The following is a 72,089-nucleotide window of genomic DNA, read 5'->3' as shown; positions in this document are numbered from 1 at the left end:
AGTGTCCACTGATAGACCCCTGCTGTAAGGGGGAGGATTGAGACATTTTACCCTACTCCCTGGTATACAGCCAAGAATATAGGGAGAGCAGAATACCATGACGGCGATTCTAGCTTGGAGGATCCTGGTGTACAAGACATCAGCGAAAAGGACTTTGGGTCAGGCATCGTGGTGCCGCTGGAGGATACGCTACCAGGACAGGATCTGTGTGAGCCAGTTTCCCAAGCTGGGCGACATAGTAACTCTCTAGCTAAAAGGTAGTGGTAATATTGTGGGCGGATAAAACTCTGAAAGAGATTGAGATTATTACTTTGGAGTGCTGACTGCAAGAGGCTGCTGGAGCATACATGCTTTACCATTAACTTGTATCTTGTGCATATCTTGTGGTGGTGTGCTGTTGTAATAAAGTCTTATTTTGGTTATACTCTGGTCTACACCATACTTGCCAACTCTCCTGGAAAGTCCGGGAGACTCCCGAAATTCGGGTCAGTCTCCCGGGTTCGCTGGCATTTCTCCCGGATCCTGGATATCACCGAGAATCGCGTCATTTGACGCGATTCTCGGTGAATAACTCCATTTTGGAGGGGGCGGGGCGAGGCCAATCGCGTCTATTTGGCCCTGCGATGTATATTACGTTTTTGCGGGGGCGGGGCCAAAATGATGCATGTCCCGCCCCCTCCCACACACATAAATACATGTGTGTGTGTGTCGTGCACATGATATACACACACATATATATATATATATATATATATATACACACACACACACACACACACACACACACACGTGTATGTGTATACAGTGTCGGACTGGGACATAAAGGGCCCACCGGGGGAATGCAGTGATAGGGGCCCATTACATTGGGGTGTGGTCAGTCATTAAAGGGGTGTGGTCTGCCCACTGAGGACAACGTATAGCACCAAGTGTAGTCTATAAAGAAAGAGCGGACCTTGCAAATAAGGTAAATTTCACATGTATTATGTAAATAAAATAGAGATGAAATGTGTTTCAATCAATAAATAACCTTTATTTATACTGATAAACAAATGTATGATTAAATACAAAACTATACATTAGAAATAGAAAATGAAACAGCAGCTTTTAAATGAAAGCATATAAATTAACCATCAATGGTTGTAACATACAGTTATGGACATTTTTTAATTTAGTTTAACAGCCTCCCCATTAACAGTATAATTTTATGTTTACAAGTAGTGCTTTTATATTGTCCGAAACTAACCCCCTACCCTCTCCTCTCCCTGTTACACTGAGAGTCTGAGCGCTGCCGCTGCTGTTCTAACCTGTGACCATTAACAATGGATCATCTTTCAATCAACTCTTCTGCCATCAGCCACATCGTGGGGCCCAGTATAAATGAAACACCCCCCCAGTGCAAATGAGACCCCCACAGTTTGTCCTTCCATAAAGTAGGACAAATAATTATGAAAAAGACAAATAGGGACAGGCACAAAAAGGGAGATGGAAAAAGGGTAACAAGTGCCTGTGCTAAATGGTATCACAAGATGTAAATAAATAGTAATAGCAGCATGAATATGAGGTATGCATGTAAACAGGATAAATAATTGGAAGATGAGAGAAATAGAAATACTTACACAGCCTCTAACAGTAGAGCCTCCTTCTTACAACAGCAGCAGCAGGAAGTTGATGAACTAGGAAGCAGAGTCACAATCACATGATCACATGAGTCATTCCCCTGCAGTTCACCTCCCATCTCATCTCACAGCTGCTGCCTGTCACTGAGAGGCTCACAGCAGCAGCTGGGAGGCTGGGGGAGCAGACAGCAGCGGTGGACAGCTATTATAGTAGTGAGTCTGACCTCTCTGTTTAAATGAAAATCGATCAGGACCATCTTTACTTTGCTCCGCCCCACCAAGGAAGTGGGTGGGGCTACCGGTGGATAGTCCTGCTGCCCTGCAGGCCAGTCTGAGGCTGTGTGTGTGTGTATATATATATATATATATATATATATATATATATATATATATACACACACATACATATACATATTGGACCTCATTTAGAGTCGGACGCAAAGTCCATTTTAGGCGCATCTAACCAAAAAACACTACCACGCATGTGCAGAAAGCACCAAATCCGCCTCCATCTTGGACGCAATTAACACTTGCGACAGCTTGCGACTCACAACGAGAGAATGGGAGGAATGCGGAATTGGGAAGGCGTGACCATGTAAATACATCCCAGTCGCAGTGAGGCGCAGATGCAACACACATCTAAACAGGGCTAAAGCTGTGCAGCAGGAATTAGGTGGCGCAAGCGGTTAGCTAGCTGCAGGAACTGCTCGCAGCTCCATAGGGTATTACGAGTGGGACGCAAATGGGGTTGCTTGCCACTCGTAATACCCTACCAAACTGCGGCACACTCCCACTCCTACACTTCTTAAACGGACTTTGCGTCCGACTCTAAATGAGGTCCATTATATGTAGATCACAGATCCAGCTGCAGCATGAAAGCCCACTGACCTCACCTAGACTCCACTTAATTCTGAACTCAGTTGCTGAGTCCCTGATCGCTCTCAAACCAGCATGCAAGTAAAGTCACAAATACAGTGAACTTCATATTTAATCTGTATGCTTATAGTTAACTGTAAAATTAGACATATAGGGGCGTATTCAATTGTTCCTCCGGCCGCCGGAAAAACGAGCGCGTTAATACTATTACCATTTATATGGTAATATTGTGCGTAAAAACCGTTAATACGGTAGTTTACTCGCTGAATTTCATCTCGCAGCTCAGGGAGCTGCGAGATGAAATTCAGCGAGTAATTACCGTATTAATGGTAATAGTTTTAGAGCGCTCGTTTTTCCAGCGGCCGGAGGAACAATTGAATATGCCCCCTAGTACCTAGTAACCTTTAAAAGGATAAGCCTGTATACCAGCATAACCCAATCAGGGTCTGCCATGAATAATAATAATAATAATAATAATAATAATAATATTATAATAATAACAATAATAATAATACTTAATCATTTGAATATCAAATTAGAGAAAGTATCTAAAAATATAGTCTTATGTAAGAGCACCATCATTTATTCAGAATAATGTATACACGTGTGCTATCTTAAAAAAAAATGATGTAGATGTATTTCTATATTTCCTTATATAATGGTTAGTTACAATATGCCATCAAATACATTTCTGTCTGTTTTACAGGGGGAAAAAATTTGAAGTTTGCATTTCATAAAATTTACAGATATAAAATTATTCTTAACAAAACGAACGCATCACAAAATGTGAACATTGGCTTAGCTGTGAAGGATCAAAACCATGCAGTCAGGGAGTGGTTAAGGATGCAATGCTTGTGATAAAAGCCTGCAATAAACAAAGTTCTTTGCCATAGAGACATTATGGTCCTCTGTTTTCTTCCTTGTCCCTTATCTTCTTTACCTTTTCAGTTCCTCTGAGCCTCTTTGCTGTAATATTTTACTCTCCTATCTCCCTACATCTAACACACGAAGATCCCCAAGGTACATATGTACTTTTCCCTAGTGATCACTAAAAGCGTTTACAAGAGTATTATTGACGTCAATGCTTCTGCAGAGTTTGGCATTTTGGAAGGTGTGTGACAATTAGAATGACAGGTGTGCAGAGATCAGTCCTCGAGGGCCACTTGCAGGGCTTATACTTTAATATTGCTGTAATTAATTAATGATCAGCCTTTGAACACCTACTATGTTTATTAATTAGAGAAACATATCAGTGTTGAAAATATTTGTTGTTGGATTACAAATATTTTAGGGTGAAACAGTCACTCACTGAAGCAGAAGTAATGAATGCACCTGTGGTCATTTCTGAGGCTGAATCATAGAATTTGACAATGGCCAAGATTTCATTTTGATAACCCCCCCAGGCCACAGGCCACATTTCTGTACACCTCCCTCGCACCCCACTACTACTGATGTAACTCATCATGGTTACAACATGTTACTTCACAACTGTATAAAACAAATATAATATAAATAACATGTAAAGGAAGCATTATACTGGCCATGTAACTCTTCCTAGGCTTATGTGTTCTCTCCACATATCCGGGCCTGAGTGCAGATACTCTCGAGTTATCTATTGTCTAAATATGATCACTAAGTGAATCAGAAGCATAAAGCATATATTACAGTAGCATGAGAGGGCAGGGAGCAAGAAAGTTTGTCTTTGTGACAGACCTGGGCCTTACATTGGGAATATTGTGCCAACCTGGTCTGACATCAATGGGCCAATTGAACACCCATAGCCCACTCTGTTATTAAATGTCATCCGGTGGCCAGCTTTGTTATTGCTGTGATGTCCAGAGAGGGAGGGGAATGCAGCTCACAGGAAGTGTCAAACAGCTGTGGACCCTATGACATCAAAAAAGAATGGAAGGGGTTAAAAACAGGAATGTCAGGACTCTATCTAAAATCAGGAGGTGGACTCTGCCTATTTGCTATTTTTTGTTTCAGCAACTCTCCAATTCAGACTGAATGGCACAGTCCCAGCAAGTGGCAGACCACTGATGTCATGTTCTACATCCATTCCTGTTACCACCCAAACTCTTCACACGACCAATCACAAGAGGACAATGAGCGGGCCGTTGACCTAGGGATGAAGCTAGGATCAGGTGTCTAGTGAAAATGGAAAAAAGAGGTATGCTGGGGGAGGGAGAGGTTGTTGCTGGAGTATCTTGGGACAGCGAGGACTTGGACTGATTGAGAGAACTGTATTCTCTCAAGGCCAGGAAGTATTGCTATAGCAGGAGCTTCTTCAGACAGAGCGGAGTGCACCTGTAGGACTGATTCTGTCACCACTGCATCGGGAGACTTTCATAGATTCTGGGGAATTTTAGAGCCTGCATCGGTAGGGAGACTAATACCCAGGGTCCCACCAAGCGGCCCGGATCCTCAAGGTACATGGATCTACCTACAGACCAGAATCCCTGACCCACTTGGACTAACTTCTGTGGACTGTTATTGATGGAACTGTGTGCCTGCTAGAACTCTGTGCTGCGGAGGAAATCTGCTGGAAACTTTGTTAGAAAAATTTGCATGACCGGGTATCTAGTGAGGTTCGGTTCCAACCACAGTATCCTCACAGTCTTAAATGGGGATTCTTTTTAAAAATATAATTTTTCTATTGTCCTCCCTTCCCTCAAATAGTACTTTGGTGGGTGTCCTTTGCCTTAGATCTTCATCATTTTTTGTATTGAGCAGCACTGCTCGGATGCTGAGGGCAATTTAAAAATATATGTTTAAAAGTGGAATACCTCTTTAACTTAAGTTGCAATTGAATCTATGAAATCATACAGTCTCTACAGTACAGAGCCTGTAATGTACACACACAAGTGTAAATATGTGTGTATATATAAATCCAATATTAAAAAGCTCTTAAACACACTTTTCCATGAAAGTACAATAAATAAAGATAAATCAAGAACAGTAATAGCACCTTTGATAAAGTCGCAGCTATATGGACGAAACACTTTAGATACTACTGGATACAACTATTGAAAACACTCAACTCAAGAATGCAAACGATAAGAAACCAGCCTGCAGCATTAGCTCCAGGACTAAACAAACTTAAACAATGAGCTTAAGTGACACACCCCTATGACATCATCTGATTCTCTTTCCACTAGAGACTGACTCACAGTATCAGCAACTTGTCAGACCCACCAACATTTTCTCTTAACAGCACCACTCTGACTTTTTGTACTACAAGGATAATTTAGAGAATTTTTTATATTTTCCGTAGCTATTTTCCTCCACAGCAAACAAATACAACACATTCTACTATCCAAATGATCACACAAAATCTCCAACCTACATCAATACACCAAGTCCACTAGTGCCTCGCTACTTCCGAATTATCTCAAACAGGAAAGGAAATCCTAAAACCACTGGAAGGCAGCAAGCCCATTCAACCACTCACTAGGCAAGCACAGACAGTATACAACCTCCGCTAATAGTAATAGATGAAGCAATGTTCAGCCTGCAGATATGGATAAAAGGAAGAATAGAGCAAATAAAAGGATACATAAATTGGTACAGTAAATTAGGCTACCAGGAGCTAAGTGCTAGGTAGAACTTGTTTAAGTAGATGCAAAGATGCTTATCTGATAAGAATAGAATCTCTATGCAAGACTTTTGGTGCTGCAACACCAGTATTATACAAAGTACCAGAACGGCAACTCATATAGTAGTAGGTTCATATATATAACAAATAGAAAAACAAACATTCCAAAGCCAAACGTATATGGAACAACATTTGTGGACACTAGTAAAAACAGCAGTAGGAAAGGTAACCCCATAAACAATGTTTTTCTAGTGTCAGATCTGTTAAATTATTATTATTAATGTTTTTGGGGCGCCCTAAAGTTCCACAGTGCCGTACGTGCCTCATGATTTTTATTTGTGTTGGTTAGATATACAAGGCCTGATTTATTAAGGCATGTAAATGCCGATACTTGCCGTATTTTGTGTAAAATTGCACAGAGCCTGTCCAAAAACAAACCATATGTCAAAGAACACATCAACGATTTCATCTTCCAGCGCAAAGGACCCTTATAACAGACTACGATTTCAGGGGTGGAACGGAGACGGAAATGGGCGTATGCATGTAGTCAATTTACAGTAAGGGTGTGGTAAGCTCGAGCGCACAAGATTCAAGCTTTAGGTATCTCTAAGGTACGTGTTTTTCAGCTGTTTCACTTGCACCAACTACAGGTCTGATGTAAGTGCTGATTACAAGTGGTGACGGCTGTGTATACATGCTAAAACATGTGTATGCAAATAAATGTATTTTATGGGGGGAAAGGGGAATGATGAAAAAAAACTTTTCTATTTTTTCATCAACATCATCATTTATTTATATAGCAAATTCCATGGCACTTTACAATTGGGGACAAACACAGTAATAAACAATACTGGGTATAACAGACAAAGAGGTAAGAGAACCCTGCTCGCAAGCTTACATTCTATAGATCAATGGGAGTGGGATACATGAGGTTAAATCTACATATTAGTCCAGCCAGATTGCAAAAGTAAAAAGTGATTTGTATGCTATGTGATACAGTCACACAGCAATATTGGTCTTGGGTCAGAGGGTTCTTGTGTGAATTTTGTAAAGGGTTGTAAAATGGTAACCTAGTGAGGCTATGAGGGTGGTTGAGGAATATTATAAGCTTGCCTGAAGAGGTGTATTTTCAGAGAACACTTGAAGGTTTGTAGACCAGAGGAAAGTCTTATTGTGCGAGGAAGGGAATTCCACAGAGTGGGTGCAGCGCGAAAAAAGTCCTATAAACGGAAATGGGAGGATGTGATAAGAGTAGATGAGAGACGCAGTTCTTGTGTAGGACAGTGTTGTCGAGTTGGGAGATATTTTGATACAAGTGAGGAGATGTATGTTGGTGCAGTTTTGTTGATGGTCTTGTACATTAGTGGAAGAATTTTATTATTATTCTTATATTATAATTTTAAATTGAATTCTATAAAAAACAGGCAACCAATGTAGAGACTGACAGAGTGGCTCAGTTGAGGAAGAATGATTTGCAAGGAAAATCAGTCTGGCCGGTAAGAAGGGAATTGCAATAGTCAATGTGGGAGACGATGAGTGCATGAATTAGAGTTTTAGCAGTGTCTTGTGTAAGATATGTGCGCATTCTGAACATGTTTTCTAGATGTATGTAACATGGTTTAGATATAGAGTTGATGTGAGTTAAAAAAGATAGTTGTGAGTCAAGGATCACACCTAGGCAGCGAACTTGCAGGGTGGGATTTATGGTCATGTTGTCAACAGAAATAGAAATGTCAGGTAGGTAACTTCTGTTGGTGGGTTGAAATATTATTAACTCTGTTTTTGAGAGATTGAGTTTGAATTGGCGAGCGGACATCCAGTATGAAATGGTATGGTATTAAACAGGCCTTTGGGTCCTGTTTAACACAGGCCTTTGGGGGTTGAAGCTTGAGCATAGATGAGAGATTGATAGTATGTTTGTTTTGCAGTGTCCAGAGAATTTCGATAGGAGTGATAGATAGCAGTATATGTAAAGATATCATTAGAGGTACGAAATTTACACCAGTGAAGTTTTGTTTTATGGAAAGTTTTTAAGGTTTCGTATTACTTTGGTGTTCCACGGTTGACATCGAATTCGGCATGAATTATGAATATTTGCGGGTCACTTGATCAAGGACTGTTGCTAGGGTATGGCAAAAATTAGGTACTGCCTTATCTGGGGAGGAGAATGTAGAGATTGGGGGAAGAAGGTATTGAGAGAGGTGGAAAACTGTTGAAGATTAACAGAGTTAAGATTTCTGTGGGTATGAGGAGGCTTGTAGAGTTTGACAGCAGAGAAAGTGAAGTACTGGGAGTGAGTGAGTTATAATGTTTTGTCATTAATTACTATATTTAAACAGGTGACTTTAATTGAATCGTTTTTTTTCTCTGTGCATTCTTTTGTGACTTGATACTCCAGATATATATTGGATGTATCCTGCAGTGTCTTGTCTATCACAGCGGAGCAGACCTGGAGCTATATTCATTAACAGACGTTTCTTCAAATCCACTCTTTGTTGAATATAGATGTGAGTATGCATAAGGTACGTAGGTTTTGCATTTGTTAATGAATCGGGCCCTCAATCTCTCCTCCTTAAGTTGCAAGTAGAGGCTTTGACTTTAATATGAGAGTACTACTTCATATCAACAGACATCCCTAATGCAGATAGTTGTATGTATTAAACTGTAAACTAAATTGAAAAAAATTAAATTCAGTCAAGTCACTGTTTCACATCCAAGTATATAAAAAGCTGTTTATTACTGAGCTTAATAACATACTTTAATTAAATGGAGTATCTTCACCATGCTATCTCCCATTTCTTTGCAGCAGGTTACCATGTAAGGAGGGCGGAGCTTCTGTGACAGCAGACACAACGTGACTGACTAAAATGTAGAAATGTACTGTGTGGTTAATTAATACTCTTGTCCTAAAGATGTGGGAAGAGTTGCAGCTGTGCAAGTTTGTGTGGGATAACACTTTACTTTTTAACAAAGCTACAGTGCAAAATCGTTAGCATCGTTATGGGTTATATGAAAAAATGTATTTGTGTTTTCATGCTCGTTTGAGGAGAATCTTCTGATAAAGATGGGAGGAGACAGTTAACATAAGTTCACAACATATTTCATGTTGCCACACACCTGCTGACAAGCCCTTCACATGATTAGATTTAATGCATGTTAACACAATTTAATAACTAAACCTATAATCATAAACATTTGTTAGTATATTTAGTAAAGACATAAACACAACAGGCCAACTCTTGTTGAATCTTGCTGGCTATGCTGTCTGGAACATTTCCTTAGTTAAATATATAAATGCCTTAATAGAAATGCAAAGTAAGTCCATGATAAGATTGCTTCCCTTCATAACTGTTCTTCCTTTCAGCTCATTTTTATTGGCAAAAGGCACTGGGGAAATCTGTGTTAACATCCTGATGTGACTGAGAGTATCAGTTCTGGGGATCACACAGCTAAGAGGATTTTCAGGTCATAACATCAGCACATGAAGTGGAGCATTATGTACTAAGTCCTTCAGGGTACAAGTTAACTTTCAACTGTTGTTTCAGCAGAGTACAAAATCAATGTAGAATCATCCTGGGAATGAGCTCCTATCAAAAAGTAAGCTGCGAGAGTCAGCGAGCGGGACATTTCTACAGACATTTCCACAATTACATTGCCATTTTCCTGAGGCTTCCTGCAGTGGAATACACTAATGGTACTTGGCTGATTTAATGTGAATTTTTATGCGAGGTGTTTGGCCTACACACCGCATGTAGACCCCTAAGCCTTCCCGACTTTTGCAGAACTGGGCCAAGTTCTCCCACCGAGCTGCCACCAAAATGTGATGATGCTAGGATTGGTATCTTCTAGAGGATCACTTAATCACTTGGCACAACACCGAAGTGGTGAAAGAATATGTTTTTATTTAAGATTTACACTGCACAATAACACAATTGACAACCAAGCATTAAAACGAAGTTTTCAGTGAAAGGCACCTGGAGATAGTCCATATCAGCGTTCACAAGGTATAGTAAGATTCAGCAACCAGGCAGTCCACTATGTCAATTGGAAGATATAAAGACGAGTCCTTGCATTCTGTTTAGTAGCAGAGAATAGCTCAATGTCTCATTGAATACTTACCTGCTCCAAATCCTTGCACGGCCAGCCGCCTGTCACTATCCGGTTGCAGCAGTGCAGTCACGTGATTTCCGGCGGGGAATTCAAAACTCCTCCTTCCTTCAGTATATAAATCGCGCTCTGACACAAGCCCTGTGTCAGAGCAACAGGTTACTCACCTGACTCCTGGCTTCCTGTATCTGCTCCCTGTGTTGCTCCTTGCAGCTTTTGAGTCAACTCCTGTATACCAGATCCAGCTTGAACCAGACTACCCAATAGGATCTCCCTTGGCACGGCTGTCATCTGCTCTTGTGTACCAGTACCGGCCCGCACCTCACTATTCTGCTGGACCTCCCTTTAGCTCGACTGTCATCTGCTTCTGTGTACCAGACCTGGCTTGGACCTCACAAAGATTTTTAGGATTCACCAATTATTATAGACAGTTCATCCAAGGCTTCTCTTCTCTAGTAGCTCCTATCACCGCTTTGACCAAACGGTCCGCTAACTTCAAGGTTTGGCCACACGAAGCAGTGGAGGCCTTACAGCTTAAAAAGGCCTTAACCACTGACCCAATCCTACAACAACCAGATACTTCTCGGCCTTTTATTCTGGAAGTAGATGCCTCTTCAGTTGGTGTCGGGCTGTTCTGTCTCAAAGATCTTTTACTGGAAGACACTTCCCCTGTGGATTCTTCTCCCAGAAACTGTCCTCTACAGCAAAAAATTACGGAACAGGTGACCGTGAGCCACTTGCCATAAAACTGGCCTTAGAATAGTGGAGACATCTATTGACCACAAAAATCTGCTATACCTTCAATCTGCAACCCATGACAAGCAAGATGGTCCCTGTTTTTCTCAAGCTTTGACATTCAGATAACCTTTAGACCAGGAGCTAAGAACATCAAAGCGGACACCCTCTTGCATTCCTTTGACGCCAACGATCGAGAAGGTCCAGAAAGTTTGAAACACGTTCTTGATCCTAAGTGTATTCTGGCGACTACACCCACCAGCCAAGCTAATCCCAGGAGGAAAACCTTTGTGCCTCTTCATCTTCGAGACAACCTTCTTAAATGGGCTCATGCCTCTCGCTTCGCTGGTCACGCAGGCATCAAAAAAACCCAAGAACTTATCCTCCGCAACTATTGGTGGCCAACCTTAGCCTCGGATGTTCAGCAATATGTCCCCTCCTGCACTATCTGTGCGCAGAATAAAACTCCCAGACAAGGTCCATATGGGTTTCTGCACCCCCTTCCGGTACCTAATTGTCCATGGAGCCTTTTGTTTATTACTGATCTTCCTCTATCCCAAGGATATTCTGTAGTCTGGGTAGTCACAAACCGTCTCTCCCGAAGAGCCAACTTTGTACTCCTAAAGAGTCTTCCATCAGCATCTTCTCTAGCTCAACTCTTCATTAAAGAGATCTTCCGATTGCATGGTTGGTCAGATGAAATTGTTTCAGACCGTAGTACTTTGTAGCTAAATTCTGGAGAGCCTTTTGTCATCTCAATCAAGCTAAATTTCTCCTCCACTTACCATCCTCAAATCAATGGTCTCACCAAAAGAACAAACCAAGAATTGGTGACATTTCTAAGATGTTATGTTTCACCTTCTCACGATAATTGGGTTGACTTGTTAACCTGGGCCGGATTCGCCTACAACAATTTATCCCATGAATCAACTTCCGTCTCACCCTTCTTCACCCTCCAGCGCTTCCATCCGAAACTTCCTCCATTCTCCAATCTTCTGCCATCCGGAGTTCCAGCAGTAGATTTCCTACTTCAAGACTGTTCCTCTTGCTGGGCACAAGTCAAACGAAATCTAACTAAAGATTTCGTAAAAATAGTAAAAAATTCTTTGACAGGAGGAGACGGCCTGCACCTTTACTTAAAACAGGAGATATGGTATGGTTGTCCATATGAAATCTCCGACTACAAGTGCCTTCTAGGAAATTCTCCCATAGATTCATCGGTCCATTCAAGATCTTGGAGGTCATCAACCCTGTAGCATTTAGACTTGAACTTCTACCTACTCTGAAGATTCCAAACGTATTCAATGTCTCTTTACTTAAGCCTGTGGTCATCAATAAATTTACCTTTTTCAGGAAAAAAACCTTCTTCTATCTCTGTACAAAATCAGGAATTCGAAGCCAAGGAGATTATTAATTCTCGCATCTCCAAAGGAACCCTGCAGTTGTTAACTGATTGGAAAGACTACGGTCCAGACGATCGTTCTTAGATTCCAGCTCGAGATATTCACGCACCTCTTCTTCTAAAATGTTTCCAAAAGAAATCCCCAATAAGACGTTTAAGGTGAACAGTTTCCACCACTAAAAAGGGGGGGGTACTGTAATACTTACCCGCTCCACGATCCTCGCACAGTCGGCAGCCTGTCACTTCCGGTTTGCGACAGTGAGGAATATAAAACTCCTCCTGCCTTCAGTACATAAATTGCGCTCTGACACAAGCCCTGTGTCAGAGCAACAGGTTACTCACCTGACTCCTGGCTTCCTGTATCTGCACATTGTGTTGCTCCTTGCAGCTTCTGAGTCTACTCCTGTGTACCAGACCCGGCTTGGACCAGACTACCAGATAGGATCTCCCTTGGCACTGCTGTCATCTGCTCCTGTGTAACAGACCAGGCTTGGACCTCACTATTCTGCTGGACCTCACCTTGGCTCGACTATCATCTGCCCCTCATACCAGACCTGCCTTGGACCTCACTGTTCTATTGGATCCTCCTTTGGCACGACTGACATCTGCTATTGTGTACCATATCCAGCTGTACCTCACTACTCCTTGGGGATCTTTGCTGTACATCTGACTTCGGCTACAGGAACTTTTCCAGTATTATATTGCCGCTTGTCTATGTGTCTCCTACGTCTGTAGGCTTAGTGGGGGCAGTGACCTGCAGTTTCTCAGCCGCTAAGTCCATCCTTGGTGACAACCTGGGAGGCTGTTAGACTCCGCGCCCTGCTAAGCTAGTGCTTATACTGACTGGGGGACCCCCCTAAACATAACACACAGTTTGGGATACCGTCTCACGCAGCTGGCTAAACCGATGTGGAATGTATCAGACTTGGATCCCTCCTCAACCCCCCTATGAAGTAGCACACCATTAATGTTTTTGCATCCCATCTTTATACCCATAATGTAGAAATGTTTCCTATGGGCCGGCTGCATGGTGCTACAATGTCTGGACTAACATAGGGCTATGATTATCAGCTCCTCTTTCAAACAATATGGTTAACTTAATACATAATAATATTAACTTTCCATCTCACACACTCTGAAAAGCACATTAAAGTCCATTGATTGAACAATGTATGAATTTCAAGGAACATCAGATAGGATCTCTATAAACAAAAACATTTAGCTAAACCTGGTCAATCATATACTTAACTTTAAAATATTATTTTACAAAGGCTACATATGAATTTACAGGTACATACTAGTTAACATACAATATACATATATTTGCAGTTTATATTCTGTAATATTGTTTAAAAGTGTCCGTTTTATTACTCAAGCTAGCCACCCTGCATTATCCACACACTGCTTGTCGATGTAAATGTTTCCCAGAGGAGCTATGGGGGCCATAGAGTTTCCCTAGCAGAGTTTGTGTAGTATTGTAAGTGCAGTGAATTGATAGCAACTTTGTAGAAGTGTTATAATCACTTGGTGAGTTTGTTAATAAAGGTTAATCTGTCTTTGAAAAAAACCTACCTAGATCTGCAATTCTAACCCACTCAGGTACTAGGTAGTAGGAGACTCATTGCTAGTTGGCAAAAGAGCTGACCAAAGAACTGTTCACAGTACTTGCTTTTGGTTCCTCTGCAGGCACTGCTACAACTTCACATAATTTACTTAGCATTCCACATACTGACTACGTAGGTTTTTAGTAATGGTCAGGGCTGATTTTGCTGCTAGTAAACTACTAATCTCTCAATCACAGCATCCTATGCCATGGTTGTGTGTTTCAGAGTGGAGAAGGTGTATGGGTACATGCCCTTAGGCTTCACTTTCAGGAGTTGGCTCTCAGTCAGTACCTTCACTGATATTGCAGTTACCATATTCCACTGCATCACTGTCAGTTCTACCCTGAGTTCAAACCACACCGCAATCAGTGACTGCGCTTTCAGACTGTGGCATAGTGGCGCCAGTGTCAGTATGTGATTAGACTCCAGGGTCTTGCTGCAAGTCTAGAGCACAAGTTTTGCATGACTAATATAGAGAAGCATATGTGTGTATTTTGCTACCGTTAGGTTTACAACTTGCATTGTCAATAAATGAGAATTCTAGAAGGGACAATATCCGAATATTGTTATTTTGCTGCCTGTATTTAAATACTATGACCTCATTTAGTTAGGAGTAAATTCAACCTAAAGGGTGCAATTTTGTACTTATGTAAATCTATGTTGCATTGCAGGGGGTGGCAAGTGTAAAATGTGTGGACAGATTCAGATATGTAAACGTAACTTGCAATTGAAAATGTTGCACGGAAGTGTATGCGTATTTACACATTAACACCTTAACAGCAACATTAATACAGTTGCTCTTCAAAAACACGTCATTGTAGGCAGCCGTCATGTTCATTAATCGGAATCCTTTCAAGTATGTATTACAAGCAGTCGCTGTCAAGAGCTTGTTGGGGAACACACCATCAGTGTGTTCCTGTCTGGGTATGCAGTGTCCCAATTCTCTCAGTCGGATTAAGGTACCCAACCCGCTCTAACATGTCCTTTCTCTACATTGCCTACATTATAATACCCCTTCCCTCAGCCTTTGAGACTAGTATACTAAAAATGTACTAGGGGGGAGTCTAATAAAAGCGTGTCCAACTACCCAGGGAGACAGAGATAATAGTCTAACTATTGGTGGAAGTGGGAGTGTGTACGGTGATATGCCATACCGCCATTTCTCCTACTGGCTCCATTATAAAACTATCAAATTCCATTCACTTACATTCTCATTACATTTTTTGTGCCACCACTTCTAAATGTTCACTTCAATCACTGAGTCTAACTGAATTCAGTCTAGCATATTTGGTCTAGGTCAGTCTTGAACTACTTTGCCATGTTAAGTATAAACATGATACACACAGATCTTTATGAGCCATCCCATGTCAACCACTTTTATACAGAGCTAAGGAATATTCTGTCTCTATGTAAATAACTTATAAAAGAATTACAATGTGGCGTGAATCTGAAGTGTGAATCATGGCATTACGCTCCACCTCTACCCAGGATCCAGGATAGTGCTCCAAGAGGTCTCCCCACAATTCGGGAGTCTCCCAGACATTCCCAGGAGCGTAGTAGGCAAGTATGCATTGTTCTGTGTCAACCTGAAATTCTGTTGCAGCTCTGTTAAAAAGTAACGGTTTACAGGAAATTACAGGCAAAAAGGGAGAGTGAACGGAAAGTAGAAGTGCGCAAAAGAAGACACTAAGTGGGGATAAGCAGGAGAATGAGAGAAGGGAGGGATTGAAGATAATCAGGAATATGAGAGAAAGGAGGCATTAAGGTAAGATAAAGGGTGAAATAAGAGAGAAAGGAGGCATTGAGGGAATATACAGGGTGAAATAAGAGAGAAAAGAGGCATTGAGGGGAGATAAAGGGTACATAAGATAGAGAGTGGAGCACTGGACAGATGGAACTAAGGGTAGTGATCAGGGATCATTACAGGAGGAAAGTGATAGATGGTCAGACAAACAGGCCAGAATAGGAAGGGGAGCAAAAGACAGACAACATGTGGAGAGTAAAGAAAAGACAGTCAGTTGAGGAAGTAAGTAAAGGAAAGAAATGGGAATAATTAAAATGTATTGTAAAAAGGAAAGTGTCATACAGTCTACAGAGGATGACAGAAGAGAGAAGGGGAGCAGCTGCAGAATGGTAGCAATTAAGGTGCATGGAGTATTTTGAGGTGATAGGAAGAGAAGTAGAGTCAATTTAAAGTGATTCTTCAGGACCACTGAGATCAACTCAAGCATCTGAACCAGTACCAGCATTGTGTAACATCTGTCCACCAAGAGGATCAGACTATGAAGGCCTTGACAGCCAATACCTAGCTGGTCTGAATGATAAGTACCAGCACCCTTATCACACACAGTGGAGTGTCAACACAACAAAGTGTTTCTTTAAAAGTTTTAAGTATCTTTATCTAAATGTAGCACACATAAGGCTGCAATTTTGAGGCTATGGATTTACGCATATGCTCGGGCTGTAAAATGTTACATCAGGCCCATAGCATCTGTACACCACTCAATCAATGCTGGATTAAAGGATAGGCAAGTGTACATGCAAATCAAAAGACCAATATGGACAGTCACAAAAGAATAGGGGGTATAATCTTACTTTAGTCCCCCTTTATTAGATACACGTTAAGCTCTACAGCACTGTATACGTTTTTATTATTTTTTAAATGGTCTATGTACAATACAGTAGGTATTAATGTCCCTAATGATGGGGATAGAGAATGCAAGGGAGTTGGGGGCAGACTAACATTTTGAAAAGGTGAAAGGTCATGTAGAAGATGCTCATGATACAGATTACAGGATAAACAGTCCACGAGAGTGGGAGCAGCAAAAAAAATAAGAGGGCAGAGAGTTGTTTAAGATTAAATACGATGACTGTGCATATTATATGTAGTGAGAAAACAGATCTACATGTCGGTAGAAGGGTAGAGGCGCGGAACAAAAAATAGAAATGAGAGAACAGTTTGGATACATAACAAAGTGCTCAGCAGGGTGTTTAGATTGGCAAACAATTCTCCCTTTAAGCAGATTCATGAAGTAGCCGAAATGAGTTGTAACCATGTGGCTGATGCTTAGATTTGTCATAAATTATAGATAGCCTGTTCTTTCTTTAATAGCAAACATGTTGATATAACATTGAGCAATAAGGACAAAGCCACTCAACTATACTGTTGTGGCCCAAACTATTGGCACCCTTGCACTTTTTTTCAATCCACTCACATTGTCCTGTAACCATAAGGTGAAATTACCAACAATATTTGGTTTCCACAATTCTTCTTCTGTTAATATAAAGAACTTTTTTTGATGCTGAATTTAATATTGCTGTTCTTTCAAATCATAACATGAAAAAACATAGCATTGACAAACTTATTGACACACTAGACTCAGTATTTGGTAGCACAGTATCTAGTCAAAATAAAAAAATAATTATACAAAAAAAAAGTAAAAAAAAATATTAAAAAATAATTTAAAAAGTATAAAAAAATTCTAGAGAAATATATAATTGCAGTCCTGAAATATTAGTACTGCAATACCTACATTCACTGTTTCTGTAGTCCAAAAAATAGGAACTGCAATCTATATTACATTTACTACGTTCATTCTTTAAGCAGTTCCAGAGAATAGGTACTGCAATCTATATTACATTTACTACGTTCATTCTTTAAGCAGTTCCAGAGAATAGGTACTGCAATCTATATTACATTTAATACGTTCAATTTTTAAGCAGTGCAAGAGAATAGGTACTGCAATCTATATTACATTTACTACGTTGATTCTTTAAGCAGTTCCAGAGAATAGGTACTGCAATCTATATTACATTTAATACGTTCAATTTTCAAGCAGTGCAAGAGAATAAGTACTGCAATCTATATTACATTTACTACGTTCATTCTTTAAGCAGTTCCAGAGAATAGGTACTGCAATCTATATTACATTTAATACGATAAATTTTTAAGCAGTGCAAGAGAATAGGTACTGCAATCTATATTACAAGAGAAAGTGAGGAAGGAGCTGGTAAACCATTGCGATTCCACCAAGCATGTAGCTCTTGTGGATGAAGCCCTTCGTACGCTTTGATGATATATTGTGGCCCCGGTACCAAATTGGGTACCGGGGCCACTCCACTACGCAGTCCAGATAGATGCGTATCAACTACATTCAGTGTTGGGGCCAAATCCAAAATTAATGAAAATGACCTGTCATCGTCAAAAACAAGAAGTATTGACGCGCTCGAACTACACCCTGTATATGCTGCAGAGGATGTAGGAGCAGGCAGCTGTGCAGTGGAATTCAGACACATTGAGGGTGATATATTGTGGCCCCGGTACCAAATTGGGTACCGGGGCCACTCCACTACGCAGTCCAGATAGATGCGTATCAACTACATTCAGTGTTGGGGGCAAATCCAAAGTTAATGAAAATGACCTGTCATCGTCAAAAACAAGAGGTATTGACACGCTAGAACTACACCCTGTATATGCTGCAGAGGATGTAGGAGCAGGCAGCTGTGCAGTGGAATTGAGACCAGTTGAGGGTGATATATTGTGGCCCCGGTACCAAATTGGGTACCAGGCCCACTCCACTACGCAGTCCAGAAAGCTACCTCGGTGCAGCGTTTTGGACTTAAAAGAATATTGTGAGGTGTGAGGTGTTCAGAATAGACTGGAAATTAGTGGAAATGATTGTTATTGAATGTTATTGAGGTTAATAATAGCGTAGGAGTGTGAAAAAAAAAAATGGATTTTAGCGCTTTTTATGCTTTTTTAAAAATAAATCAGAACCCAAAACCCTAAATCAGAACCAAAACCTTTTCGTCAGGTGTTTTGGCAAAACAAATCAGAACCCAAAACCTCAAGCTAATCAGAACCCAAAACACTAAAAGTGCCCGGTGCACACCCCTAATTTATTTAGATCTTTGTTTTGAAGCCCTATAAGTAAACTGAAGTGCTTAAATACTTTTGCATACGATGTTGTGCAAAAACTTATTAAATTCCTTTTATTAAATCAAGATTGTTTGTGTTTTAGAGATATTACTATGTTGTTTAAGAGGTTCTCTCTTTTCAGATGGCAACTGTCACCCAGTGCATCTTCCTCACACCTGTAAGCAGGGTTAGTAATGCTCACTTCCACTTTTCCACTTTAAATATGAATTTTACTTATTTCCCACACTTTCTAATAATAGTACTTTAGTAGGAACCATGCGCTCCATATAATTGGGACTTCTATCTTGCTCCGCTCTCTCCATAGCAGGAGAGATGCAATATGTTGGTTCTAATTGAAAGCATCACAGCTGCCGTGTTAATCTCCCCTCATCAGCAGAGTTCTTGGCTATATCTAAGTTGTGGGACCCCAATAAATTATTAATTGAGAAGGGAGTAGATTAAGTAAAATGCACATTTAAAGGATAACATCACTTTACGTTTAATACCAATCTCTAAATCTAATTTAAATAACTAAATTAAATAACTGAATATTGTTATTGGGATTTGAAGAGATTAAGAAGAATGCACTTTTAAAGGATAAGTCTCATCAAGTTGAACTCCAACTTCTAAATGTAATTTAGAGATCAAAATTAAAGAATATAATCTTCTAGATATGAAGGGAATCACTGAACTTTTAAATACAAAAATATTTTGATATAACACTGCCCCTCGGAGGATACTAATGACTATTACAACATGGTACATGCAAGACGGCAGTATTTACATTATTAGTAACCATAACACCAGTTTCCCATAGAATGTTGAACATGCAAATAGAAATCCTTTCCTCTAAATTGAATTAAGAAGCGAATGTTCAGATGGATTAATGCTGGCAAATTACTTAAAAATCAAAATATACCCCTTCGGATCCATGTCATTTGTTTACAGCATATCAAACCCAAAGGATGACCCCCCATTATTACTGAATATCGACATTGTCTACTAGAAATATGGAAGTATTTTGATGGGGAGGAAGGGTGGCGAGGTTTAAGTAATTATTAATAGTTATCATTTTCTTCAGTAAGGTACAAGCACTTTTTTCATAAAAGAATAAAGCTTATTTCATAATGTGCTATAGCACAAATAATATACAACCACCATTCCGATATTAGCTATGACCAGTCTTATGCAAGTTGTAATCATGAAAGCTAATATTTCAATGACTCGTGATTTCAGCTCATTTGTGCTTTAGGAACATGTAATAACATCATACTTCAGTTGTAGTTTTACTCTAAAAACACTGAAACAACTATAACTATTTTCTTCAGCTTTCACAGTGGTAACAACAAACAAATAGGTAGCACGAAGCAAAAACAATTTTTACCAGTGACCTTAATTCAGAGATGAGAGGAAGAAAGTCACAAACTTAGAACTTTGTTGTAATTTGTAAATTTATTTAATACACATATGCTGCCTGAGCAACAGAAATATATATGCATGTTATACGTCCTCATCCTCGACTTCATCACTGAGTACATATCTCATGTGTTTCTTTTTAGCTTTGCCCTCCTTCTCTGCCTTCCTTTTTGCTGAGGGATCTCTTTCCTGAACAGGGGACAAGACACATCATCAAAATGACTACATGTCAATGACCATTTAACAGAAAGTTCAATAATCAGAACAAAGCCAACACACTAAATCCATTTTTTCTGGATATTTCAATCATCAAACATTTACAATTATCCAATTTGATATAGTTATAATGCCAGATGTGGAGTATAGTACATGGCCAGAAGCCCACAATGAAGTCGATAGATAAACACTATAGACAATTCAGCGTAACCGGTGAGCAGACAGCAGTTGCCAGTGCAATCTCTTGCAACAGAGACCACATATGTATCCTGTCCTCTTTGAGTATGTTTTTGTCAGTGGGATCAGCATTTTAAAAGACTCCACTCACTGGACTGTAGGTTTAGCCCAGTTTTTGCGCATCACAAAAACACATTGAAGCAATAAGATCAATGGATACAGAATTAATAAAAAAAAAAAAGGAAAACAAACTCCAAAAACAAAACAGAGACCGGTGCTTGGACTCACCTCATTGTCACTCTTTAAAATGCTCAGTGTTAATACCTTGACACAACATTATTACCTTTCTTCACTATACTTAAATAAAATAACCACACGGACACAGTATGTATATTTGGTAAAAGGGGTCGCAGTTTATTAATGAACATTTTGAACTGTCATGGCGGCGAGAGCAACGCAGTCAGCTAACAACCAATCTTGAAACCAACACAGTTGTAAACCTCACTTACCACTGTTCTAAGACTTTACGAATCCCAAATCTTTACATTGGCCGGAGCTAAACTTGGCGTCATCGCAACTGCCCCCTTCTGGACTCACAATAACGCGCCCGCTCAAGACGCGCCATGGGACCCTCCACCCAAGAGGACCAAGAGTCGGGTTGCTGCAAAAGGCGCCCATTAAACGGTAGCACCTTCGATTAGTCACTGACTGCACTGCTCTCCTACCAAACTGCGCCTTGTCATAAGAAGAAGAATTAAACAGGAACATAAATACAACTGTTCAGGGCGGGAGGGGGGTATCTGCAGACCAGGAACCAAGAGAGAGCCAGCCCACCCACACACTATGATTTATCCTTTATCAGCCCCTCCCCCTTCTAACTACGATTGGCTGGCAATGATAATAATTTAACTCTTAAGGGCTTGTGTTGTCAACTATAACACAATATTTTAATTGCCCTCAGCTTAAGGCTTCACTTTAACTAGTTTCTTTGCCTTGAGCAGTCGCTGAGCTTTGTCTTCATCTGAGCCTTCATCGCTGTCAGATTAATAGATGCGGGCCCAGTCCTCTGTATCACAAATATAAGGTCTTGTTACAGAATGTTTAAGATATCAAATGGAAATCTCAAAAACCTCTGCAGTATCACACAAAGGAACTGATAAAGACAATGATTTAAATAGGAGTTATATTTAAACATATAAAACTATTTTAAAAATAATTCCCAAATATATTATTGTAAGCTACATAAGGCATACGTGCCCTCATTCTTTTCCACATCTGCCAGTGTGTAGTGCAAACTGTGACTTCACTCAGACATAGCTAATAAGCCTCCCCCCCCCCCCCCCCCCCATCTCGGCTGTGTCAGTTAAGACCTTACTGACACAGGATATTTTGTATTCTTTATTCATTCTTTTAAACAAACAAACAAACAATGCTAGCGATGTGTAAGAACTTTTGTGTTCTTTTACATGCAAAATGATGCCAGCATAATTATATGTGTGTCACGGTCACTAGGAGTCTTGACCCAGAATTTACCAGATGTAGCTTTAACCACCAGAGGCGCAGAGTCTAACACAGTGGCTGGTCTTCTCCAGGAACTCCCACAAGGAAGTATGGGTTTTAGCGGCTTCCACTGTGCAGGTCGCGGCTCCCTGGCGAGTATGGTAAATAGACGAATACAGCTATATATGATGAGAGCAAGGACTTCCCTGAGTTAGATAGGAGGAGGACTGCCAGAGGAATAGATAGTCTCTGACTAGTAGGAATAATAATAACACAGCGAGGATGATGACCAGTAGTAACTGGGAATGAGAAGTTCCAAAGTGCCTAGAATGCAGGTAAACTATAACAGACTGATACTCCACAGCTGAAGGCAAAGATAGACGAGCAGTCAATGATACAAAGTAGCAGGGAAGTCAGCGACTGGCAGATATTACTACAGAAGTAAAGTAGAAACTTAGTCCCAGTAATGGATATCATACAAGGTAGCGTGGAACGATCTGTGAATGGCAGGCAATACCACTGGCATGGAGTAGAGACTTGTCCAGTTGCAGATAAGGTACGAGGTAGCGTGGAGTGGTCTGTGGCTGACAGGTATTACCACTGGTGTGGAGTAGAGACTTGTCCAGGTGCAGATAAAGTACGAGGTAGCGTGGAGTAGTCTGCGGCTGACGGGTATTACCACTGGCGTGGAGTAGAGACCTGTCCAGGTGCAGATAAAGTACAAGGTAGCGTGGAGTGGTCTGTGGCTGACAGGTATTACCACTGGCGTGGAGTAAAGACTTGTCCAGGTGCAGATAAAGTACAAGGTAGCGTGGAGGGGTCTGCGGCTGACGGGTATTACCACTGGCGTGGAGTAGAGACTTGTCCAGGTGCAGGTAAGATACGAGGTAGCGTGGAGTGGTCTGTGGCTGACAGGTATTACCACTGGCGTGGAGTAAAGACTTGTCCAGATGCAGGTAAGATACAAGGTAGCGTGGAGTGGTCTGCAGCTGACAGGTATTACCACTGGCGTGGAGTAGAGACTTCATAGAAGGGACCCTCAGGCAAGAATGAAGACCAAGAGCAGGCAAAGGTAATAGGGCAACAGGTGTCTTAAATAGTGAGGAGTAATTAGTTATCCAATGAGAAGAGGAACAAGGTTTTAACAGTCTGTAGGTCTGCGCATGCGTAAACTCCTGGTCAAGATGGCGGACGGCCACGGCGCAAGACAGGCGCCGGCAAGATGGGGAGAGACCTAAGTTCTTGAGCCAGAGGAACTAACAGTCCGGTGAGGGACAATGTGTTATTATTTTAATCCCATTAAGGTCTATAGAAACATTTCTGGATGCAATTTACTAGTTGCCTGACAAAGCATCACACAGGAAAGTGCAGTGAGTGTGTCTGATATTCGCTATGTTACATACTTGCCAGTGCAGGGAACTAACAGCTAAAGAAAGCATCACCCAATAACCTGACACTATCCACAACTTCAGAGGGGTTGGGTACGGTTGAACGATGCCTGTAACCCCGACAAGGAGAAGGTCCACAACTAAAAGCTGAAAGTAGCAAAACCCGATTTTAATTTAAGCAGACTTACTATAAAAGTGACGGTGCAGCTCTCCGATGGGACCACAAGGCTGATGGCATGTTATTCCGAATGGAGATGTGTCCGTCAGTACAGTTTCACATCATCGCGACATGTGTCAATGTTAATTTAAAGGGGCAATGGCGGGACCACGCAGGTTAAGTGTTTAAACACTTAACATGCGTGGTTTAAACACTTAACCTGGGTGGTACCAGCATTGCTCCTTTAAATTAACATTGACACATGTCGCGATGACGTGAAACTGTACTGACGGACACCTCTCCATTCGGAATAACTTGCCATCAGCCTTGTGGTCCCATCGGAGAGCTGTCATATTCAGTTATTTGCATAAAATGCTAAATCTTCAATTTAGTTGTCACTTAATACAGATTTAAATGAATGCTGAATTAAAATTACAAAGAGGCCACAATGCAAATATGTCACTATATAACAGAAGTTAGCAGGTACTGCTGTGTTTGTAGAGAAATAGTTTGAATAGACGTCGTCAAAAAAGGCATTAATGCAGCATGTCTCTTATGTTTACAGTCTCTTTCAGTAAGCAATTGTAAATTAGAGTTAACCAATGAAATTAATATTAAAAGAAAAAAGTCCACTCTCTTACCTTAATCATTTCTTCTGGGTTACGTCCTGCCACTGGATGGATCCTGATCGTCTGGGTCTTCGAGAACTTGTCTGCAAGAGACAGCGTCATCTTCCTGTGAGTGGCGCTGTCTGTAGAATGAGGCCTAAGCAGAAGAAATAAATGTGAACATAAATATCAGAGGGCTTTGTCACCGTCACATTTATAGTGACTGTATTAAGAAAAATCCAAGAGGGTGTATTTAGGCAGAGGAGAGCTCCTCTTGGCAGCCTATTTCACACCATGTGTTGTATCCCTTAGCAAACAATCTAATTCTGCTGCTATTTGTCTACTATGGTTCAGAATATGAAACCACTGATTGGTTCTTAGGGTTACAGCAGATCCCTGCACAGAACACCATTTTATTTTATTAATTTTAATCATTTGATATGAAACATGCTGTCTAGTCTACTGCAGCTCATTGAAACACAAACACAGGCAGTATATAATGGAAGCTTCATGGTAACCATTATTTGTTTTCACAGGGAGACTTTCTCTATTTCTTTCTGTGTATAATGCAAACTGACTTCACTTAGATATAGCTAATAAAGGAATAGTGCCACCTGCAGGACATGTAAGGAGTAACAGTCAGCTGATCTAGCAGTCTTCTAAACATGTTTTACAGTAGAGTAATTCCTGTGAGTCCACAGTTAAGATCAGATTCCTGCACAATCATTACATTTTACAAAATATATTCATAATTAATGGACTGATCACAATACCTCAATAAGTAGCAACTCCTTGTTGTCCATTACATAAACTGAAAATCATGAAACTACAAAAATCTGTTTTAATTCTTTTTTGTCTAATTTGTCTAAACCATCTTTGGGCCCTGTTAAATTAACATTTTTATCCCCAATTCTACCCTCCATGTATTTTTATAACCTATAAGTCACATAACTCACTGCCGCAGAATCATGCTGGAGAACTCTGTGATTTAATATGGAAAAGGGACTCTAATTCTAATTCAGTATATGTGTAGTGCTTATAAATATATATATATATATATATATATATATATATATATATATATACTTGTCATATATTTCAAATGGTAAGACTACTAAGTGTACACCTACCTGAATGTAAGCTTGGTCTTCAGTACAGCCTGACCCTGCAGACCGGTTGCTTGTCTGATAAAAATATGGTTTTTGTTCCCTTGTAATGGGGCTTTGATCACATCTAAAACTTCATTCCCCAAGTGTAAGGTCATGCTATAAGATACAGAATAATGTTGATGCAAAACCAAGGAAATAAATGTAGAAGCAAAATTACCACAATGATCATGAAACTTACCTGCCATCAGACCATTTAACAAAACGTGCATTACTCTCTCTTATATCATTTCCTTTCTCATCCTGACGCGTTCTCCATCGGATTGTATTTTCAACCTATTTCAAAGAAACAAATGCAAAAATTACTTACATACAAAGGGTTACGCTGTACAGACCATGTTGGTTCCTTGGAAAACACATCTCATGTCCACACATAACAGACATGTTTCTTCTAAAATACTCCTCAAGGAGAAGGATGAACTGCTGCAGTTGTGAAGAATAGTAAGTGATTTAAACTGAAGCAGATAAAAAAAACTAGAGTCTGGCAAACTGGCCAAGCAGCTGAATATATGGGAGCAGGTTCACTCATTTGATTGTTTTTATTTAAAAATTTTTACAGAGATGCAAGGTCCATGTTGATGATCTGTGTTGATGATCAGTATCACTGGTCTTGCACAATGGGAGAAACAGGCACTGCAGATACGCCTCCCAGAAGGCCTAATAGTGCCTGATTCCTTCTCTACATACCTAATAAGCTGTGTGAAATAACCCTTACTGTACTCAGGCTATGCCATCCAGCCACTCCTCACCCCTGTTCCCTCTCACTACATGTTAAGAGACTGTCTGCATACAGACTGAGACCTTGGCCATCTACCCGTTGTGTGTAGATCATTCTACACAATGTTTATTTCTTGGTCCCAACCTTCTCCTAATTGCTTGAAAACCAAGCTGGTTTTCAGAAAATGAGAATCAGCATATTCCAAATAGTAATATATATTATATTATATTATATTATACTATATTATATTATATTATATTATATGTATGTAGTGGAGTTTTAGTGCCTTAGATTTTAGTGACATTAACAGTCAGACAATCCACATGTAAAGGTTTAAACCAGTCTGGTTGACTTTTATTTTGCTTTCTGGTGAGTGAGCAGTCAAACAATAACATTAAAAAAAGCTGTAACATATACACACACACGGAGGAAAATAGCAAAATAGCTCCCTTCACAGACTCTACCAGTCACCTTCTCGCTATATTGATTTGATTTAGATTTCTCTTCTGTTCATTCACTTTGCATTTTGTTAATCGATAAAAATAAACTATTGACACCTCTATTTTTGAAAGCATTCTTACTCTGTGGCCTTTTTTCCACACCTGCCTAAAACCTTTGCACAGTACTGTATAATTGAAACTAATCTTAATAAAGACTGAGGTTAAACAAAAAACAGTGAATCAGAACTCATATCTGTAACACTCATCAGTGCTCAAGTAAATGAAAGTACTTTGCTGACCAACCCCTTTAACCAGTTCACGTGGTACGTAGGAATTACCCTGCACACATTGACATGAGTGCAATTTACCAATGGAGAAAAATATTTTGTTGCACAAATATAATAATATAACTTTATGGACTCCAAACAAATGCAATAAACACATACCTTGAGTCTCAGCCTACTTTTACCTTCTTCATCCAACATTTCTTCATTTTCAAGCTCGTCTTCATAATATTGGGGATCAAAAGGTCTAAATTGAAAAATAACAACTCTAGTCAGAAAATGATTATAAACCAAACTGCGAGCCATCTTGAAACACATGGATTTGTGTTATGGTTACATTTTACCGTATTTTACCTAGGCTCAACACTGAGAAAGTTGGGAAGCTTGACAAAATGCAAGTCATTCCCCAGGTCTGTGTTCACTTTGGGGATTTCTACTTCTGTCCTGGTCTCAGGGACTATTTTATCCTCTGGCTGAGCCTGATCCAGTCCATCTTCATCCTGGAGTAGTATGCACATTATACAGGTTATGAGGAGAACATACACTATATAGTCTTGTATCTCAGTCCCACATAAATAAAAAACTTTGACTACTAAATACTTCTGTATGAATTACAAACATGTACACAGAGAGGTGTCATGAAATGGATGTTTTCAGCTTTTTATTAACACAAAAAGGCAAGATGTTTGTAGGTACATCTGTGAAATAGAAATGATTGGCAACAAGTGTATAAGAACTGAAGGCATCTGCCAGGAAGTGTTGGCATGGAATGGGTTAGCAACTAAATTTAAATACCAAGATAAGGCCTAGAGTGGATAGCATTTTTGGGAACCCATAAGGCAGTCCTGGTAAGGGTCACCACAACATAACAAAGGGTCATCTACAGCACATACAGAGACGTGATCTGAAGTGGGTGACACCAACGTAGGGTTGGTCTAGAGAGGGGCATATGTTCGAACAACATCTATGGAAATATACCAAGATGTACCATGAGCTCAGTGATGTTTATAGGTACATACCAAGGACTGGCCTGGAGTGGGAGGCTTTTCTCCATCACTGCCTGAAGAAATATCATCTGTATCTCCAAACAGATCAGCAGCATCTCTGTTTCCCACTATTCAAAACAGAACGTTTATTGTAAAACAAAAAAAAAGGATGTATGTAGAAATATATAATACAAATTATATTAAGTTGGGTGTAACATAAGTGGTGGGAAAAAAAGACAAATCTCTGAATATATATTAACCTAAAAGCAAAGGTTTCCCCGCAGCTCTGGATTGTACAGGAATGCAAAAAATAATAAATACAAATCATAAGCCAACATTATGACAATAAGTATATAAAGGAATAAAAACAAGTCTGTTTTTTGACAAGTATTATTGTTAACTTTATAATTAAACAATTAAGTTTGAAAACAATATTGATTTACATGAGGAAAATGTTTTATGTTAGTGTGCACAATACCTTTGGGGATCTCTCCATCACTATCCATCTCAAAGTCTGATACAATTACTTTCTTATGCCTAAATCGCACAACTTCTTCTTCTTCACTGCCACTGCCACTGCTATTCTCCAGAAAATAGCTTGGGTAAGCATAGTTCCCATAGCAACCACATTCTAGCCCTTTATCTAGTACATTCTAGAATGTGATGTCTAGAACCTGATTAGTAGCTATGGGCAACACCTCCACTTTTCCGTTTGGCCTGGTCTTTAAGCATAAATGTAAGATACCCACTTTGAAGAGTGGCAGACCACACAGTCAGCTCTTTGTTTAAGATGAGTAAAGGTGTGCTGAAACTTTGTTCAAGCTGAATTTAGTAGCAGAACAGGTCAGAGGTGTGTAGGGGCTGGCTGGCAAAATTTAGCCCATAGGGAGTGAGACTCAGCTCAGCAGCTTATTATAAACATTTTAAAGGAAAATAATTGCAGGTAGCCCAGCAGCAACCCAGTCCAACGTAACCCACTATGGGACGGGCCTGGCGGACAGATGCCGCCCTGCCCCCAGCCAGCCCAAGGAGGTGTGTGCAGTTCTAGTGAATCCACCAAGTCCCGTAGGAACCTTGCGCGAGGTGACTCTGCCCGCTGTACAGGCAATTACGGTGCAGAAATCTTACCACATATTTGCTTACACCTCAGTGAGGTCCAAGCACAAATGAGTGAAGATTTTAACTAGGAACATCCCACGGATGAACCTCTCATGAGGTTCCCAGGGGGCTTCACTTTTTTTCTTATAATTGAAGCTTAATGCATTGTGAATAAAAATGTTGCAATTCTAATAAAAATATACACAAAAATAACAGAATATCAACTTAGTGGTAGAATACCAATACTAGTCACCAAAACATCAAAAGTCCATGTTCACTAAAACATAGAATACAATTTTAAGTAAGCCCAGGGGGCAGGGTGAGGTAATAACTCCTGATTTACTACAAGGTAAATAAAAGTCCTCCAGCGATCACTCTAAGTTCATACTAAGACGTACGTAGGAGGCATCTCTGGATCTGAGTTTGCTAATGAATGCGTAGAATACCAATATAACTGTCCCATACTTCGAAGAAGCGCTCTGCTAGTTTTTCCTTCTGAAACATAGTCTCCTCTCAACCCATTCAAGAAATGTAAAGCAGTTTCTCCTTATATAAAGAAAATGATGGGGGGCTACTTTGTATCCCATTTTGGAGCATTTTTTCTGCGCTAATGACTATTAAGAACTTCCTTCCTCCTTTTGTGATTCTCTACCCCTGCAGGAAAGCCCCCAGTACTGGCCAATGTGGAGTGGACGGGACATGGTTAACTAAATAGTTTCATCCAGAAAATTTGGACAATGGGGCAGACCATTGGCAATGGTAAAGATCTGGCTCACTCTGATTATATTTGGGACAGGAGGGTGAGAGACCCAAAAGGAGTGGGTGGAGATAAGTTTTGGGTTTTGGGCAATACAGTCAAAAATAACTCATTATAAAGTACTTAGCATTAGAAGCTAGGAGGAGTAGAATAGGTGTTGTCAGCGGCAGGCTGGGCTGGGGGGCAAGGGGGCATCTGCCTCCCGGACCGATCCCCTAGTAGGCTACCTTGGGCTGGGTCACTGGGCCACCTGCATTTTTTTTCTTTCAAAATGTTCCTAACAGGCTGCTGAGTCAAGTCTTGCCAACCCCCCGGGCTCAAATTTGCCAGCCCCCCCTGGGTATTGTAAGAGATGGAAAGCGAGAAAACCCCAGAGAGATTCCTGAGATTATAACAATAAGTACATAAAGGGATAAAAACAGGTCTGTTTTTTGATTGCCAAGAATTGTAGTTAACTTTATGATTAAACAATTAACTTTGAAAACAAGGTTGATTTACATGAGGAAAATGTTTTATGTCGGTGTGCACAATACCTTTGGGGACCTCTCCATCACTATCCATCTCAAAGTCTGATACTATTACTTTCTTATGCCTAAATCGCACAACTTCTTCTTCTTCACTGCCACTGCCACTGCTATTCTCCAGAAAATAGCTTGGTTAAGCATAGTTCCCATAGCAACCACATTCTAGCCCTTTATCTAGTACATTCTAGAATATGATGTCTAGAACCTGATTAGTAGCTATGGGCAACACCTCCACTTTTCCGTTTGGCCTGGTCTTGAAGCATAAATGAAAGATATCCACTTTGAAGAGTGGCAGACCACACAGTCAGCTCTTTGTTTAAGATGAGTAAAGGTGTGTTGAAACTTTGTTCAAGCTGAATTTAGCAGCAGAATAGGTCAGAGGTGTGTAGGGGCTGGCTGGCAAAATTTAGCCCATAGGGAGTGATACTCAGCTCAGCAGCTAATTATAAACATTTTAAAGGAAAAAAAGAGGATTTTTGTACTTACGTTAAATCTCTTTCTCCGAGTCCATCTGGGGGACGCTGCTATCTTGGGGTTTTCTGAGGGCGTTGGAGTTGGCACTTAAACAGTTAAGAACTAAACTTGCTGCTGACTCCTCCCCTCTGCAACCCCATCCACCTCAGTTAATACTAAAGTCCCAAGAAAAAATTGGGCAAGTCTAACTAACTAAAATAACAGCAAAAGGGAGGGAACGCAGTGTCCCCCAGATGGACTCGGAGAAAGAGATTTAACGTAAGTACAAAAATCCTGTTTTCTCCATCATCCATTCTGGGGGACACTGCTACCTTGGGGACCTTCTAAAGTAGCCCCTCTAAGGGTGGAATTAATTGGTCTACAAGGTAAGGCTCCTAATTCAGATACTCTTCTAGCTGAAGCGATGGCTAAGAGAAAAGCAACTTTCCATGTCGCAAATCTGATGTCAGCCGATTCCAGAGGCTCGAAAGGAGGATGTTGTAGAACATTCAAAACTAAATTTAAATTCCATGGGGCCAAAGGAGGAGTATAATTAATTGGTCTACCTGCTTGTAATACATTTTTGCCAAAATCGGTGTCAGAAGACGCATAAATGTTGAATTTGTAAAACTGAGTAAAAGTATGAACAGAAGTCCAGGTAGCTGCCCTACACAGTTGATCCACAGAAGCCGCATGACGAGCAGCCCAAGGTGCCCCCACCGCACGGGTAAAGTGTGCCACGACAACTTTTGGCACAGGCCGGTTCACACACATATAGACAGGCCTAATGACAGACTTAATCCAGCGTGCAATTGTCTGTTTTGGAAGCTGGCCATCCTCTCCTTGAAGAGTCGTAAAGCACGAAAAGAGAATCAGTTCTTAGACAAACAGAAGTCCTTTCCACGTATACTTTTAAAGCTCTGACCACATCCAGACTTATTGACAAAGACGGAGAAGAGGACCTAGGAGAGGACTCGTCTTCCTTAAAAGCTGGAACCACTATTTCTTGATTCATATGGAAACTTGAAACCACCTTTGGCAAAAAAGACTGAATTGTCCTGAGGACCGCTCTGTCCTCATGGAAAATTAAGTAAGGAACTCTACAAGGTAAGGCTCCTAATTCAGATACTCTTCTAGCTGAAGCGATGGCTAAGAGAAAAGCAACTTTCCATGTCGCAAATCTGATGTCAGCCGATTCCAGAGGCTCGAAAGTAGGATGTTGTAGAACATTCAGAACTAAATTTAAATCCCATGGGGCCAAAGGAGGAGTATAGGAAGGCTGCACATGCAGAACCCCCTGAAGAAAAGTATGAATATCTGACATGGAGGCCAAGCGGCGTTGAAAGAAAATAGACAGTGCAGAGACCTGAACTTTCAGGGAGCTTAATCTAAGACCCTTCTCTAACCCATCCTGGAGAAACACCAGAAACCGAGTTAGACACAGGATCATGACTATTACTTTCACACTATTGTACGTAAATCTTCCATATTCTATGGTAAATCTTTGCTGATACTGGTTTACGAGCTTTCATCAGGGTATCCACTACGCTAGATGAAAAACCTCTGGAGCTCCAGAGTTTGGCTTCAATAGCCACACCATTAAAGCCAAACGAGTTAAGTCCAGATAATGAAATGGACCTTGAATTAGCAGATCGGATCTCAGGGGAAGAACCCAATCCTGACCTTCTGCCATCTTCAAGATGTCTGTAAACCAAACTCGTCTTGGCCAATTTGGTGCTACTAGAATTACAGGATGCACTCCCATTCTTACTCTTCGCAGTACTCGTGAAATCATCGGAATTGGGGGAAAAAGATATCCCAGTTTGAAATCCCAATTCATTGACATTACATCCACTGTTACTGCTAAAGGATCTCTGGTTCTTGCGCAAAATCTTGGAACCTGATGGTTGTATCTTGATGCCATCAAATCCAGATCTGGAAGACCCCACATTTGAACTAGTTGCTGAAACACCTGTGGATGTAGAGATCATTCCCCTGGAAGGATTGCATTCCTGCTCAGATAATCCGCTTCCCAGTTTTTTTTGCGTCTTGAGTGTCTATCAATGCAAGAAACTCCAGAGGTTCCAAACCGTTTATCACCGAGTGGACTGATTCCATACGGAATTTGGTTACCCGAAGGTGAAGATTTAGATTTTTGAGGTTCAGAATCTCAGGGGAAGGTTATGAGGAGAACATTTAGCCCAATGGGAGTGAAACAGGTCAGAGGTGTGTAGGGGCTGGCTGGCAAAATTTAGCCCATAGGGAGTGAGACTCAGCTCAGCAGCTTATTATAAACATTTTAAAGGAAAATAATTGCAGGTAGCCCAGCAGCAACCCAGTCCAACGTTACCCCCTATGGGACGGGCCTGGCGGACAGATGCCCCCCTGCCCCCAGCCAGCCCAAGGAGGTGTGCAGTTCTAGTGAATCCATCAAGTCCCGTAGGAACCTTGCAGGAGGTGACACTGCTCGCTGTACAGGCAATTACGGTGCAGAAATTTTACCACATATTTGCTTACACCTCAGTGAGGTCCAAGCACAAATGAGTGAAGATTTTAACCAGGAACATCCCACTAATGAACCTCTCATGAGGTTGCTACAGGACTTCACTTTTTTTATAATTGAAGCTTAATGCATTGTGAATAAACAATTTTGTAATTCTAATAAAAATATACACAAAAATAACAGAATATCAACTTAGTCAGCAAAACATCAAAAATCCATGTTCACTAAAACATAGAATACAATTTTAAGTAAGCCCAGGGGGCAGGGTGAGGTAATAACTCATGATGTACTGCTACATAAATGGAAGTACTCCACCGATCACTCTAAGTTAATACTAAGGAGGCATCTCTGGATCTGAGTTTTCTAATGGATGGGTAGAATACCAATATAACTGTCCCATACTTCCAAGAAGCGCTCTGCTAGTTTTTCCTTCTGGAACATAGTCTCCTCTCAACCCATTCAAAAAATGTAAAGCAGTTTCTCTTCTCCTTATATAAAGAAAATGATAGGGGACTACTTTGTATCCAATTTTGGAGCATTGTTTTCTTAGCAGCTGCGCCAATGGCTATTAAGAACTTCCTTCCTCCTTTTGAGATTCTCTTCTCCTGTGGGAAAATCCACAGCACTGGCCATTCTATTATTACAGTGGTTCCCAAACTTTTGCAGTTCGCAGCACTCTTAGAGTCTCCATAATTTTTTCAAGACACCCCTCCAAAATAATTACAGAGCAGTCCCATTTTATAAGTAATTGGGTCAAAAAAACGTAATAAGTATTTAGGTCAGGACAGAAATACTTATTTAGTTGTATGCAAAAATAATACACATAAATCCAAAGGAAAAGAATATTTTTATATTTTTTTTTCAATCATATTTCTGTCAAAGAATAATTTACAGCAAACTCACACTGTGCCCTCCTTCATCCACACACTCTGTGCCCCTGCATCCACACACTCTGTGCTCCTGTCTCCACTCATTCTGTCCCTCTGCATCCACTCACTCTGTCCCTCTGCATGCACTCACTCTGCCCCCTCTGCCCCCTCACTCTGGCCCCTCTGCATCGTCACTCTGCCCCCTCTGCATGCTCAGTCTGCTCCCTCTGCATTCTCACTCTGCCCCCTCTGCATCCTCACTCTGTCCCCTCTGCATCCTCACTCTGCCCCCTCTGCATGCTCAGTGCCTCTTCCCTATACCTGTATGCAGAGTGTCACACAATCTTGCTTCAAACTTAGGGCAGATAACGTCATAAAAGGTTTACTTTTAAAGAAAATTATTTAAACATCTTGGGACTGATTCATTAAGGAAAGTTAAAGAAAGAATTGAGCAAGTTTTCTTACTCACGTTTTCTGGACAAAACCATGTTTTGTTTATTATTTAGCACATAAGGAAAATACTGGTTGTTTTTCATGTAGCACACAAATACTTCATAGCATATTTGTACACTGAAATTTAAAGTTGATCTAGGACATGTCCTACCACAAATATAAATCTGCCATCACATTTTAAATTTATCTCCTCCTCCAATGCAACATGGTTTTGCCTTACCTCCTTCCTTTTGCTTAACTTTCCTTAATGAATCAAGCCCCTTGCTATGAAGTATGTTTCACCTACAGCCATGGCCAAAAGTTTTGAGAATTACACAAATATTATTTTTCACAGAGTCTGCTGCCTCAGTTTTTATGATGGCAATTTGCATATACTCTAGAATGTCATGAAGAGTGATCACATGAATTGCAATTAATTTCAAAGTCCCTCTTTGCCATGACAATGAACTTTATCCCAAAAACAAGATTTCCACTGCATTTCAGTTGACATTAGGTCAGTGATTTTCTCATTAACACAGGTGAGAGTGTTGACGAGTACAAGACTAGAGATCACTCTGTCATGATGATTGAGTTAGAATAACAGACTGGAAGCTTTAAATGGAGGGTGGTGTTTGAAATCATTGTTCCTCTTCTGTTAACCATGGTTACTGCAAGGAAACATGTGCAGTCATCAATGCTTTGCACAAAAAGGGCTTCACAGGCAAGGATATTGCTGCTAATAACATTGCACCTAAATCAACCATTTATCGGATCATCAAGAACTTCAAGTAGAGAGGTTCAATAGTTGTGAAGAAGGCTTCAGGGTGACCAAGAGCGTCCAGCAAGAGCAAGGACTGTCACCTAAAGTTGATTCAGCTGAGGGATAGGGGCACTACCATTGAAGAGCTTACTTAGGAATGGCAGCAGGCAGGTGTGAGTACATCAGCATGTACAGTGAGGCGAAGACTTTTGGGGGATCTCCTGGTGTCAAGAAGGCCAGCAATGCAGTCACTTTTCTCCAGGAAAAACATCAGGGACAGACTGATATTCTGAAAAAGGTATTGCTTGGGGCATCTGGAAAAATGCTTGTCCGGAGAAGGAAAGGTGAGCGCTACCATCAGTCTTGTGTCATGCCAACAGTAAAGCATCCTGAGACCATTCATGTGTGTGGTTGCTTCTCAGCCAAGGGAGTGGGCTCACTCACAATTTTGCCTAAGAACACAGCCATGAATAAAGAATGGTACCAAAACATCCTCCAAGAGAAATTTCTCCCAACCAACCAAGAACAGTTTGGTGACAAGCAATGCCTTTTCCAGCATGATGGAGCACCTTGCCATAAGGCAAAAGTGATAACTAAGTGGGGGATAAAAACATCAACATTTTGGGTCCATGGCCAGGAAATTCCTCAGACCTTAATCCCATTGAAAACTGTGGTCAATCCTCAAGAGGGAGGTGGACAAGCAAAAAACCCACAAATTCTGACAAACTCCAAGCATTGATTAGGCAAGAATGGGTGGCCATCAGTCAGTATGTGGCCCAGAAGTTGATTGACAGCATGCCAGGGCGAATTGCAGAGTCTTCAAAAAGAAGGGTCAACATTACAAATATTGACTTTGCATAAACTTAATGTAATTATCAATTAAAGCCTTTGACACTTATGAAATGCTTGTAACTTTACTTCAGTATACCAAAGCAACATCTGACAAAAAGGTCTGAAAACACTGAAGCAGCAAACTTTGTGAAAATCAATACATGTGTCTTTCTCAAAACTCTTGGCCATGACTGTATGTTCTGGCACTTGGCTTGCAGTTTGAGGTGCCAGACGGGAACTAGAGACTCAGATTCCGGTAACTGCTGAGTGATGTGCATGTCTGGTCTGACTTTTATGTGTAAACTGGGTATATTTCTAGTGGTATCCCTTTCATGCCCTCGGGGTTGGCATCATCATCAGCAATGGGTGCGGCTCAGATGCTATATTTACCCGGTGCGCAGGATGCTGAGTTGCCAGATTATTGTTTGCCAGTCACTGCTATCTAATGTTCCTACTTATGTTATGCTGTGTACCAGGCTCTTGGATCATTCCTGACTATGAGTTCCTGTACTCCCTTGTACTTATCTGCTAGAACTAAATCTATTATGTGCCTTTAAACTACTAAAGGCACTCAAACGTTGTCACATGTGCTTTGGAAGTCTCCCTGTGCAGTTCTGTTGTCACTACTTTTGGATACTGCATTGCCACCAGCCATTGGAGTCCATTAATCTAAAGCAGAGGAGGGCTAGCAAATTTTAGCCCTGGGGGGCAAGACTTAACTCAACATCCTATTAGGAATATTTTAAAGGAAAAAAATGCAGGTGGCCCAGTGACCCACCAAAAGGTTGCCCACTAAGGGACTGGCCCGCAGCCCAGCCTGCCCCTGACCTAAAGTATTATCTGCACTGGTCATATGCAGTGAACATTACATAATTATCTGGACCCACATTAGAGATTATGAGGGAACCCCCTGCTGCACCAACTGAAACCATCCTTGGAAAAGCTATTCAAATGTGTCAAGCTCAGTTATCCATAATACATTCTAATTTGGATGAACTACAGGTGGCAATGTCTATGGCGTACCCTTTATCCTCTACAATACAAATGTCCTTTGCAGGCTAAGAATCACAAGCCACTGGAAAACGTTGTGTAACTCCTCTCTGGATAAACCACTTGAGTTTCACAGACAGTATTCCTTCACAAGAACTGTCAAATCCCTGCCCCTGCACTTACAGACTCTAGCTCTATGAGGAATTTTATTGATAGAAAGGTTGTTAGAAGTCATCAAATTCCAACTTTAACCAAGATGAAAAAATTGGAGACTATAAATGAATCACTAATTACTTCTAGACCTGTGGATCAAGAGGCAATGCCATTGTTGTTACAAATTCCTGTGTGGTTATAGATAAACAACACAGGGCGATGTAGATCGGTCCCCTAAACTCCTGGTGGTCTTGGGAATAGCTCGGCTTATAGTACTCAACACGTCTATTAATTGGATTACTAAGTAATTATTGTTCTTATTAGAATACTGAGAATTTCATTGTTTGCTCCCTACAAATAACACAATATCAGTAGGCTCAATTTCTTTTTCTAAACAACTTTTTATTGAAGATGTTCAAACATTTACAGAATGAAAACATTAAAGGAACAGTTGTCAGTTACAAGTACCAACAAGCAGTCGAGGCCACAGGAGAATCAAGAAAAACTTAAGATAAACACAATGAAAACGGGAACCGAAAATGGTATATAGGGGCAAATGTATGAGTAATAACATTGTTATTGTGATAAGTATTCCATTGTCATGTATATTTTTTTATTCTGAAAATAAGGTGGGATAAAGTTCATTTACAGCATTATATTAAATCCATTGGGGCATATTCAATTGTTGACGGTTTCCACCTCGGAAAAACTATTACCGTTATTACGTTAATACTAGCCGGATTTCAGCTCGCAGCTCCCTGAGCTACGAGCTGAAATCCAGCGTGAAAAGTACCGTAATAACGGTATTTACGTGCACTATTGCCGTAATGACGGTAATAGTGCGCGGGGCGCGTTACTTTTGGTTGTAATGCCAACAATTGAATATATGCCCCATTGTGTTCTTCTCTGAACATTAGAAGGTATTAGTTACATTCAATCGTTGATACATTGGTGTGATATATTCAAAGGGAGACCAGATCAGGGAAGAGTTATTAATAAATTGGAGGATCCTGTAGGAATCCTGTAAGAGTTTCATACCATTTTAATGAAAGCATCTCCAAATTTGTTCTTTAAAGGGAACAGGTAATGTAGTAATTTAGCTTTTCCAGGGTTCATATAATATCTGAAAATGGTTCACTTTCTGAAGAGATGCCTCCAACCAATCCATTCTCATAATAACTGTTTTCCATTAAACATTTCCAATGTAGGGGGAGCTCTGGATCCACATGAGAATACATATTCTAGCTGTTGCTGATGTTGCCATTATTATTATTATTATTATTATTATTATGTTCCTTTTTCCTCGTGTCCTAAATGGATGATAATGGAATTAAATTTAACTCTCTTATCAATATGAAGAATTTCAGAATGTGTTTGACAAAAGGCTAGTTGAATCATGCCTGGAATTCTATTCCTTTTGAACATATATATTTGCTATCTCAAATAGAGCTTATTACTCTTAAGGAGTATCTTGATGATAACCTAAGAATGGACTTATCGCACCTTCAACTTTACCTGCAGGTGCATCCACCTTCTTTGTAAACAAAGAAGATGAAGGTCTTCACTGTTGTGTGAACTACAGAGCCTTGAATGTCATAGCCATACAATATAGATACCCTCTAGCTCTTATCTCTGAATTGCTTGAAAGAATATGAACTGCCATGCTTTTTACCAAGTTGGACTTGAGAGGAGCCTATAATCTGGTTTAAACACACCTGGCTGATGAATAGAACACTGTCTTCCGAACAATATATGGACATTTTGAGTTTCTTGTGATCCCCGTTGGTCTCACCAATGCCCCAGACACTTTTCAAGATTTTGTTAATGATATCTAACAAGATATCCTGGACCTGTTTGCAATTATTTATATGGACAATATTCCTATTTTTTCACAGATTGTGTCCGAACACAGACACTATGTACAGAATGTCTGGAATGCATGTAAACAAATTGTCTACATGCCAAAAAAATGTGTTTTGAAACAGAATCTATTGAATCTATTGACTGTACCATATCGCAGAAGGGTTTTGAGAAGCACCCCATTAAAACTAAGGGTCTCAAAGAATAACCAGTACCCAAAGATTTGAAAGCAGCACAAACACCTCCTGGGGTTTGCATATTATGAAAGAAAGTTTATTAAAATCTTTTCTAAGATCGTAGAATGTATTTCTGCTTTGACCAATACACCAGTATAGTTCAGTTGGATTGTTCAAGCCCAAAAGGCCTTTTGTCATTTGAAAAGAGCATTCTAATTTGCCCTTGTATTGGTATATTTTGATTCTACGTGAATGTTCATCATGGAGGTGGATGCCTCAGAAACTGTGGCTGTGACTGTGTTGTAACAGAGACAAGGAGATATCAGTGATCAGTGATACATCTTTGCACTTACTTTTCTAACGGTAGAATTCAATTCCCTGCTATGAGCTGCCGGACATCACAGCAATGTATGGCTACATTCATTTTCGGGTACTATGGTACCCAAACACAGTGTCGGACTGGGGCATGGATGGCCCACCCGGGGACTGCAACACTAGGGGCCCACCACCAGAGGGGGTGTGGCCAGCCATCATACAGGCGAGACCAAATACTAGAGGGGGAGTGGTCAGCCCACGAAGGACAGCTAGCACCATAGTGTAGTATATTAAGAATGCAATGTGTATATAAAGAGTACACAGTCGACCTACTCATTAGATTGGGCAGAACAGTCACCAAAAATCAGGATTGTCCCACTAGACCAGGCTTGGCTAACCTGTGGCACTCCAGGTGTTGTAAAACTACAAGCCCCAGCATGCTTTGCCAATATATAGCAGCTTATTGCTGGAAGGGTATGCTGGGACTTGTAGTTTCACAACACCTGGAGTGCCACAGGTTAGCCAAGCCTGCACTAGACTCAGAACATATGACAGACTGTCCTACCTGTTCTTGTCACTTTTACCACCTGTGGTTGCTGTTTTCTTTAGTTGCGGCTTGCCTGAATCCTGGCATGTTGAGGGCCCTATTTGGAAAAAATAATGGGTACATTTAGAAAATTCCAACCAGCCCCAGGGTTAAATCAATAGGACCCACAATTAATAATTAAGCCTTCCTCCAGCCCCAACATTAAAGTAATAGTATTCCCATTTAATACACCTATTTCCCTCCCTCCAGACAGCCCCTGCAATAGATTAATCGCATTTACGTATAATAAATATATCTATTTCCCACAACCGTCACTGCCATTAAATAATTAATATTCACATTTAATAAATAGACCTCATGCTCCTCAAACTCAGCCCCACATTCAATTAATAGCCCCCAAACCACCCCATCTTAAATTAATAGTCCCCACTATAGAATTAAATTGCCCCACCATCACCCTACCAATAAATTAGCACCCATTATTTAGCCACCACCTACCACACAGACATTACATTGCCACAAGCCTGCTGTGCCATCACACAAACATTACTGTGCCCCTTAATCACCATGCTCTGCCTCCTTATGATCACACTGCGCCCTCCATGCTGCTTTTGCCCCCCCCACTTCTCCTGGCCCCCCTTCACCACCCTGTGCCATGCTGCTTTGGCCTCCCTTCACACTCTGCCATGCTGGTTTCACCCCCCTTCACACTCTGCCATGCTGTCTGTGCTCCCCCTTCACTCTCTACAATGCTGCCTTTACTCCCCCTTCACTCTGCCATGCTCCCCCCTTGCTTTCATTCCTTCACTTGCCTTTTCTATTTGCTTCTTTCTTCTCTTCTTCACTTCTCTCTTCTGTCTTATTGCCTCCTCTGCGCCGCTCCTCACTAAAAGTCAGGCGTGATGGCGTCACGCCCTACATTCAGTGCGAGCGGAGCAGAGAGGAGTCGGGGAGCACCGCAGTCATGTAAGTATTTTTACTTTTTCCGCTCCCCCCCACCAACAAAGGGGGATAGCCCGGTCCCTCGACGGGCCAGTCCGGCCCTGCCCAAACATGACATATTTTCCTCTGCACGTCTATGGAGTGCAAGGAAAAATCTGTGCTGTTATATCGCCACATAGTGCCTTTATGACTATTCTGGAGGCACCACGTGGCACTCTCTCCATATCAGATGCCATTTATTTTTTAATAGCTTTGATTTTATTGCAACTTACTGGCCTGGGTCTTGTAATAGGTATGCAGATGCCCTATCCAGGCAGTTTGAAGGCTTACAAGGTCCTATAAAAATTAATGTATTTTTCATAGTTATTTTCACTACTTAGTGTTGTTGTATAGCTGCTGCTACCAAGAAATGATGCAACCTCTGCAGCCTCAAGTTACAATATCCAGAGTTGCAAATACAACTAGATGGTTGTGCGACCAGACTTTCGAGTATTTGTTCCCACATCCTTTTTAAGGTACAAGATTATCCAACAGCATAATAATTTCAAGATTGCAGGGCATCTGGGACGAATTAAGTCCACTTATGCCAGAACAAAAGCATCCCTTTTGCGACCTGCAGGTTTGTTACAGTCACTTTCCATTCCATTTGGAACCTTGAAATATATTTCTATGGACTTTATTACCATATTGCCGTTGCCTGGAAACTGTAGTAGCTGATACCAGAACACAATTCTCAGTCCTGTTTTCAAGAAAAATTTGCAAGTCTTTGGGGTATATTTACTAAACTGTGGGTTTTTAAAAAGTGTAGATGTTGCCTATAGCAACCAATCAGATTCTAGCTGTCATCTTGTAGAATGTACTAAATAAATAAGTAGAATCTGTATGGTTGCTATTGGCAACATCTCCACTTTATCAAAGCCACAGTTTAGTAAATATACCCCATTGTGTATTTGTTTGGACTTTTTGTCAGCTTATCACCATTCAGTTGGCTAAACGGAAAGAGTGAATCTATGTTTAGAACAATATCTACGGATCTACATGGGGTTTTAACGGGATGACTGATTTGCTTTCTGCCGCAGAGTTTGAATACAATAATTCTGTATATGGTTCCACTAAGCAGAGTCCATTCTCCACTAATTATAGGTACCACACACAACTCATTGCTGATAATATCCTTGAGGGTGAAGTGCCAGTGGCAACAGATCTTCATAAGAGACTACAAAACAACTGGAAGATCTTAATACTTAGACTTTGTGAAGCTCAAGAGAGCTACAAATACCAAGCAGATATAATTCATAAATCCACTAAAATCTATTCAGTGGGAGATCAAGTGTGTTAGACCACTAATATCATAATTTATGACACCCTTCAGCTAAATTAGCTACATCGTCGGATGCAGTCAAGCTTTGTTTCTCTTCTTCCATGCAAAAAAAAGTCATTCTTCCATTCATCGTTTTCACCTGTCACAGATTAAGTCAGCAGTGCCACCATCCTCTCAACCCCCCCCCCCCCCCCTCCCATTAATGTTAAGTTTATATTGGAATCTTATTCCATGGGAAGTTGTAGTATATCATCCCTTCAATTTGATATAGCCTTGATGATAAATCATTGGAACCTGATGGGAATGTTCAATCTGCTAAATTGTAAGGCTAGAGCACCTGGAAGTCACTTCCTGAGGGGGGGGATACTGCCACACATTGCAGCAATCTTGGTTCAATCCCAGGACAGAGTCATGTAAGATTTGCCCTTAAAGCCAATTACTTTGAATATTGGCAGTATGTGAAAGGGTACTGGATATGGGGTTCCTGGAGCTGCTTCTAGGCTGCATTGTCTGGTCTGGTTTCTATGTGTAAACAGCATGTAGGCGCCCTGGTTGACAGATTATTGTGTTCCAGCCACTGGTGTCTAGTATTCCTACTTGTTTCCTATGTTATGCTGTGTACTAGAACATTGGATCATTCCTGACTATGCGTACTGGTTCTCCCTTGTGCTTACCACCTGTGCCATTAACTCTGTGTGTCCTGAACCAAGAAACATTGTTTTCAGTAGTTGCTAACATTGCCAATACTGAGACCAGTGAAGTTATCAGAGTTCTTGTTTCTGTTCTGACTACCTGGCTTATCAGACCTTTGGCTTATGACATTACTACTATTATAGTTCGCTTCGAAACATTAACCCTTTACCCTTCTCACCATTATTAGTGCTTATCTGCTAGCACTAAAACTATTATGGTCATTTATTTTTTAAGGCATTCACATCTGCTTTGGAAGCCTCACTGTGTTGGTGCACTACTGTTGTCCCTACTTTTGGACCCTGCATTGCCACGAGCCATCGTGGTCCATTTGCAGTGAACATGACACCTAGCTAGTAATACTCACTTACACTTCTCCTCTTTAATTATGAATTTTACTTAATCCCCCCTTTTTAACAATAGTACTTTAGTAGGAGCCATGTTCTGTGTTTATCACAAATAGCAGGGAAATCTGTCTTGCACCTTCAGCTCCATAGCAAGAGAGATCAGATACCCTGGTTCTAATTGAATGCCTCACAGCTGCTGTGTTAATCTCCCCTGATCAAAAGAGATCTTGGCTATATCTAAGTTGTGGGCAGGGGCAGACTGGCATCTGCCCCCTGGGCTGGTCCCATAATGGGCTAACTTGGGCTGGGTCATTTAGAACACCTGCATTTTCTTCTTTTAAAATAGGCTGTTGAATCGATTCTTGCCCCCCAGGCTGAAATTTGACAGCCCTCCCCTGGTTGTGGGAGTCTGCTAACTACATGAATTGTGGGGGCCTGGGTAGGATCCCCCCTCCCCCCAAATTATTGTTATTGGGAATTGAAGAGTAGACTTTTAAAGGATAAGTCTCATCAAGTTGAACACCAACTTCTAAATGTAATTTAGAGATCAAAATTAAAGAATATAATCTTCTAGATATATACAAAAGTGGAAGCTGCTCAAATCAATTTATAGGCCATAACAGGTGCTGAAAGGGTGGGGTTATCCTGCAAGGAACATACACACAACATTTTTTCCCCCAGCACACTGCTATAGCCAGCAACAGATCTGCCATTTCTACTGTAGATAAAAATGCAAAAGTCTTTGTTGCACACATTTGCAAATGTATGTTTAAGCCATCCTGCCACGCGTGGCAGGATGGCTTAAACATACATTTGCAAATGTGTGCAACAAAGACTTTTGCATTTTTATCTACAGTAGAAATGGCAGATCTGTTGCTGGCTATAGCAGTGTGCTGGGGGAAAAAATGTTGTGTGTATCTTCTAGATATGAAGGGAATTACTGAAACATTAAATACAACAGATATTTTGACGTAACACGGCCCCTCGGATGATACTAATCACTCTTACAACATGGTAAATGGAAGAAGGCAATATTTTCAATATTAGTCAGCAGAACACCAGCTTCCCGTAGAATGTGGAACATGCAAATAGAAATTATTTCCTCTAAATTAAGTTAAGTAATGTTCAGATGGATTTACACTAGCAAACTACTTAGAAAAATATGTCCCTGCAGCTACATGTCATTTGTTTATAGCAAAGCAAATCCAAAGGATGACCCAGCAACTATTGAGATTGTTCACTTCAAGTATTTAAGTATTTTGATGGGGAAAAAGGGGCGGAAGGGGGGCTGTTTAAAAAAAAAAGAAAAAAAAAAAAAAAGAGGATTTTTGCACTTTCGTTAAATCCTTTTCTCTGATTCCATCTTGAGGACACTGCTACCATGGGGTTGTATGAGGGCACATGGAGTACATGGAGTTGGCACTTAAATAGTTAAACTGTTAATGTAACTGTTGACAGAAGCTCTTCCCCTCTGCAACCCCTGAAGCTCCTCAGTGTAATTGATAAGCCCCAAGTAAGGAAAACAGAATAGCATGCAACCAACAAAAGCAACAGAAGAGCGAAGGGCGGGAACGCAGTGTCCCCCAGATGGAATCAGAGAAAAGGATTTAACGTAAGTACAAAAATCCTCTTTTCTCTTTCATCCAATCTGGGGGACACTGCTACCATGTGGACGTTCTAAATTAGCCCTTTGAGGGAGGGAAAGCTCTGTCAATCTGTCCTGCAAAACTTTGTGGCCAAAACTTGGGTCATGAGACACAAAAACATGAAAACGGTAAAACCAGGTAAAGTGTGGACAGAGAACCTGGTTGGCGCAAAGCAGAGTTAATCTGCCAATGCATCGTTGTGCGCAGGCCAAGAGGTTCTCCACAGAACTGAGGAAATGCACGGCGACACGATCAAGTACAGGCCGATCAGAACTGATATAAGCCTGCCTGACGGGGAACATTATCCACATAGCAGCAGTTTATTTTGTAGGCAGCCAGTCACTGTTGTGAGGATCATACAAGAAAAGGGAATCCGACCTCCGCATAGTGGACTACCTGTCCACAAACATTCTTAGAGCATGGACCACATCCAATGACGTTAAGGATCCCTTATCTGAAGAGGCAGTCACCTCCAGAAGACTGGGAACACAATTGCTTGATTAAGATGAAAACCAAACCACTTTTTGTTGGAAGGAAGGTATCTTGCAAATACAGCCCTGTCAGTATGTAATACCAGATAAGTTGAACAACAAGAGAGTCCAAAGTCCAGATACTCTCACTGCAGAAGCAATGTAGAAGTCGTCACCCTTTACCAACTGTCATGCGCATTAAGTCTGCATAACAGGCTCGACATGGCCAATAGGCTGCAATCAGGATCACTGAAATTCTGCAGTGTCTGATGTCATGTCATGTTTATGACGTCCACCGTGTATGCCAATGGGGTCTCTGGTCCTGAGCAGAACTGGGCACCTAGCGGTTTCGTCGAGATGCCATGAGAGCCACATCCGAAGGTCCCCACTTCTGGACCAACCATTGAAACACCTCCTTGAGTAGAGACCACTCCCCTAGCAACACAGTGCGCCTGCTTGGGTAATCGGCCTCCCAATTATCTACACCCAGGATAAATATATATTGCAGAATTTGCCGGGACATACATTTCCACCCAGAACAATATATGGGGAGTCTCCTTCATCCGGCTCCAACATTCCTGTGACTATTATCCAGGACAAAGGGACAAAGGACCTGCCCACCGTCAAGTGACCCACCTCCAACCAAGGGAAAGGCACATTCCGGAAGACAACTGGAGCGTCTGAAAGGCCAGTCGAAGATGGGATCCCAACTAATTGAACAAGAGGTCCCACTGAACTATGTGAGAGTGGAACCGTACGGAAACATTTCAAAGGTGGAGACCATCTCACCTATTAGTTTCATATATAGTAGGACGTAGACCTGAAGAAAATGCACATTGTTGATTGGTAGAAACACCCTCTACAGTCTGGTGTCCAGTATAAAGTCAATTAAAAAAAAAAATCCTCTGACAGGGAACCAACTGGAATTTTTGTAAATTTTGGTTCCAGCACTTGTTTGAACATCGAAATATGGAGCCAGAGGGTCTGATCCGAGTTAGCCTTTACTAGCAAATTATCCAAGTATAGGCTGATGCAAAGTCTAGGGGACACAACCGTGCTCCCATGACCGCCATGATATTTGTAAAGACCTTGTACAGACTTATGGTCTCTACAAGGCACTTAAGGAGCCTTGGGAAGGCCTAACAGAATTGAAAGTGGGAGTCCCCCACTGCAATCCGCCATGGAACAAAAAGGAGCCAACTGGCTTGTGAACCAGGAGGAGGTTTCAATAGAAACTTCTGCCCTTTTGTCCCTCTGGGACCTGGCAGATAACTCCCGCATTAATAAGAGAAGTCATTAACTATCTCATAGCCAATCTCTTTACTTTGTCTCGTGGATTGGTGGAAAAGAAACGGTGAGGTGGCTGATTATGGAGGTCTATCATGAAGCCACGTTGCATGAATTCCGTAATCCACCGATTCTGAGCGGAAACCGCCCATTGGTTCAGGAACAAAAAGAGACATCCACCTACAACAGTCGCAAGATGAAGAAGAATCCCGGCAGGTTGTAGGCTTTTCAGGGTTCTTAGGCCCTGGAGACTTGTTGGAATAGGACAGTCTGCCCTTCTGTGACTGGTCTCTGGAAGTGATTGGCTTACCACTGTAAGACTGCCCACAGTTTAAAAAGTCACCCTGACAGGGTAGACGAAAGGAATCAAAACAAGGTCCTTGTGGCTTCTGGACATTAATAGGGAGGAAGAAACGTTTTCCTCCTGTAGCCTGACTTATGATGCTGTATAGCTTTGCACCTAAAAGAACAGATCTGACATAAGGAAGAGATTCCAAGGACTTTTTGGATTTGTTATCTGCGTTCCATGAACACAACCACAAAATTATTTGATCTGTAACTAATGATGCAGAGATGGAAGAAGACACTAAGGCTGCATTCCGAGCTGCCTCAGATATCCTGAGGCTTTATTCAGATGTAATGCCAGAGGGAGCTAATCAGAATTCTGTAGACCATCAGTAAGCTGATCTACCTAGGTCTCTATCTCTCTAGCCACTGATGTGGAAGAAAGTATGGTCTTCAAAAGAACTTTCTATTTTACGGTGAGTGCTATTTTTACAAGTAGCCGAACCAGGTACAAAAAGAGAGGTAAGGCATGCCTAGCGTTATAGGTGTATCCAGCTTATGGTACCTGTTCCCATTGGGCCATCTCACCCAGCCAAAGTGAAAAGAGGCTAGGAAACCTACGCGGTACAATCAATTTTCTGTCTAGCTGTTTCCATGCTGACTCAATGAGATTCATCAGCTCTTCAGAAGGAGGAAGGCAGACTAGACACCTCTTCAGCCCCTTTCCCACTTTGGTCTGAATCAAAGACCACTGAGAGGATGAGCAGACTTATGCCTTTTACAGGAAGTCTGAGTTCTCGTGGACTCAACAAATGTATTTAATTTTTCAAGTTTCTGTACTAATGAAGTAGACCAAGAAACTTCCATCTGGATTTGACCCTGGGAATCAAGGGGAGTTGATAGGACAGACTTCCCCTTCACAATAGAGCAGAAGCTCCAGTATAAATATAAATGCAGCTAATTATATATATATATATATATATATACACACACAAGTTAACCCGTGCATGATACTCATGCATTCTAGAAAATGTTTGTTCCCCGGGGGGATGTTAGGGTGGGGTGATTTAGGCCCCGTCCCCTTTCCGACTTCTGAGGCTGCCGGGGGCTGCACAGTATGTGCAGGTCCGCTCGGCAGTGACAGGCAGGGACAGTGTGTTTAAAACACAATCAGAGCAGCCAGGCAGCACACTGTCACTGCCGGGGGGGGGGGGGGATTGCCCCGATTGCACCCCCCTGGATCCACCACTGTACACGTGTGTTCATGAGGTAAAATTACCTCACGAAAATGAGTTTGACCCCTCAACTCATCAATAATGTCAGTATACCAAATTTCAGCCCTTTTTGAGGGTTTTATCCCACACACACTAAGAATTTAGTAGGTCAGTGTATAACTCTGCCCAGCAGGTGGCGCTGCAGCTCGGTTTTATTTTTTCCACACAAAGACGCCACTAGACAATTATATATTAGAGATATGTATATATATATATATATATATATATATATATATATATATATATATATATACACACATCTGTAAAAAATACATATATCCCCTATGGCAGTGATGGGAATACTTTTTCAGGAGCGGGCCAAATAAAAAAGAGAAACTTTAGTCGGGTCAATATAATTTATTAAAAAACTCAAATATCGAAATATATAATACAATTTTTTTTGAATGGGACGGGAGGGTGTTATATAGCAGTGTTACCTCTATAAGTGCAGCGATCGTACAGACACAGCACTTATCTCAGCAGGTTGTTGCAGATCCGCCTTTCTGGTGAGCCACTAACTGACAACACAGCAGCCAATCGAAATCCACCTTAGTATATGGCCCAGCCCATCTCTTCTCACATGACTTTCAGCCATTAGGGGGCGGGCAGGTGTTTGAGTGTTTGACATACGAAGTGTCCTTTTAGGAAGGAGGATGAAGTGTAATGGAGGAAATAGCTGGGAAGGCATAAAAATGAAGGTTCTGACACACAGGGTTGGCCCTAATAATTTTATGCATATTTTAATGAAATTTTTTAAAATATTGGCGGGCCGGATAGAACCTCTAAGTGGGCCGGATCTGGCCCGCGGGCCGTAGTTTGCCCATCACTGACCTATGGGGTACATAAACAATGAGGAAGAAGCCTGAGGATCCCGAGGGGAGAAGTCAGCAGCAGTAACAATGTGCCTCCAAATGACCCGTCCTGTCATGAAGGAAAGGGCGCGAACACTTCCCACTCTGAAATGTCTGACAGTTTGGGAGTCTTAAACTACTCCCCCCTGTCTTATATGTCTTCACACCACTATCGGAGCCTCCTTGAGCCTTTTTACACAGCTTTGTCAAACTCTGCTGTCACTCAGGTGAATCACCTCGCTCCCACCACTGTTCAGGCTCAGAGATATCCAAATCCCCCCTCCGCCTCAGCGGGGAACTTGGTATCTTCCAAAATGTCCGGTCTCTGGACGGAGTGCGCCACTCTCTGCCTGTGGCAGCGCCGGACTCGTCGGACCTTTGAAGATGTCGTAAGGGCAGCTGTCTTAGAGGGCTGCACTGATGCATTTTGAAGCACAGTCATAATTACATCCACTGCGAGTATCTCTGCTCTGCAGGATGGGCGCGCATCTGAAACAGCGTCGCCACTGACTGTCCCTATGCAGTCGCCTATGCTAGATCCCCATCTGAGGGATTCCCCTGTGAGCACCCGCCTTAGCCATCTGCGTCATAGTCCACACAAACTGACTCAAGATCCTACCATCCACTGGGTTAGTTTGGTTTTACATTTTGCAGAGGTAAAATATTCCACCTGGTTTGTTTTACTTTTGTGAGACATGTTTCACAATGTTTATGATGCAACAGAAATAAGTAACCTGCAACTCTATAATCAATAGGCCCAGTTTCACTACATTTTTTTTATATATATATATATATATATATATATATATATATATATATATATATATATATATATATATATATATATATATATATATATATATATATATATATATATATATATATATATATATATAGTTATGTGTTTATATAAACACACATACATATCCCCTAAACCCAGAGCTGTACTCCCCAACACAATTTGTGTTAATATACATAATGGAAAAATCTTCACAATAGAGAGAATCTCAACAGTAAGACTATCTATGTGAAGGGATTAGTAAAAGTATGTAAATATTGTACAGATATGTGTAAGATAAAACTGATGTAAGGTCTCATCCCCCCAGAACCAGGTCTGGGGCAGAGTCTGAGGTAAAACTGCTCAGGAGGTTGTTTAACTGTCTCCAACGGTCACTTCTCCTGCACTGGCTCCAATGCAGGATACCAATGTGTGTAGGGGGAGCAGTCCTATATGACCAGGACAGGCTCCTCCTCAGGTTTTAACCACTATATGTGTATAATAGTATTTGTATCTGTCAAGTAAAATGTATGTGTTATTATTTAAAAGGAAAAACAGACAGGCCATAAACAATCACACCACAGAGATCATAGATAGTAGAACCACTTTTGTTCAGACCCGGGCTAATGCCTCAAAACAGTATTGAAATTAATCTCTGGATAATAAAATGAATAATGGGTTGCTGCAGTCAACAATAAGTCAATTGAGAGAATGCAGAAAACTATTTACCCAGGTAGCTTTCTTTTCCTAGGCAGTTGCGCAAGCAATACAGCATGTGATAACAGAAATGATATAGCAGGGATATCCACTTAGGGTGCAGTAATTAGGTAACCATTTAATATATGATTAAAATTGCACATATGTCAACATTAAAGTAGTGCTGGCTCTTCTATAGCACCAATTGTAAGGTGCAAGTTCTTGTGTCCTTTCCAGTTGTGGACTACTACATGCAATTCCTTTCCTGTTGTATCCTTTTAAAAACTTCATTAGGGAAAACTTGCATACATTCTTTAACCATCAATCCCTTTAAATAAAGCTGTTAGTGCATGCCTGCCTTGTATATTGTGCATCATCCCCTGGATCCACCCCTGATGGGAACTGTACATCAGGGCACCAGTTTAAAAATATGTGCTGGAGTGAAGGCGGCATGTAAAAATAAAGAGTTTAGTTTGCAATATAGAGATGGTCTGGCACCCATATTATTGAGACATCTGATTGCACGGCACCACCGAGTTACATTATCTGTGTCCCAACATCACAGAGACTTTGTAAAAATAACCTGCATGTGCGGGGACCATCTAGTCATCTACATCCACGACAGGAGCTAGCCAGGGATGAAAAGGAGGTGCACTGCCTAAACTGGCACCTCAACACTGCACACAGTGACGGGCTTATGTAAATAAAAATGAGGCATAAGTGATCATTAATAGTTATTTTCTTCGGTAAGGTACAAGCACTTTTTCATAACAGAATAAAGCTTATTTCATAATGTGCAATATCACAAATAATATACAGCCACCATTCCGATATTAGCTATGACCAGTCTTATGCAAGTTAGTAATCACGAAAGCTAATATTTCAATGGACTCGTGATTTCAGCTTATTTGTGCTTTAGGAACATGTAATAACATCAGACTTCAGTTGTAGTTTTGCTCTAAAGACACTGAAACAAGTATACCTGTTTTATTCAGCTTTCTCATAAAAAGTACAACAGCTCAGTGGTAATAACAGCCACTTTGTTTACAAATTTCATAAATAAGTAGCACAAAGCAAAAAACATTTTTTTACCAATAACCTTAAATGAGTCACAAACTAAGGACTTTGTTGTATTTTTTAAATTTAATACACAAAACAAACATTGCTGCCCGAGCAACAGAACAAAACAAATTACCTACAAGGTGAAATATATATACATTGCTACAAATCCTCATCCTCGTCTTCCTCATCGCTGATTACATATTTCTTGTGCTTCTTGTTAACTTTGTCCTCGTCCTCTGCCTTCCTCTTTCCTGAGGGCTCTCTTTCCTGAACAGGGGACAAGACACATCATCAAAATGACTACATGTCATTGACCATTCAGCAGAAAGTTCAATAATCAGAACTAAGTAAACACTAAAAATTCACTTTTTTTGGATATTTTAATCAAACATTTAAAATTATTCCATTTGATATAGTTAGAACTCCAGATGTGGAGTATAGTACATGGCCAGAAGCCCACAATGAAGTTCATAGTTAAACAACATAGACAATTCAGCGTAACCGGTGCTTGGACTCACCTCCTCGTCACTGTTTAGTTTCTTTGCCTTGAGTAGTCGCTGAGTTTTGTCTTCATCTGAACCTTCATCGCTGTCAGATGAATAGATGCGTGCCCGTTCCTCTGTATCACAAATATAAGGTCTTGTTACAGAATGTTTAAGATATCAAATGAAAATAGAAGTTTCAAAAACCTCTGCAATAACTCACAGATGAACTGATAAAGACATTGATTTAAATAGGGATTAGATTTAAATGTTAAAAACTATTTTAAAAATAATTCCCAAATATATCAGTCAAAGCTACATCAGGCACACGTGTCCTTATTCTTTTCCATTTTTTTTTATAGGACACATCTGCCTGTGTGGATGCAAACTGACCTCACTCAGACCTAGCTAATTAGGGAACAGTGCCACCTGATGGACATGAAAAGGAGTAACAGTCAGACAATCTATTAGTCTTATAAACATGTTTCACAGTATTGAAATTCCTGTGGGTACACAGTTAAGACCTTGCTGACACAGGAAATGTTATTTTTAATCATTCTTTTAAACATTTTTTAATGCAGTGAAGCAGGGTTTTTAAAAATGTAAATGCATGTATACTTAGGCATGTTTTTATCTTAATCCCATTGAGGTCTAAAGAAAAAGTTATAGATGCAATTTACTAGTTACATGACATAGAATCACACAGGAAAGTGCAGTGAGTGAGTGTCTGATATTCGCTATGTTGCATACTTGCCAGTGCAGGGAACTAACAGGTAAAGAAAGCATCACCCAATAACCTGACACTATCCACAACTTCAGAGCTCCCCCTTTGGCTTATCAGTCTCAGGTGACTTGTGGCAGATATACAGATAGAGGTTTACTTTAATGACGTGATCCAGTACCCCGACGTCTGATCGCGCTACAGTAACCCTGTACACTCCATAGTAAGTGGTGGATGGCACGATAAGCGTGCCTAATAGAGGCATTCAATTGAGATATTAGTCTAAGTAAGCTGTACAACATCCATAAGCATCTCGGTGAAATAATGTTTAAAATCCATTAGTAAACATTTCCTTTTTAAGCCTTTTATATGCTTTTCTTAAAACAAGAATGATGGAGATATACATATTAATAAGGATTACAGAGTCATTTGTATATGTCCATATATCTCCTTCCTTAGTGTTGTGTTATTGTGTTTTACCACCGCCTTTCCAAATCAATAGCTATCATCTCTGTGTTACAAACATTGAAGACAGCTTCAGTCTAGCAAAACGCTGTATAGAAAAGGGAGAAACATAAAAATATACAGAACATTCATGGGACTATATTAAGGATGTATATTTACCTCTTCCCCCTTTATATCTATTTTTAATGGCTGCCAAGCTTATAGACTCCTCTCCTTCCTCGTCATCATCATAGCGGTCAGGCTCCAGATAGTTTGCACTCAGACCGCGCTGGTGCTGCTTTTCCTTGATTCTGCGCTGCTGTGACTCTCTGCGGATTGAGGCTCTTAGTCTCTCCTCTTCTTTCTGCCAGGAAGCAAAACAGTTAATAAAACATTATCATTTTGAAATACAGTTCAAGCAAAATCATTCAGTAATACAAGTCGTGTCATTTTACATTCACTAACATTCTGCAGACAAGAAATAGCTATTTAGTCCAGCTATATTACTTAGGGATTCATTATTAAGTATGGGGAGGGTTGTGCATAGGACTTACTGGAAGTGTCATATTCAGTTCTTTGTATAAAATGCTAAATCTTCAGTTCAGTTGTCGCCTAGTACAGATTTTAATGAATGCTGAATTAAAATTACAGAGAGGCCTCATTGCAAATATGTCACTATGTAACTTAGCAGGTACTGCTGTGTTTGTAGAGAAATAGTTTAAATAGACGTCGTCAAAAAAGGCATAAATGCAGTTCCCATGCACAAAAGAGCAAGAACTACCCTCTACACAGAATGCATGTCTCTTATGTTATGGTCTATTTCAGTAAGCAAATGTAAATGGAAGTTAACCAATGAAATAAAAAAATATAAAAAAGCCCACTCTCTTACCTTAATCATTTCTGTTCTCTGAGACTCTGGGTCACGTCCTGCCATTGGAAGGATCCTGATCTTCTGGGTCTTCGAGCACCTGTCTGCAAGAGACAGCGTCATCTTCCTGTGAGTGGCGCTGTCTGTAGAATGAGGCCTAAGCAGAAGAAAGAAATGTGAACATAAATATCAGAGGGCTTTGTCACCGTCATATTCATACTGAATGTATGAAGAAAAATCCAAGAGGGAGTATTTTAGGCAGAGGAAAGCTCCTCTTGGCAGCCTATTTCACACCATGTGTTGTATCCCATAGCAAACAATCTAATTCTGCTGCCATTCGTCTACTATGGTTTAGAATATGAAACCGCTGACCAGTTCTTATGGTTACAGTAGATCCCTGCACAGAACACCATTTATTAAATTGAGCTGCTTTAATTTCTAAAATAACATGCAACATGCTGTTTAGTCCACTGCAGATAAGTGAAACAGAACACAAACATAGGGAGCAAATAATGGAAGCTCCAGGTTAACCAATAAGAAGATTTTTGTACTTGCGTTAAATCTCTTTCTCCGATTCCATCTGGGGACACTGCTACCATGGGGTTGTATGAGGGCGCATGGTGTTGGCACTTAAATAGTTAACAACTAAGTTTGCTGCTGACTCCTCCCCTCTGCAATCCCATAGACCTCAGTAATACTAAAGTCCCAAGAAAAGGGCTCAACAACACAACTAATTGTAGAACAGCAAAAGGGAGGGAACGCAGTGTCCCCCAGATGGAGAAAGATTTAACGCAAGTACAAAAATCTTCTTTTCTCCTTCATCCACTCTGGGGGACACTGCTACCATGGGGACCTTCTAAAGTAGACCCTAAGGGAGGGAATTCTCTGGTCTACTAGCTCTCAAAACACTGCGGCTGAAATTGGCGTCGGCAGACGCAAAGATGTTGAACTGGCAAAACCTCGTCATGGTATGAACTGAGGACAAGGTCCCCACCCTACCCAGCTGCTCTGCAGATGCTCCATGGCGAGCAGCCCACGAAGCCCCTACTGCACAAGTAGAGTGCACCATAAGAACCTGAGGCACAGGTTGATTTCTACACATAAGCAAGCTTAATCATTGATCTGATCCGACGAGCAATGGCCTGCTTGGTGGACAGCCAACCTCTCCTATAAAATTCGTAAAGAACAAAAAGAGTCAATCCTGCAACCAGCAGAAGTCCTGTCCACATAAACCCATAAAGCCCAGACCAGGTCCAGACTAACAGAGGAAGAAGGTTCAGAAGGAGCAATCCTTTCTCTAAAGGCCGGAACCACTATCTCATGATTTAAATAAAAAACAGGAACCACCCTAGGCAAGACAGTAGGTGCAGTCTTATGAACCGTCCTATTCTCATGGAACACCAGATAAAGACCCCTATGGGACAAGGCTCCAAGCTCCGACACACGTTGGTAGATGCAATGGCCAGCAAAAACACCACCTTATACGTCAAGAAACGCAGATCAGTAGACTCCAGGGATTCGAATGGAGGCCGCTGAAGAACCTCAATAACGAAGTTCAAATCTGAACATGAATAACCCCTTGACAGAAAGTACAAACATCAGGGAGGAAAGCCAACTGGCACTGAAAGAAAATAGAAACCGCAGAGACCTGAACCTTCAAAGAACTCAGACTTAGTCCCATCTCTAACCCATCTTGAAGAAAGACCAGAAAACGGCTAATCTGAAAAAGGTAGGGTTATGACACTTCTTCCCTACAGTACATAGATCATCCACACCTTGTGATAGATCTTAGCTGATACAGGCTTCCGAGCCTTTATGAGGGTCTGCACTACCCTGGAAGAGAACCTCCTTGACCATCAGAGGTTGGCTTCAACAGCCACGCCATTAAAGCCAGCCGAGGCAAGTGCGGATGGTGCAAATGGTTCTTGACCGACAAGCCCAGCCTGACCTTTCCACTAGCAGCAAGATATTGGCGAATCAGAGCCAACCGAGCTAATTCGGTGCCACCAGAATGATCGGAAACAGTACTCGTCTTAGGACTTGAGGAATCATCGGAATTGGTGGAAAGTAATATCCTAAACAGGAATCCAACCTCATGGACATTACCTCCACAGCCAGAGAAACTCTGGTTCTTGCGCAGAATCTTGGAACCTAGTGATCCAGATCTGGAAGGCCCATTTCCAAACTAACTCCTGAAACACCTGAGAATGCAGTTCCCACATTCTCCCGGAAGGATTGCATGCCTGCTGAGATAATCCGCTTCTAGTTGTTCACTCCGGGAATAAACACTGCCGAAATCGCTGTAACAAATTTCTCCACCAAGAAGACCTGTTCCGCTACCTGCATAGCTTCTGCACTTCTTGTTCCTCCTTGGCAATTTACATATGCCACTGCAGTGACATTGAAGGATTGGAGGTGGACTGGTTTTCCTTGAAGGAGAGCCTGAGCTCCCTGGAGGGCTAACAGCATGGCTCTTCGCTCGAGAACATCTATGGGCCGAAGAGCCTCCCTGTCTTTCCAAAGACCTTGGAGACGAAGCTGGAGAACAACAGCTCCCCAGCCCTATAGACTATGTCATACTGAGCACAAACGGCCCCCTGGTCTCTTTACCCCACAGATAATCTGACAGGTATTGTGAAGTTATAAAATTCTGCACAATAATTCTTGTTCTTATCAGACATTATATTTCCTTTTTTTTTTTAAAGAAATACAGATTAGGCAACTTTCACAGAGAGAAATACAGTAAAATAATTACTAGTTCTGACTCTGGCTAATAGCCTCTAAACAGTAATATAAATATTTTTGGTAATAATAATGTAAAAGTGGAAGATATTGTAAAAAAAACACCTAAGCGCAGATAGAGTCTAGTTATAACCCTATATGCCTTCTGTAAACACGTATATATACATACATACATACATACATACATACATACATATAAAACTCTGCTGACTAATATCATAAACAACTGGGGTACTTAGTGCAATTGTCAATGCAGTGAAGCCAGCAGCAAATGGATTCTCCATTATTTCAGTCAGGAGTCCTCTGAGGTAAACGCTGGCTGAATTTTCCCACCTTTGGAGTGTACCAATCAGCAGGGGGTGTGTGGGGGGTCTCCTTTACACTACTAGCACTGGCGTTTTTGTTTTTTTTATATATATATATATATATATCCCCTATGGGGTACTTAGCTGACACAAGGAGGAATTGTGAGGACAAGCCAGCAGCTGTAGAACTCTCTGAGGTGCCTCTGAAGTCCTGTGATGACAGGAAAATGTGCGAATATCTTCCGCCTCGGAGCATACCACTGCCAGCCGGAGAATCTCTCACTCACTCCCCGCTGTCTGATGGTTCAAACAGCCAGAGGAAGCCTCTATCACCTCAGGCTGCCACATTTCATTGTGCTCCTGTATCAATGCCCATTTGGAATCCTTCCTAGGGCTCTAAGAGATCCAAGTTCCCCGTTCGCCTCAGCAGGGGACTTGGCATCTCCCAGTATGTCCGGTCCTCGGACGGAGTGCAGAACTCTCTGCCTGTGGCAGCGCCGGACCCGTCGGGACACTGCAGTGACAGTCAATTAGCGCTGTCACTGCTCTTCATCAATAAACACCACACTGAGCTGTGCGGTCTATTTATAAATATTCTTCTTTTTTTAAAGGAAAACGGAGCATTGCTCCATTTGAAATCTGTGAGGAAAAAAATGTTAAATACATCCATCCTCACCTACACTCATACCAATAATCTAATAAAAATAATAAAATCTAAACCTAAGCAGTACTAAACACAGCCCAACTTCTTGGGCACTTAAACAAAACTGAGGTCTGTGGTATTGCAGAGGGGAGGATTCAGCAGCACTTAGTTGTTAACTATTTAAGTGCCAACTCCATGCGCCCTCATACAACCCCCCATGGTAGCAGTGTCCCCCAGAGTGGATGAAGGAGAAATATGGTTTTTACAGGGAGAATATTTCTCTATTACTTTCTGCACAGAAAAATCATTACATTTTACAAAATATATTCACAAAAAAAAATAAAATGGATGGGTCACAATTTAATACGCAATAGCCCCCTATTGTTCATGACATAAATTGAATGTCATGAAACCTAAAAAACAAAAAGTTTTACTTCTTTAGCAAAAAAGATTTAAATCTGGTAAAATAGTTTAATTTATTGGCGATACCCTGAATTACATTTTTAGGACACATGCAACACCCCCATTTTACCTTCCATGAAATGGAAACAAAACAAAAAAGTGGACATGTAAGAGATTGAGATAAATATAGATAAATTACACACACACACACACACACACACACACACACAATATTCTAAATGGAAAGACTACTGACAGAGAAAGAAAAATAGGATGCTGGTTTAAACGGACACCATAATGTCAATGTTCTACCTTGTACACCTACCTGAATGTAAGCTTGGTCTTAAATACAGCCTGACCCTGCAGACCGGTTCCTTGTCTGATAAAAAGATGGTTGTGGTCCCCTTGCAATGGAGCTTTGTACACATCAAAAACTTCATTCCCCAAGTGCAATGACATGCTATAAAAATAAGAATAATGTTGATGCAAAAGCAAGGAAGAAAATCTAGAAGCAATATTTCCACAATGATCATGAAACTTACCTGCCATCAGACCATTTAACAATACGTGCATTACTCTCCCTAATATCATTTCCTTCCTCGTCTCGACGCGTTCTCCATCGGATTGTATTTTCAACCTATTTCAAAGATGAAAAAAAAATCACTTACATAAGCAAGGTTACACTGTACGAACCATGTGGGGCCTGAACATACATTAAACTTAACATCAGACTATAGAACTCCTGATGTTAGTAGGAAAACAAAGGGCTAGTACATATGTAATCAGAAGGAACTTATATGGAACACATACACATATAGAAATATACATGCATTTGTAAATATGCTTCACTCAATATATTCATGTTGGGTACTGGAAGCAGACAGAACTGAAAATCTCAGGCTGCATGGAAAATAATGAACATAGCTCAGTGAATAAACTTGTTGGAAGACATCTGGAGAGATATGTCGGGGATGGCCAAGCGTAGACAGGGTACAGTAAGGACGTGTCCATGTTATTGTGACACAGTTATACTAGGACGCTTCCACATATACACCTTTAGTGGGTGCTGGAGAGCAATGGTGAGGAGGACCATCGGCAGCACCATCTAGCAGTTTCTGATAGGCTAACCCCTCTCCAGTACTTAAACCATTAGCACTGCGGTCATATCAGATCAAGTCGCTGCCATCTATTTGCTTTACTAAATTGACATTTTTTCTCGACCCCTGTAGGAAAGAAGATTCCTATTTGATCTTTCAAAGGGAAAACTATAGAAGTTTGTATTTAACTTTATATAATTTCATTTGTATATAAATTACATTTTATTGTGAAAATGCAGCTTTCATATTTATTAATAACTGAAGACAATTTATTCTCTTTTGTATACGACATTTCATTATATTATTAAGGAATAGGAAAAAGAGATTCAACATATAGGGGCACATTTATCATTATTCACATAAAGTGAAAAGTAGTTTTCAATCCTTATCGCAATGATAAGGATTGAACTACTTCTCACATTTATGTACAGCCGTGCAATGAAACAGCAGTTCCGAAAAACTGCTGTTTCAGTGATAAAAAAAACCATACTTACCTGCCTCTTCGGAAGCGCTGTCTCCGGGTCTTCTCCTCACTCTTCAAGTGCGCATGTCCAGTACACAGATCCCCTCTCTGTCTCTGCAACTATCGTTGCAGAGAGAGAGCTGTGAGTGACAGGGAGGGATCATGTGATCCCTCCACACATGCGCTGTCCAGCTCTGCTCTCCGGAGCAGAGCTGACAGCATTAGATTTCCTCACATACGCCAGCTGCAGCTGGCGTACATTAACATGACAAGTTCCCGAAAAAAATGTTTTTTCGGGACTTGTTAGATTGCGGACAGGAGCAGTCACCATTCTGTTGAATGGTGACTGTTAGAAAAAACGAACTGCAGCGAAAATTAGTGGTTTTGAAGATTGAACAGTCGAACGGAGCTGTCATAAATATCAATTGCAGACTTCCTTCACCTATTTTTACGGTAAGTGCACGATAGTGCAATACCGTCATTTGTTAAATGTGCCCCTTACTACCAATACTGTCAAGCTATATCTCTATCACTACGCTATAGTGGTGCATAAGTATACACACTTTTACGTCCAACATACTCCTGGCGCAAATACTACTATTGTTGAGCTGGACAGATCGAGATGTGTCCAACCAAACATATGCATGTAAATATCCTCTTTTTTTTCCCATGCGTTTTTCCTTGTGTACATTCTGTGTGGATATGTGTACAAGGTAACTGTGGACCAAGTATTCTCTCTTATATTCCTTGGTTGTGTGAAGGCCAACTAGAGCTCACTGCTGTCTGTAAGCAATGGGTGTTGCAGAGTCTGACTTGCTATCCCTCTTCACCTCTAGGATTGGGTTATATGCAACTGTCAGTAGAACCCTGGTTTCCGATTGATTCTCTCTGTATTTGTAGATATTTGTCCTAAGCATGCAGGCTTGCCTGTGGATTTGATTCTCCACCACCATTGTTATAACCCCGATTGATGAACAGATCATGAAGCGTTTCAACCTTTTATTCTTCTCCTCTGACTGAGCAGATCAGATTGTCTTTATGGTCTGCCTGGGACTGAGTGTTTGATATCTCTGGATAAAAACTTATGTGCAAAGTATGCAGATGGGTAAAAATGGTTTGTAAGAGAGAGAGTTATGTTGTGTTTTATTTATAATGTATATGGGGGTTGCATCAAGAAGTTGATTTGAATGGAGGGTAGACCAAATGACAACACTATCATCAATGCACCAATAGCGTATGAGAGATTTGATCCTGCTTCCAACTAACCATAAATAAGTACATTGTGCAGCCATTCTTCTTCCTATATCTACACAAACTGTCAATGTAGATAAATACCCTCCCAAATTTGAAATATAAGCCTTTTTTATACTACCTCATTTATAATGTCTCCCGTTCACTTAACAGGTATAGTCTCACCAGATGTTGTATACACGTCATATTTAGAACACTAGTCTCACTATAATATGCTCACTATAATTGTGGTCTGTTTTTAAGCTGGCTTTATATAGTGCAGCCATGCCCAGTGTGTGGCTCTCCAGGTGTTGTGAAACTACATGTCCCAGCATGCCCTGACAGCTTTCTATGGGAAAAAGCATAATGGGGCTTGTAGTTTTACACCACCTGGAGAGCCAAAGGTATAGAAGCTGTAGTGTAAGAATTTTACATGAGGTACAGGAATTCCGGTGGATGAACCCTGTAGATTTGGGAAGTAATGGCATGCTGATAATCCATCATGGTATACAGAGATTCAATACCCATTATCACCAAAATTGATCCGTCAGAAATTGTTCCCATGGAGATAATTTTACATGCAGACTGAACCTTTGAATGAATGTGTTGCGTCTTGCAGACAAATGGGTGTTTTTCTCACCAAGGATTTACTTTAATTTATTAACCCACATATGATTTTCTTAGCGAGTTTACCTATACCAGATGCAATTGGTCTTTTAGGTGTTACTTTCGTTATGGATTTTTGCAAAGTTGCATTTCCACTGTTCCTAACCCCAGAAACATAGCATCCAGGGCTTAAATGTTGTCCTGTATTACCTTCTTTTTCGTAATTTCATGCTAGGCTTTAAAAACTATAGACAATGTGCAAAAGGACAGTGCCTAGGGGATCCCAAACCACTGTAGGCAGATCCTTCACCTGCAAGTTGTATACACTACGCTAGCAAATGTATCTAACAAACAAAATAAACTTAGGTCTAATTTGGGGTTTACATTTCTTTGAAAAGATACTAAACACAAGGTCACTTGTGCTTTGTATAGAAAGTGATACAATGCTGTGTTTAGTCTGAGTTTAAGTGCTGTACTTTATGATATGAATGCCATAATATAATGCTAAAAGTGTCATAAAATAAAGCCATGGTTGCCGTTTATGTCCTGTATCCTGGTTTACTTTATCCCATTGTGGTTGCAGGGAGTCATGAGGACAATGAAAGCACAATGATAAATGGATGAGGAATGTGGTGTGAGGATTCTTGTTAATAACATGTTTCTAAATTTTCATTATCTTTTAAATGTTTGATTATACCATATTGTACTATGTGTAAGTGTGCAAGGCTATGGCAAGCCCAATGTGGTTTTGACTACGATGTTGGGGATGAAGCATGATGTGCACGTCTCTACTCCCTGAAGTGCATGCTACACAATGCATCTTCCCTGGTCTCAAGCTCTTCCCGATTGCGCGAAAACCAAGTTTGGCTTTCAGCTTAAAAGAAATTGCATATTCCAAATAGTAATATATATGTAAACCGTTGAACTGAACCTAATGTAAAAGACTGAGGTTAAACAAACAGCAGTGGATCAGAGGTCAGATTTATAACACTCATGAGTATGCAAAGAAATTAAAGTGAACTGGTGGTCAAACTACTTAACCAGTTCACATGCATAATAATAATTACCCAGCCCACCTTATAATATGACAAAAAAATGATGATCGTATCATTGGAAACTGAAAGGATGATTTATTTTTTTTCTCCAAGATACAAGGCTTTATTGACTAGAAAAAAATGCAATAAACACATACCTTTAGTTTCAGCCTAGTTCTACCTTCTTCATCCAGCATTTCTTCATCTTCAAACTCATCTTCATAATATTGGGGATCAAAAGGTCTAAATTGAAAAAAAAAAAACTAGTCAGAAAATTATTATAAACCAAACTGTGAGCCATCTTGAAATACATGGATTTGTGTTATGTTTACATTTTACCGTGTTTTACCTAGGCTCAACACTGAGAAAGTTGGGAAGCTTGACAAAATACAAGTCATTCCCCAGGTCTGTGTTTACTTTGGGGATCTCTACTTCTATTCTGGTCTCAGGGACAGCTTCCTCCTCTGGCTGATCCTGATCCAGTCCATCTTCATCCTGGAGAGAAAAAGAAAAGAATGAAGAAGGAACAAAAAAAAAAGGTTATTCATATTGGAGGCACTCGGACTCAACACCAGTTGGAAAATTAATAGTCCAATAGTTTGGTATTCATTAAATATGTCACCCAGAATCGTATATGTGTCCTATGGGCTACGTGATGTTTATAGGTACATACCAAGGGTTGGCCTGGAGTGGGAGGCTTTTCTCCATCACTGCCTGAAGAAATATCATCTGCATCTCCAAACAGATCAGCAGCATCTCTTTTTCCCACTATTCAAAAGAGAATGTTTATTGCAAAACAAACAAAAAAAAGGAGTATGTATCTAGAAATATAGTGTGTCCCATAACTGGTGGGAAAAAGATAGATCTCTAAGGGGCGTATTCAATTGTCAGCGTTAACGCTGCAAAACGAGCGCTCGTAAAATCTTACCGTTAATACAGTAATATTGCGCGCGAAAACTGTTAATACAGTAGTTTACTCACGGAATTTCAGCTCGCAGCTCAGGGAGCTGCGAGCACTTACCGTATTAACGGTAAGATTTTTCGAGCGCTCGTTTTGCAGCGTTAACGCTGACAATTGAATACGCCCCTAAATTTTTATTGATTTAAAAGCAAAGGTTTCCCCACAGCTGTGAATTGTACAGTAGTTAGACATAAACACTCGGGGGTAAATTTATCAAGCATAGGGTTTGAAAAAGTGGAGATGTTGCCTATAGCAACCAATCACATTCTAGTTATTTATTTAGTACATTCTACAAAATGACAGCTAGAATCTGATTGGTTGCTACATCTCAACTTTTTCAAACCCGCATTTTAGTAAATATACCCCTAGGACAGATTTGAATATAAAACGGATAAAAATAGTATTGTAATTAAATAATTAAGTTTAAAGTAGGTTGATTTATATGCAGAAAATGATTGTGTTTTTTGAGTAACAAAATGATAGTAACACACAATACCTTTGGGGGCCTCTCCATCACTATCCATCTCAGAGTCTGATGCGATCTTTTTCTTATGCCTATGTCGCACAATTTCTTCTTCGCTGTCGCTGCCTTTTGCAGATACTGTAAAAGTCGAAAGAAAATAACTTGTGTAAACAAAGGTCCATGAGGTAAAACTTACTAAACCTTTTTTTAAAAAAATGGAGGTGTTGCACATAGCCACCAGACACATTCTAGCCATCATTTATCTAGTACATTCAAGATGATAGCTAGAACCTGTCTGCCTCCACTTTTCATATATATTTTTTTTTAAATCAGGTAAAATTTTATTGCATTTTACTTTTTTTTTTTTTACATTCTAAACAACAAAAAAGCCCATAACATTGAACTTAATCCCCAATTATAACCCACACAGCGTTACAGGTATTATCAAGTAACCATACACAATAGTATCACAAAAGAAAAAACATTGACATTCAGATATACAAGCCAAGGTATGTACACCTTCCACAGTTTCAAGATGCAATGAAATAATATTACAGTTTTGATAATACAGAATACAGAATATAATCGTTAACCTTAATGACTCAACAATAGGCGGCTGGATGTCTGCCCCGAGCATTCATTAGGAGAGCTCCACCTCCCTCAACCCTTCCGTAACATATGGGGATATCTTCCACCTATACCATATTCTTTCATACTTATCCACTAGGTTCCTACTGGTGTACATGAACCTTTCATGGCCGACTGTATCGTTAACAAGGTCGATCCAGCTACTCAAAGTCGGGCCTTCAGGTGCCATCCATTTTCTAGCTATCACCACCTTTGCCAACATAAGTAACGTGTTGATAAGCAGTCTAATAAGTCTACGGGTTTTTATGTTTAAGCCCAAACCGAATATAGAGAGTTTTGGAGTCAAGGCCACCACTCCCACCTCCAGTCTTTTAATACAATCCTCCACCTCTCCCCAAAAGGATGAAACCAGCGGACATTCCCAGAGCATATGCCAAAAATCTCCTTTTTCACTCTTACACTTGGGACACAGCACCCTCTGACCCCCACTAAACTTAAAAAGCCAAAGAGGGGTGAGATACGCTCTGTGTAACAGAAAAAACTGGACCTGGCGAAATCTGACTGATGCAGTGACCTCTTTCGGGCTACACAACACCATATCCCATGCCTTGTCACTAAGTCTCCCCAAATCCCCCTCCCACCTGCATCGCAGCTCCGGCAAGCCCCCTTCACCAGATCCTTCCACCAATATTGAATACAAAAAAGAGATTTGCCGTCTTTGGCCCAACCTAGACAGTTGCACCCTTAAGGAGTCTGCACTAAAGCTCGGGGCAGCTCCCCGAAACTGCGAGGCCAGAGCATGTCTTAACTGCAAGTATCTAAGAAAGAAGAAACTGCACACGTGTATGATTAGATCCTGTCTCAGAGACTAAAAAGTCATGCAAATCTACACCCAACCGCGACCGGAACCATACCTCAATATGCGTTAACTGGGAAGCAAAATAATAAAGCCGTAGATTCGGCAAAGCCAGACCCCCGACCCTCGAGAACGATATAAAGTAGTAAGCTTAACTCTTGCTCTCCTGCCTGCCCACACCAAAGAAGCCATGAGACGTTCAATGTATCGAAATGTGCTATGAGGAATATACAGCGGTGACTGCTGCAAAACATACAACAACTTTGGTTGGATAATCATTTTGACCAGGTTATTTCTACCTGTGACCGACAGTGGCAGCTGCTTCCATACCCCAATCTGGCTCCTAAGATAATCAATCTGAGGTTGGACATTACGCTGGATATATTGACCCATGTCACTAGATATCCAGATACCAAGATATTTAAATACCGGTATCCATTTAAGAGAAGTCTGCAAAGCTTGACCCATAAGGCAAGCACCCTTAATCGGAGTTACACTGGATTTGTCCCAATTAATCAAAAGCCCCGAGTACCTGCCAAACACTGAGACCACCCTGAGTAAAGTTGGCAACGATTTATCAGGATATGACAAAAAAAGCAGCATATCATCTGCATAAAGGGCAATCTTGTCCGTCCTGCAGCCCATCCTCAATCCAGTAATATCTGACTGCATTCTAATCATACATGCCAACGGCTCTATGGCCAAGGCAAATAGAGTGGGGGACAAAGGGCACCCCTGTCTGGTACCTCTGCCCATAACAAATTGACGGGACACAAAGCCATTTACACAGACTCTAGCTGTAGGGGAGGAGTATAGCAGTCGAACCCATTGAATAAAAACCGGTCCAAACCCAAATTTCAACAGCACCGCCCACAGATACCTCCACTCCACAGAGTCAAAGGCCCTAGCAGCATCTAACGACACCACCACCGCCTCCTCCTCCACAGGGTGGGGCAACTGCAGGTGGCAAAAAAGTCTACGCAGATTTATAGCCATAGATTTCCCCGGCATAAAACCTGTTTGATCAGGATGTACAATCTCACTAATTACCCGATTTAAACGTGTCGCCAAAATTTTTGCCAAAATCTTAATATCCGTTGTCAATAGCGATATAGGTCTGTATGATTCTGGAAACAAGGGATCCTTTCCGATTTAGGGATAAAAACTATAAGGGCTTCAGACATAGACGGAGACACACATCCCTGATCTCTAAAGCTTGTAAATATGTCTTTCAAGCGAGGCACAAAGAACCCCAGATGCTTCTTATACAATTCTATGGGTATCCCATCTATGCCCGGAGCTCTGCCATTTGGAAACGAGGCTATCGCAGCTACAATCTCCTCATCAGTAATTGACCGGTCCAAACTTTCTCTACCGTCTGCGCTCAATTCAGGTAAGGAAACAGCCGCCAAATACGTGTCTAAATCAAAGTCTGAGTACTCAGCTCTTGACGCATAAGCTTCTTTGAAATACACATAAAAAACATCACTGATCTCCTCAGTCAAGGTATGTACAACACCCAAAGTATCTGTAATCCCCGCCACTACAGCCGCCGCCCTTTCTGACCTAGCTAAATACGCTAAAAACCTACCACACTTATCCGCTTCAAAATATTGAGTATGTTTAGCAAATAGCAACTTACGCCTTGACTTATCTAGTAAATAGTCCACTTTTCATATTTAGAAGGTTTAGTAAATCTACCCCATACTAAAATAATGAAGCAAAAAAAATAAGTTATTTCACAATGTTAGCCTAGAGATTTATAACAAACTTTGGGAATATGTGTCCAACAAACTCTAAGAACAGGGAAAATACTAAAGACACATCATTTTGGTAAGAAAAGACAAAAAGAGGATGGGGGGTACAAACAAACAGTTAAAATGACCTGATTTTCGCTCTTGTTCTTCACCATCTGAATGCTGCTGTTCATCATCTGAACGATGATGGTCAAGCTCTTCATCATCTGAATGTTGGCGATGTTCATCATCAGACTGCCGGCGCTCCTGCCCCTCATCATCATCATCAGAATGCTGCTGCTCCTCATCGGATCTCCGGTGGTCAAGTTCATCATCTGAATTGTGAAGTTTTTGCTCCTCATCATCTGATCGTTGATGGTCCTGCTCTTCTCCATCTGAGTGTTGTCTCTCATCATCAGAATGCCTACGCTCATTTTCATCGTCGTCTGAATGATGGCGCCTACGATCCTCATCATCAGAAGGATGGTCTTCATGCTCTTCACCATCAGATTGCATGTGCCTCTCTTCATCTGAATGCTGGATCTCATCATCAGAGTTCTGTATTTTCTCCTCATCATCAGACTGGTCACTTTTATCCTCCCTGGTCCATTTTTCATCTTCAGAATGAGCATCTATTTCTGACCCTTCTGCATCAGAGTGATGGCTACTGTGATCAGATCTGTGCCCTCTATCTTCATCACGAAAGTTTTCTGAACCACTGTGTTGTTCAACATCTGACTGATCGTTTTCTTCTTGATCAGAGTGAGCATTAGCTTCGGACTGATTATCTGACCTTTCTGATCGGTTGTAACTGCCACTATGCTGAGATCCTGCCTCATCCTCACTGTCGTCCCCAAATAATTCTTTGTTGCTAGGCTTCAATGCTGAATGCCCATCCTCCTCCTCATCCTGCTCACTCTCACTTCTAGAAGGATTGCTCACTGAACCAATGTTCCTTGGTTCCGAGTCGGAGCCAGAATCGGAGTCTGTAAAAAAGTTTGAAACAATGACACATTTAAAAAGTTTTACCCATAACAACAAATGTTTAGTTAACCTTTATATAAGCAAAATAATATTATAATAATTACCAATTTAAATATATCTGATGAAATGACCTTTCAAAAGTAGCATTTTGGTGAACAACAGGTAAACCCATGTTTGTCCCATAATAAAACAACCCAGTCCTTATGTTCTGTATGTTAGATCTACTGGCTTTAGAGAGATTAATGAAATTACAGTTCAACAGCTACAAGAGACATGTTATCTTGATTAAATAATTGTAGCTATATTTATGTAACTTTCACAATAGCAACATGAAAAACATTTATAAACATTTATTATCAACAAGTTTTAGGGCACAAAAAAAACTAGTGGGTAAAAATAAAGCCTACACCTGCATTCTTAATAAACAATTCAAATAATATAGATATGTCCCCAAAATAGATTTTTGAAATAATTATAGCAGATCACACTAGATAGCGATATTGGTTTGGCATTTCTTGAATGTTATATAACAAAAAGTATATAGCACTTTGCAATAGTGAGCAAAACTAAGAAACCAGGAAAACCTGCAATACTCTGCTTACTTTATAAACATGCTGCCAGGTAATGTAATGTAATGCTGGTCTATAAGATAATGCAGAGCAGTCCAACTTTGTTCATCATGTACTGACTGACCAAGGAAATCAGACCAGGTATATATTGGAGGAGACGATAGGAGGTATATTATGTGAAGGCACCAGGCAGCATAGATATACACAGCCTATCTATACAACAACTGGAAACATAAAGCCCATTCTCAGCTTAGTGACCCGGATGGAGTAAGGCCACCAGCATCCCGGTGTGTTACTATGGGACAGCGGAGCCCCCCTTCCTGTCGGTGGCTGAACACCTACCGTCACCTTTCTGCTCGTTATCAGAATCGCCATCGCTGCCGAATAGCCCCTCCAACACGTCCATGACTACCGGGCCGCACTGCCGCCAAGCGAGGGAGAGATGTCGTGAGAGCGGAAGCTGCTAGTGACCACTAGTGAGCCTGCTGGAGCTGGGAGAGATCAGATCTGTACTGCTGCACCGCCGTGTACAGCCAGAGGAGGGCGCCCTGATACTCTCTGCATCTTGTGCCATGCTGGCACTTATAGTTCCTCATCTGTTTGCCTAAAAACCCGTGGAGGTAGATAGAACATGAGTTATGATTCTCTCAGCAGCCAGGAGGTGGATTCATGCTGTGTTATATAGAAGTGATAACCGGAAACTAATAGAACAACTTTGTTTTCATTTGGTCTAGAATCATAAATTCTAAATAGTGCTTCTCAGAGCATCAATTGTACATAGATTTGGTTGGTTTGAAGCTAGGGTTATCATACCTTTCTAGCTATAAAAAAAATGACTCTATGGGGGAAATTCAATTATTATTATTATTATTATTATTATTATTATTATTACCATTTATTTATATAGCGCCACTAATTTTGCAGCGCTGTACAGAGAACTCACTCACATCACTTCCTACCCCATTGGAGCTTACAGTCTAAATTCCCGAACATGCACACACACACAGACAGACACACACACACAGACTAGGGTCAATGTTTTTAGCAGCCAATTAATCTTCCAGTATGTTTTTGGAGTGTGGGAGGAAACCGGAGCACCTGGAGAAAACCCACGCAAACACAGGGAGAACATACAAACTCCTCACAGATAAGACCATGGTCAGGAATTGAACTCATGGCCCCAGTGCTGTGAGGCAGAAGTGCTAACCACTGAGCCACCGTGCTGCCCTCGTAATGTATTGTACCATTTCCATGTAATGTACCTCTGGAACAGTCCGCAGAGACTCGCCAAAGCAATGTCCGGCATGAACTCTGCACATTTTTCCTCGTACTCCATAGAGGTGCGCAGAACAATTTACCTAATAGGCAACAATGTGCGCGGCGTTCGGTGGCACATCGTTTTGAGTTGAATCTCCCCTATGTGCCAGTTGTGCACAATTTGACTGTGTATATTAATAAACTTGTATTCCATACCAAGTAGTATGTAGTAGAAATAAGGGATATAGGCCACCCAACTGCCATCCCACGCAGTTAGCTAATAAAGAAAGACTCTGAGACAAGTATTTGGCAAAATTATTTTGGTCACAGTTTTATTAAACACTTCCAAACTTATATTTGGTAGACAAACAGCGTGCAAGGCTACTAAAATTTACCACCTTTTTCCAAAAAATAGGGCGTGTTCTGCCTACCATGTAGGCACCGCAACAATGTCCTCTTGATACCAGCCCCTTGGCATAAATCACCCTCCAATTGCTGAAACCTGGCACACCGCCTATATTGGCTCGCCGCTTTTCCACACTTCCAAATGTGACAAAACAATTTGAGCAATAAATTATACTCACAAAGCATACAATGGCAACAACATTACTTGTCAACCATTTACAAAGATTACACATATAAAGTGCTTAATCTATAATATATATTTTTATATTTTACATTTTATTTTTATTTATTTTTATATAAATACCTGCATGTACACCCAGTGGATGGGTGGGAGACTGAAAAACTCTGTATAATAAACTTCCTTCCCCCTCTCCTTTAACTACCCTCACCTTGTCCTGCCTCCTGTCTCGCCCCCTCCTTTCCCTGAGTGGTTACCTGCACTGCTCAGGTGTAACAAAATAGGATGGACTTCGTTGTCTGCTCCCCCCTTTCTTCATGCCACTTGCATCGGACCGCCTAGCGACCATCCTCCCTTATCCCTCTTCGGTGCCATTGCTGCACCTGCGATTCCTTAAGGCATATAGGCCGACCAACTGCGTTTAACGTAGTGAGCTAATAAAGAAAGACTCTGCGACAAGTATTATTTATTAAACACTTCCAAACTTGTATTAGGCAGACAAGTGGATTGCAAGGCTAATAAAATGTACCACTTTTTTCAAGTTTCATCTGGAAAAATAAGGTGTGTTCTGTCTACCATTTAGGCACCGCAACAACGTCTTCTTGAGAACAGTCCCATGGCATAAATTACCCTCCAATTGCTGAAGATTGAAAAACTATGTGTAATAAACTTCCCCCTCTCCTTTAACTACCCTCACCTTGTCCTGCCTCCTGTCTCGCCCCCTCCTTTCCCTGAGCGGTTATCTGCACTGCTTAGATGTAACAAAATAGAATGGACTTCGTTATCTTTCCCCCCCCCTTTCTTCATGCCACTGGCATCGGGCCACCTAGCGACCATCCTCCCTTATCCCTCTTCGGCGCCATTGCTGCGCCTGCGATTCCTTTAAGCAAGATATTAGCTGGGAGGCTCAACAAACCAGAGATTAAAACAAGAACATCTGACTCCTTTATATAAAGCTAAGCCATACATCATCATCATCTTTATTTATATGGCACCACAGAATCTGCAGCGCTGCACAATCAACAAAAATAAATTGAAAAATACATTTTTTTTATAAATGTATTTGTGTTTATAATGTGTATAAAACACCTGTTGACATAAAGAGCTGTGTATATGTGTGTGTGTAAACGATAATTTAGGATTGTCTATGACATGTGATAGTTTATCTGTTGCTAAGCAAACTGCACATCTACCATTGCAAATTCCAGATTTCACGTCACAGCCTT

The 72,089-nt window shown here is 40.8% G+C and overlaps 1 protein-coding gene across 3 annotated transcripts; it reads right to left on the bottom strand.

Moving 5' to 3' along the window:
- Positions 1-21,653: 21,653 nt before the first annotated feature.
- LEO1 (LEO1 component of Paf1/RNA polymerase II complex) lies at positions 21,654-69,502 on the bottom strand. 3 transcript variants are annotated; one of them, XM_075208000.1, is made up of 12 exons: positions 69,360-69,499; positions 67,620-68,456; positions 64,324-64,428; positions 63,540-63,634; positions 63,216-63,361; positions 63,025-63,109; positions 58,979-59,073; positions 58,762-58,896; positions 54,366-54,501; positions 53,657-53,840; positions 52,348-52,448; positions 51,739-52,096 (listed from the first exon to the last, which is right to left on the bottom strand). In XM_075208000.1, exons 1-12 carry the CDS (start codon positions 69,427-69,429, stop codon positions 51,989-51,991), a joined length of 2,097 nt encoding a protein of 698 aa, XP_075064101.1. In that variant the 5' UTR covers positions 69,430-69,499; the 3' UTR covers positions 51,739-51,988. The 3 variants fall into 3 exon arrangements, with proteins under 3 accessions (XP_075064103.1, XP_075064101.1, XP_075064102.1); XM_075208001.1 differs by having other exon boundaries at positions 69,366-69,498; XM_075208002.1 differs by lacking the exons at positions 51,739-52,096; positions 52,348-52,448 and adding an exon at positions 21,654-21,731 and having other exon boundaries at positions 69,360-69,502.
- Between the last annotated feature and the right edge of the window lie 2,587 nt (positions 69,503-72,089).

This window comes from Mixophyes fleayi, chromosome 4 (genome assembly GCF_038048845.1).
Source record: "Mixophyes fleayi isolate aMixFle1 chromosome 4, aMixFle1.hap1, whole genome shotgun sequence".
Taxonomy (NCBI): Eukaryota; Metazoa; Chordata; class Amphibia; order Anura; family Limnodynastidae; genus Mixophyes; species Mixophyes fleayi.
This window is presented reverse-complemented; position numbering and strand designations above follow the sequence as displayed.

What these genes read in the sequence shown, in the direction of transcription:
- LEO1 (XM_075208000.1), bottom strand. Translation starts at nt 69,429, where the DNA reads ATGGACGTGTTGGAGGGGCTATTCGGCAGCGATGGCGATTCTGATAAC. An exon ending in AGAACAAGAGCGAAAATCAG is followed by an intron (nt 64,429 to 67,619) that starts GTCATTTTAACT and finishes CGACTTTTACAG; the next exon opens with TATCTGCAAAAGGCAGCGAC. An exon ending in AAGACCAAGCTTACATTCAG is followed by an intron (nt 54,502 to 58,761) that starts GTAGGTGTACAA and finishes TCTTCTGCTTAG; the next exon opens with GCCTCATTCTACAGACAGCG.